At 44.1% G+C, this 72,089-nt stretch overlaps 1 protein-coding gene across 4 annotated transcripts; it reads left to right on the top strand.

Moving 5' to 3' along the window:
• The first annotated feature begins 16,472 nt into the window (after window positions 1-16,472).
• Window positions 16,473-70,010, top strand: rbl1 (retinoblastoma-like 1 (p107)). Of its 4 annotated transcripts, none has more exons than XM_021568398.3 (22): window positions 16,473-16,851; window positions 33,119-33,252; window positions 35,294-35,494; window positions 42,623-42,687; window positions 42,817-42,945; window positions 49,001-49,158; window positions 49,588-49,652; window positions 49,791-49,977; window positions 51,836-52,002; window positions 52,413-52,525; window positions 52,880-52,983; window positions 53,229-53,366; window positions 55,023-55,187; window positions 55,584-55,716; window positions 56,233-56,457; window positions 61,088-61,278; window positions 62,456-62,632; window positions 64,793-64,864; window positions 65,074-65,161; window positions 65,920-66,068; window positions 66,535-66,699; window positions 67,433-70,010. In XM_021568398.3, the coding sequence occupies exons 1-22, from the start codon at window positions 16,594-16,596 to the stop codon at window positions 67,604-67,606; spliced, it is 3,258 nt and encodes a 1,085-aa protein (XP_021424073.3). In that variant the 5' UTR covers window positions 16,473-16,593; the 3' UTR covers window positions 67,607-70,010. The 4 variants fall into 4 exon arrangements, with proteins under 4 accessions (XP_021424073.3, XP_021424072.3, XP_021424074.3 ...); XM_021568397.3 differs by having other exon boundaries at window positions 65,908-66,068; XM_090205093.1 differs by lacking the exon at window positions 16,473-16,851 and adding an exon at window positions 19,753-20,038 and having other exon boundaries at window positions 65,908-66,068.
• The last annotated feature ends 2,079 nt before the right edge of the window (window positions 70,011-72,089 follow it).

Raw genomic sequence — 72,089 nt, 5'->3', positions numbered from 1 at the left:
TCTTTGGCCTGAATGTCTGGAGGAAACCTGGCACCATCCCTACGGTGAAGTATGGTGATTGCACCATCATGTTGTGGGGATTTTTTCAGCAGCAGGGACTGAGAGACTGGTCAGGATCGAGGGAAAGATGAACGGAGAAAAGTAGAGAGAGATCTTTGATGAAAACCTGCTCCAGAGCGCTCAGGACCTCAGACCGGGGCGAAGGTTCACCTTCCAACAGGACAACAACCTAAGCACACATCCAAGACAATGCAGGAGTGGCTTCAGGATAAGTCTTTGAATGTCTTTGAGTGGCCCAGCCAGATCCCAGACTTGAACCCAATCGAACATCTCTGGAGAGACCTGAAAATATCTGCAGCGACTCTCCCGATCCAACCTGACAGCACTTGAGAGGATCTGCAGAGAAGAATGGGAGAAACTCTCCAAATACAGGTGTGCCAAGCTTGTAGCATCATACCCAAGAAGACTTTAGGCTGTAATCGCTGCCAAAGGTGCTCCAACAAAGTACTGAGTAAAGGGTCTGAATACTTATGTAAATATGATTTCTGTTTTTTTATTATAAATGTGCAAACATTTCTAAAAACCTGTTTTTGTCATTATGGGGTATTGTGTGTAAATTGATGAAAAGGGGAACATGAATACATTTTAGAATAAGGCTGTAACGTAACAAAATGTGGAAAAACTCAGGCCTGAATAGTTTCCGAATGCTCTGTATATCCAGGCCGAAGTTACTAATGCATAAACATCCCTGAACGTATTCAAACCTCATGTCATGTAGTCAATGTGAAGGATACCATGCAATTCCTGATTGATCATGTCTGATGAGTGGCCCCTTATTTCACTCAAACGACACGTTTTTCACATGCTTATATTCACATGAGGCCTTCAGTTTTCGTAAGGAGGTCAGGGGTACACAGTATGTATACAACTGAAGTGGGTGTGATGTTAACCTATGACCATCCAATTGTAGACATATTCAGCATGTTGGATCCAATATTCCACTAACATTTGCTGAGCAATGTGTATTCAGATAGACAAGCAAACTGTTTTGGGGAAACGAGTAATATCCAACTCGTTAGTTTAATTGATCAATCTTATAATCTCATCAACACACCAGCCCACACCTATTTCCTATTACTTTGCTTGTATGTGAAAACTTGGAAAAACAACTAATTGGTGCAGTTGAAGGTCAATTAATATTTATTCAGTCTTCATGTCATAAATGTTTTTACTGTGTATTTTCTTTTCAGTTAGTCTTTGGTAATTTATGGTAAAGTCAGATTGATTTCAAGCATGTATCTCATATGTATTTATTGTACAAGTCTTATCTAAGCATTTTCATGTTTATGCCTGGTTTGTAACGTCAAAGGGTTCAGAGGGACAACAGTCCCGCTTCTAAGGCTTGCTGGCTCTTTTCAAATTGTAGAATGTGTATTGTAATCTTTTTGCCATCACCTGCGGCAAGAATAGTTGAAAAAACAAATGACAACTCGATTTCCTGAAAAGAAGTGTAATGCACTTAACGTGTGGGTCATTGGGATGGGGTCAGTTGTATCCGTGTGAACTTTGGGCTGAATTGTACTATAACCTATTTCTGCTGTCAGGTCAGACACTAGGTGTCAGACCCTATACATAAATTCTGTAAAGTATTTGCACGTCAGGGGAAATATACAGGCTCTGGCTTGCCAATACCATGCTGTGTGTGTTGTGATTGCATGCCTGGACATGCTGGTTATATAGGCCCTGACAATTGCCACAATCCAAGTTACAGAGATGGCAGACCACTCTGACTGTGTGTGTCTGCATGCACGCTTCAAGGTTCTGTTCAACAGCTGCTTGAATAAGGACCTTTGACAGATTAGGACATTCATTTTCAGCTCATGCAGTCAAAGCCAGTGTTCACTAAATGGGTGTACTGAAGCTCTAGCTACATTGTGGGAATATCATGCTACAAAACAAAAGTACTGTCTGACATCGGCAACATTCACAGTTGTGGATTACATTTTTTTTTTGAAATAGGTCCAATATTCCCATGTGGACCAATCACTTAACTCAAAACATGGTATGTGATATTTTATTGTGCAATAAAAGATGACTTTCAACTTTCATCAAGTGAAGGGGTATTCATTTCTCATCATACTGATAGCAGCAGCTAGCCTGGCTGACGCACGACCCACGACCCACATGACTAACACAGTGAACTCAAGTCAGGAAGACTCTTAAGAGCATGGCTCAAAAGTACTCTGCTGGGGTGCATTCATTACAGAAACCGTTTAAGAACCAAATGGAGAAAACGAAATGGGGAGGGACCTACCTAAATTTGTCTAATAGAAACTTGTTTGCGTTTTCCGTTTGTTGCAAAACATTTGATCTCAATAGAGTTGCAAAAGATTTTGCAACCGAATTGGCGTAATGATTATACCCATGGTGTCAGCCAAAGCAGCAACTACACAGATGGAACAATGAGACAAATGTTTCACCGGATGTAAAATCTGAAGCATCTGGCTGGTATTTAAAATCACCACCAAATTTTCTCATCGATGAAACATTTGATCTCAGAACAGTTCTGTTTCGAAAACCAAAATCTGTTAAGAAAAGTGGACTAAGTTTTGTAGACTTTACCCTTTGCCAAAGTTTCAATTTTTTTTATTTAGAAAGCGTGCAAGGACGAATGTAGTTATCTTATAGGTTTCGTCTATGCGACTCTTCATCGGGTAAAGTCACTTTTTGTGTATTTTGAAGCATTTATGTAATAAGAAAAGCACAAAGGCTTCATAAAGGTTATGTTCAGTGACATCTCAGAACAAAACGTAATATCCCTTATGCCTGTGTTAACCACAGACCTTATTCTCAACATTTATCCCAAAACCTTTCCCCATAGGGATGGTTGAATGAACCAGAGGTAACTCATTTCCAGGTTTTAGGACTAAAAATGATGCCACACGTCATTCCTGATTCTCCAATGGGCGTGCAATATGGGCTATTTAGTGTGGTTTCCAGGCCTCGAATTTCCCGGTGGCATACCGTTGATGCCGCCTTGCGTGGCCAGAATTCCCCCTAAAAGAAATCCATGCCTTGTGACCACTGTGCCCTTGGGCTGAATATAATTATACACCGAACAAAAATATAAACGCTACAGTGTTGATCACATTTTTCATGAGCTGAAATAAAAGATCCATAAAATGTTCCATAGAATTCGCAAAGACAATGAGACAGCCGCTATTTTGAAAGTGGTCTACCCAGTGCACTAGCACCGTGACACACAAACAATTGAGGCTAGCACACCAAGGTGCTCCACAAACACCTTGATGATGGCAGGTGAGCGCTGTTTGTCAAGCATGAACTGTAAGAAAGAATGCACACTCTCAACCTGACAGCACACGGGGTCCACATTCTCTGTGGCACACTATTGTGAAAACTATCTATCTGCTGGCATACTGCCGCCTAAGACATTGCGTCCTCTAAGTGGAATTGACCATGGTGGCGCAATCAACATTTGAGTCATCTCCGCATACCACGGATCCCCTGGGTGATCGGGGGCTATCAATATGATTGACAGCCCTCCTGTTCTCACGCAGGCTAACAGTGGGAGAATGCAGGAGAGCGGTGGAAATGCGTACAGGAGAACATCTGTCCACTGGTGCGCAAAAGCGTCTATCCATAGTGGCGGTTCATCCTGGGCTCGTAGAGAAAGGCATAGGTGACATTGCACATTCACACATGACGCGAACACATCCACCTCGGCTCGCCTGAATCTTTGTCATATTTGGAGAACAACGTTGGGGTGCAGTTGCCACTCGTCGTCTCAGGGACCCCCTCAAGCCATGAGGTCTCTTGGAGGTTTATATAGGCTACTGTAGTTCGGTTGTCCGACCAAAACAGCACGTCGTGGCTCCGTAGGGTAGACATTAAGTGGGTCAGAACCAGGAGAACTGTCTCCAATTCCAGGTGGTTGATGTGATGTCCCGAGGGAGGCCACACACCTCCGACTGCCCGAGCCTGACATGTCCCTCCCCATCCAGTAAGACAAGTGTGTACACTGGAATGTAGGATGACACTGTCTATTGGGACCACTTGCGTCAAAAGGGTCTCTCCAATAGTTCAGGACAGCGATTTTGTCATCGGCCCAACTTGGGGTTGTGTACTCAGCTGCTCTTTAAACCCATAGCTACTTCACTAAGAGTGTGTAGTGTAGGGTTTTTATGAGGTATAGCATGACGGCTCATTAAGAGGGTCCAGCTTGCTTTCCTCATGTCATTCCCACTAACAACGTCCTTCTGTGTGTGCTCAGCTACGCACTCATTGTGGACTGTGGGTGGTGAGAGGAAGAGAGAGATAGAAAGAGAAGGCATCCGAGCGGTCTCAGTATTCTTTATTAACAAAAGACACACTGACTCCACCATCCCTTTGCAGGGGTGGGGGATGAACAATAGGCGCCATCACAGGAAGTGCTGCGCGCTCTTCCGTCCTCTCCCTCTCGTCCCGTCATGGTCGTAGTCTCTTCTGACTGCCTCTCGGCTGCCAGGGCGACGAAATGAACACCTCTCCTGTCGTTTGAGCTGCCGTCTTCTCTGGTGCTGCCGGAGGTGCGGGGCCCGGTCTCGGTACACCAGTTGCTGCTGCTCGATGGGCTCTCCATCTGGCCATAGACCCGGGTCTACTGGAGACGGTGGAGAGCGGGCCCCGCCCCTCCAATGGCAGGTGTCTAGACTGCTGCTTCATCTCCTCCTCAAGCTTCCCAAAGTGCGCCGTCGCATCTTTGAAGGCGCTTCTGAAGAGACTGCTGTCAGAGATGGAGGCGTTCAATAGGGCGGCTTTGTCGGTTTCCTTCATAGCTGTCAAAGACAGCCAGAAGTGTAGCTCCATGACCACAGAAGTGGCCATGGACCTCCCCGCGCATACAGCCCATGCCTGTGTGAGATCATTTATTAATTATTATTATGAGTATTTCTGTTTTTGAATTTGGTGCGCTGCTATTTCACTGGGTGTTGTCAAATCAATCCCGTTAAGGTATTTTTCAGCGGGGCACTGTGGAATGACTCCAGATAACCTTTTACAAAAGTTTTACAAAAAGAAAAGGTTAAAAGAGAAAGGGAAACACCAAATTGATTACAATGTCTGGAAGGTACTCTGTTGTCCTCAGGCTACCTCTAACCACCTGTAACCCCATAACACAAACCATACAAACACTACCCATTTCATATTTATATCATGCTTACTGTAAATTGAGCTATCTTAGCCATCAGCTTGTAAATATTTTGGCCAATTTACTTTGTGCAGAGTTAGGGGTTGGAAGCGCATGTTGGTGGAATCAGATTCTGTACCACCTACAACAAAATATACAACAATACACAATATTTTAATCTCTATTAGACTGGCTATGTAAGCATAGCTAACATGGGCATTTCCATATTGTCAGCTTGCTGTTAGATAAGTAGCGTCACTAAATTGGCAGCAACATTGCTAGCCAGCTGAGACTGGCTGAGAACGAACTAATCAACGATAGACGATTCATACACATTCATCATTGCTACTAACACACAGAGTGAGTTAGCTATATCAACAATTCTATTTTTAGTAATGGAGGGTTTTAGATGGCTACCAAATTGAGATGACTCTTATTTGGTAACATTAGCTAGCTTACGTTCGGTAACGTCAGTCAAAGATAGAACAAACAAACATGTTTCCAGTCTAGCAGTGACTACCATGGCATATGTGAAATTGATTGACAGTGTGTACACAAAAAGAAAGCTATATGATTTAGCTGATTAGCTAGCAGCGGTCTAAGGCACTGCATCTCAGTGCTAAAGACATCACTACAGACCCTGGTTCGATCCCGGGCTGTATCAAAACCGGCTGTGATCGGGAGTCCCATAGGGCGGCGCACAATTGGCACAGCATCGTCCGGGTTAGAGGAGGGGTTTGGCCGGGGTAGGCCGTCATTGTAAAATAAGAATTTGTTCTTATTAACTGACTTGCCCAGTTAAATAAAGGTTAAATAAATGGGTTTCAGAGTTCAATACAGGACTGCAACTTACCCAGCTAGGCTAGCAAGCTAGGTAACATTAGATTATCGTATATTGAGAATTTTCTGTTTTGTTGTGAGGGGGAAAAAAAGATGGTGATTGCATCACTTCTCAGCTGTTGTCGAAATGGATTCCCCATCAGTTCAGCCTGAAAATCCCTCTGAAAATCTTTTGTCACTGCATCATTCTTGATAGGGGGTAATCTCTGGTAGGTAGAACGGTGAAAGATAACTCATTTTCACGTTTGTTTGTAATTAGCACAACTAGGCACAAAACACAACACAGGCATGATGACAAACATTAGTGAAAAACAAACACTTTAAAAAATAAAACTTGCCAAGAGAAGTTGAGGTTACAACCAGTGCGCCCATACATTGGCTAACCGGGCTATCTGCATTGTGTCCTGTTCTTTTACGCTACTGCTACCCTCTGTTCATCATATATGCATAGTCACTTTAACCATATCTACATGTACATACTACCTCAATCAGCCTGACTAACCGGTGTCTGTACAACTGAATGCCTTCAACTGAAATGTGTCTTCCGCATTTAACCCAACCCCTCTGAATCAGAGAGGTGCGGGGGCTGCCTTAATCGACATCCACATCTTCGGATTGTCCTTCTGTGTGAAAAATAAATATTTCCTTTCTGTTTTCCATAAGTTGGCCTACAACTCCAGCACCTGCGGAAAGTCCATGGATGTGCATACCTTCTTCAGCTGTTGTAAAGAAATATTCCATACAGCCACTTTAGATCCAAAAATCTTTTGAAAGCAATGAGGCTGATGCAACAGATCAGAACGTTTAGCTTCAAATGTTGATAACATTTTAGTCTATTTCTTCACATTATAAGTACAGCAATGTGCACATGGCAGTGAACTATGAGAGCAAATATTCCAAAATGCATCTGTTCTTGCACTGCAAATGACATATGACAGAGATGAAAATATCCTTCAGAAAGAAGAAAGATCTAAAGACGTAACAACAAGCATGGATTGTTAATATGACTAGGATTGTGTATTTGGCTGCTGGACAACAAAAGAAAGTTGAGAACATGAGATAAATACTGGTTTCAATGGCATATGAGGAAGTGTTTCTATCCCCTTAACATTCCTATGGTCAGAACACGGTATGGCAAGCCTCATAAAATTACAAAACAAAATCCAGGTTTTAAACAATTACCTTGATGGTTAAATGGTATCACAAAATTGACTGCCTCTGCACAGATTGCAAGGTGAGTGATGTTGCAGTGCATACAGGCACTGGTCTTTCTCTCCTATCTGAAAGAGAAGTGCCTCAAATTTGCTGACAGAATCAAGCCTTTAGATATTAATAATGATCCTACATTATATTTGTCAAACATGACTGGTGTTTAAGTCCATACGTACAGTGAGGGAAAAAGGTATTTGATCCCCTGATGATTTTGTACGTTTGCCCACTGACAAAGAAATGATCCGTCTATAATTGTAATGGTAGGTTTATTTGAACAGTAAGAGACAGAATAACAATCAAAAAAGTCCAGAAAAACGCATGTTAAAAATTTTATTAAATTGAATTGCATTTTAATGAGGGAAATAAGTATTTGACCCTTCTGCAAAACATGACTTAGTAACTTGGTGGAAAAACCCTTGATGGCAATCGCATAGGTCAGACGTTTCTTGTAGTTGCCCACCAGTTTTGCACACATCTCAGGAGGGATTTTGTCCCACTCCTCTTTGCAGATCTTCTCCAAGTCATTAAGGTTTCGAGGCTGACGTTTGGCAACTCGAACCTTCAGCTCCCTCCACAGATTTTCTATGGGATTAAGGTCTGGAGACTGGCTAGGCCAGTCCAGGACCTTAATGTGCTTCTTCTTGAGCCACTCCTTTGTTGCCTTGGCCGTGTGTTTGGGGTCATTGTCATGCTGAAATACCCATCCATGACCCATTTTCAATGGCCTGGCTGAGGGAAGGGGGTTCTCACCCAAGATTTGACTGTACATGGCCCCGTCCATCGTCCCTTTGTTGCGGTGAAGTTGTCCTGTCCCCTTAGCAGAAAAACACCCCCAAAGCATATTGTTTCCACCTCCATGTTTGACGGTGGGGATGGTGTTCTTGGGGTCATAGACAGCATTCCTCCTCCTCCAAACACAGCAAGTTGAGTTGATGCCAAAGAGCATTTAAAACTTTTCGTTCGACGTTCGGCTGGACCTGAAAGCGCGTTTGGATTTCTTTACCAAACGCGCTAACAAAAGAAGCTATTTTGACATAAATTATGAACTTTATCGAACAAATCAAACATTTATTGTGGAACTGGGATTCATGGGAGAGCATTCTGATGAAGATCATCAAAGGTAAGTGAATATTTATAATGCTATTTCTGACTAATGTTGACTACACAATATGGCAGATATATTTTTGGCTGCTTTGTTGTCTGAACGCTGTACTCAGATTACTGCATGGTTTGCTTTTTCCGTAAAGTTTTTTAAAAATCTGACACAGCAGTTGCATTAAGGAGAAGTATATCTCTTATTCCATGTTTAACACTTGTATTTTCATCAACATTTATGATGAGTATTTCTGTGAATTGATGTGGCTCTCTGCACAATCACCGCATGTTTTAGAACTACTGAATGTAACGCACCAATGTAAAAGGAGATTTTTTATATAAATATGCACTTTATCGAACAAAACATACATATATTCTGTAACATGAAGTCATATGAGTACCATCTGATGAAGATCATCAAAGGTTATTGATTAATTTTATCTCTATTTGTGCTTTTTGTGACTCCTCTCTTTGTCTGGAAAAATGGCTGTGTTTTTCTGTGAGTTGATGGTGACCTAACATAATCGTTTGTGGTGCTTTCGCTGTAAAGAATTTTTGAAATCAGACACTGTGGCTGGATTAACGAAAATGTTATCTTTAAAATGTTGTAAAATACTTGTATGCTACTTGTATTTGTTGTTTTGAATTTGGCACTTTCACTGGCTGTTGGCGAGGTGGAATGGTACATATCCCAGAGAGGTTAAATAGCCTACTTCCATGTCAGTGAAGGGCTGTTAAGTTAAGACCAGGACACAAATTGAGGGGGTGTGAGAGGGTATGTCATAGGCCTACTTTTGATTAAAGAAAATGGCAAAAAAGCACAGGCCTACCCCTTCTTAGCTTAAAAGAATAGAAAATTGATTTGATTATGTAAAGAGATCTGTAAAAGTGCATTGGTGTCACGCCTACTCCCGCTCCAGCGCTCAATGTCATCAGTTTACTAACCACCGCACCTGGCAACGATCATTACGCACAGATGCACCCCGTCATTAGGCACACATCTGGACTTCATCACTACCCTGATTACTCCCCCTTTATCTAGCACTCTGTAGCATTACTCATCAGGCAGTATTGGTTCTGTTATCATGTCCAGATGCTGCTTGTGTTTTGTTTTCGCTACGATTAAACTCACCAACTGCACCTCCTTCCTGACTCCCTGCGTCTTCGTTACAGAATATACCGCCTCAACAAATTGAATATGCAGGTATTCAAGACATCTCCTATATGGTTGGCAAACAGGGCAACCTACAACCGCTAACACCGCGACCAGCTGGCGCAACTGGGGACGGCTATGGATGAGGTCCTCCTCATTCAACGTCTCTACGCTACCCGAGGGGCGTCACCTCCAAATAGCGGAGGATTCTCTACCACGAGTTGAGCCAGCACCCCAGCCCATCCAACAGTCCGCCCAGGTCAGCGATGCCCGTTTGTCCCTCCAGGACAAATATGACGGGACTCCATCCAAATGCCGTGGCTTCCTACGCCAGTGCTCCCTCTATTTCACTCATCAGATGGGAGCCCACACCACTGAGAGGTCCAAGGTTGCCACAGTTATTTCCGTGCTGAGCGTTGGAGTGGACTACGGCCATCAGAGAGAGAGGAGAGGAGGAGCTGGGTTCCTATGAGAGGCTCATGGCTCTGTTCAGTGGGGTTCTTCGATCATCCACCGGAGGGCAGAGAGGTGGATGAGTGCCTAATCCAACTACGGCAGGATGGCCAGACCGCTGCGGAGTACGCCCCCTTCCGGACAGTGGCAGAATCCAGCGGATGGAATGAGCCGGCGTTCCACACCCTATTCAGGAGGGTGGACTGCGCGAAGAGTTCCAGATGGAGTTGGAATGCTGAGACAACACCCTCTCCTTGGACACACTGCCTTATGGATTAGCCAATGCTCAAAGTGGAGAAGTGCTTCCGAAGGACATCGTCTCCGACCGTGGCCCCCAATTCATGTCACGGGTATGGAAAGCGTTCATGGAGAAGCTGGGGGTCACGGTCAGCCTCACATCCAGCTATCGGCCTCAGTCTAACGGGCAGGTGTAAAGAATGAACCAGGAGCTGGGGAGGTTCCTGAGGAGTCACTGCCAGGGCCGGCAAGGGGAGTAGGCCTGATTCCTTCCCTGAGTATGCCCAGAATACATTGTGTCACTCCTCCACCGGGCTGACTCTCTTCCAGTGTGTTCTGGGTTATCAGCCAGCCCTTGCTCCGTGGACCCCGAGCCAGACCGAAGCTCCTGCGGTGGACGAGGGGTCAGGTGCGCAGAAGACATTTGGAACAATGCCGCCGTGAGGCTCCAGTAGGCCGTCTGCTGTCAGAAGGAGCAGCCAGATCGCCACCGCAGTGAGGCTCCATCCTGGTGTGTTCCATCCTGGTGATCACGTCTGGCTCTCCACCAGGAACCTCCCACTCCGCCTGTCCTGTGAGAAGCTGAGCCCCTGGTTTTTGGGGTCGTTAAAACATTTATTTTAGGTGAAATATATTTTGTTGAAGGGAGGGCCATTCATTTTATTTATTTTTTGCATCTTTTCGGTTTTGTACACCAGCTTCAAAAAGCTGAAAATACAATATTTTTGGTTATTGAAAATATATTTCACAGCGGTTTAGATGCTGCAATGATTCTCTACACTATACATTTGTCACAATCAGAAATTAGGAAAACAATTCGAATTTTTGCGTCCAGGAAATGGCTGCGCGATTTCTGCATATTCCTATTGCACCTTTAAACAGTTCCTCAGCTACATTAGATCTCTCTTACCTAGCTCCACCTTTAACTGAACCAGAGAGGAATATAAAGTTTGTCCACTCCAAACCATTGCTGATAATTCACCGTGTGCTTGATTAACTGCTAATTCTTCCTTTCTTTTGTCGTCTTCTGTTGACTTTATATGGCGGTTGGCAACCAACTTTAATGGGCATTACCACCACTACCTGGACTGGAGTGTGAGACAGTGACATTCTAAATCCTACCCCATATTCTCGTCTCCTTAAGAAAACAAAATACATAATTGAAATACGACATCCCCTGACGATTTCCCCAGTAGTTATTTAACCCTGGCTCTTCAACCCCATTACTCCGCAAATCTAATAACAATTGCTCCCTTTCCCTCACATATTTCTGGCACTGAAATGGAACGTGTTCCACTATCTCCAGCTCCTGACTATGATCACACCTACCAATTTCAATGTACTATTGAGTCTTGTGTGTCCCAGGCTCAGCCTTGTGGCTACACTTTCCTCCCTTCCATCTCAGCCTGAGGACCTCCCTGCCCCCACTTTTTCCTGGATCTTATACAGGCGTCTTCCCTTTCTCTACCTGTTCCACAACTCTTGTCATTTGTTTTTCAACCACTGTTCTTATTAACCCCTTGGCTTCTGGCTTTACTGATTTGACAATTCCATCTCAGCATTAGGCTGTTTGAGAGCCTGCTTGGTGATAACATCCACCCTACTCATTCCCCTCTACTTCCACATGAATTTTGATTTATTTGTTAAAAATGGTTAAGCCATACAAATTTGTATCATTCAGAATATCTAGAGATAGAAGTTCCACAACCAAAATGAATACAAATTGCAAAATTGGGCATCCCTGTCGTACACTTCTATTGATACTAAATCTTTTGGAAGTATTAAGGTTTAGTAGCACAGAACTATTTATATATTTGTAAAACATGCAAATTACTTTAATAAAATGTTCACCAAATCCAAAAAGTTTGAGACCTAAAGAGAAATTCATGTTCAATTGTGTCAAAGGCTTTACAGAAGTCCAGAAATAGGATGACCGCATCTGAGTCAATTGCATCTGAATAATCTATAAGGTCCAAGACTAAACGAATGTTTGAGCTTATGTGACGTCTCTTCATAAATCCTGTTTGAGTCTCATTTATAATGGTATCTATTCCTTTCTTTAATCTTTTGGCATAAACCAGAGCAATCAATTTATAATCAACATTTAATAAAGTAATTGGTCTCCAATTGTCAATGAGAGAAGGGTCTTTATCAGGCTTTCGAATCAATGAAATAAGGCCCTGTTTCATAGTGGAGACCATTTCCCCATTTTTAATGCAATCTTGAAACATATTGAAAATCGGGTCTTCTAGCAACTCCCAAAACTGTCTATAGAATTCAACTGACACAACCATCTTCCTGAAATTGAGAGCTGTAAAGGTTTTCTTAAAAGGAATTGACAAATGATGATATTGTAATGGGATCTTTGCATAAAACACCGTAATTTTGAGTGCAGTTATAGATTTTCTTTTGTAGTTTCTCTTTTCAAGTGCAAAAAAAGTAACTAGTGTTTGTTTCCCCGTCTTCAATCCATTTGACTCTTGACCTTACAAAGGCGGCCTCTGCCAGATCCGTGTAAGTCTGTTCTAGTTCTAGTTGTAAAGACCTGAACACAGACTCCTCTTCTTCAGATAGATGATCTTTCTTTAGAAAAATGTCAAGCTTGCTCATCATCTCCTTTTCTCTATGGTTCTTTAAGTGCATCAGCTCTTTGGCGCGTTTAAGACTTGGGTCATCTACTTCCATGACCCAGGTCTTTTCTTGCAAAAATATCTTTAGCTAATGATTTTATGTTTTCAATGAGATCAGTATCTTTAAGAAGTGTGTTTTTTAATTTCCAATATCCTCGAGTACCTTTTTATTTTTTAGTAGCTTGTAAATTCAGGGAAATCAAGTGATGATCAGAAAAGGGATCCAACTGATGATCTACATCTATAACAAATTGTAACAAAAAAGGGGAAATTAGGAATAAATCTATTCTAGATTTACGTGACATAGTTTTGTTGGTCCAAGGTATAACCCTTAGCATCCGGATTGAAATAACGTCAGGCATCCTCAACACAGAGATCCTTGCATAATGTAATGATAATGTTACTATTTTGAGGGTTTTGTCTCATTCTAGGAGGAAAACGATCAGCAGATGCATCAGGTGTTTCATTAAAATATAGTATTTGTTGTTTAAATCCTGTACTTTCCTGGTAAATTGGGTGAAAAGGGTCTTATTAGGAGCATGTGAGTTATGTCCGTATACATTACAGATGATGAAAATAGCATTGTCAAGTTTAACAGTTACTATGACCCATCTGCCGTCTTGTGAAGATGTGGATTCTAGAATGTCACCTTTAAACTTGTGAATAAGTGTCAAAACACCAGCAGAATGGTTTGATCCATGACTGAAATAGGCCATATCTCCCCATTGTGCTTTCCAAAATTTCAAATCACTTTCACCCGAATGAGTTTCCTGAAGAAGGACAAAATCTGCATTACTGCGTTTACAGTATAAAAATAAAGCTCTCCTTTTTGTAGGATTTCTCAAACCCCTAGCATTCAGACTAACGATATTGAGTGAATTGAAAACAAACTCCTGCATTAAAAAAGAAAGAACACAAATTAGATAACAAGTATTAATGTGAACAATAAAACAAACAGTGAACCTTGAGAGGATGACTCGACGGAAAACTACGCTCAGATGAGGTAGCGGTGGTTAGCAGAATAACAAATCTATTTACTTCCTTTTCTTTGGCAAGTGTTCATTAGTTGTAGATCGAACGTTACATGTATAATTGGCAGTACATTAACTGTACTCATGGTAGTACTCACAGTTCCAATTTGGTTAATGTCAACAGAGTTACCCAGTAATCATTCTTCCTTCGATAAACGCGTGTGGGCCCTTGAACCCCGCCTTCTTTCCGTCTTGTCGCGCCTTCTGTATAAGTGGCCACACTTTCTCTCTGGCAGCCTGATCCTGCGGTATCAGAGCTTCTTTGATGCAGAGTTTCTTCTCGTCCAGAAACTTGTTCCCCTTGGCCATTTTCCATATGATGTCCCTGTAATGGCGCATAGTTAAGCGCAAGTCGATGTACCACATCAATCACGTCTCTCAGTCTGTATTTGATGCATGATGCCACTTTTCCCAGGATATTAATGACTACCTCTCTAATATCCTCTACCTCTTTTACACCTTGGATTTTCAGATTCCACCTGCGAGAGTACCTTTGAAGTTCAGCTACATTCTCACACAGCTCATTATTTTTGGATTGCATTTTCTTCAGCTCATTCTCTAGGAACGTTATATTTTCCTTGTTCTCGCTCACAATTTTGCGTAGTTGATTGACAGTTTCTGACAAATGATCGATCTTCTTTGATGTTTCTTCTGTAGCCCGCTCTATGATGGACACTTTGGAGAGCGTGGCGTCTTGTTTAGTAGACAGGGACTGGATTGCAGAGAAAAGTTCCGACATGGAAATTGTCTTCTTTTACTTTTTTCACCGGTGGATTTTTACTTGGGGTCTGAGGTAAAGAGGTTGCAAGGATTTCATCCTGGTCAGTTGTGTTCTTTCTCTTGCTTGAGATCGCGGCTTCTTGTGTATCCATGCTGCTCTGGTCCTCGTGGTGGCTAGCTAGCATGTCAGCCGTCTTCTGTGAGACTTGGATATTTCGTCTACTTTTGTCTTTCTGTCGTGTTCTTCCCATTCAACTTGACAAAAACTAACTCTAAACTTATCCCATGTCCATAAAAAAAGTTAGAGTTAGTTTCTTTCAATATTAATAGCCAATATTTGACTGTTAACCAAAATGTTCTCTCCTATCAGCGACGCAACAATGCCAATATGGTGATTTACAGTTAAAGTTAGCTGGCGTTCTAAATCATAGTGTTTCCATTCCCCTTTCAGGTACACTCGGATGTTACGATGTAAAACGTCATTGAAGAGCTAAGGGTTTAGGGCGGAGAAGACGGCTGGATGACACCTGACTGTCTATGGGGAAATGAAGTCCCTAGAGAAGGCAAGAACAAGATTGGTGTCAGGAGTGGGGCAGCAGTATTATCACAAGGAGACGTATACTTGGAAAACAGAGGATGAATGGAGGGAAGAAGAGGGGGAGCTTGAGTCGGATAAAAATGGTGGAAAAAAGTATGTTAAAGAAGAATGGTAGAAAGTGTAAGCAGAGGGAGCTGAAGGCAGGAGGAGAAATGGAAGTGAATGAGGGTGAAGTATTGTGGTGGTTGGTGGTGTGAATTTATCGGAGACTGAGGTATGCACCGAGGTACAGGAAAAAGAAGAGTCTGTGACCGAAGTTTATGGAAGAAGTTGACTCTTGTCTTTTGGCGGATCCATTTGTGGTTTCACGGTGGGTGAAAAAACAGTTGGGTCGTGTGGAATCGGTGAGGGTAACCAGAAGTGGTCTAGTGATAATTGTTTGTGTTTCTGTTGGGCAGAGGGAGAATGCGCTCGGAGTAAAACGAATGGGGGTAAGAAAGGGGCACCAATGAAAGGGGCACCAAGAAAGGGGCACCAATGAAAGGAGTGATAACTGGGGTAACAGCAATATAAAAGTTGACCAGACCAGAGTGGCACTTTCTGCTTTTCATCGGCAGGGTTTCTTGTCATGGTCCTTAATTTTGAGCATCATTTTTCTCCACACAGATATTATGTATGGAATAATCAGGATACACTGTATATTGTATACAAATACTTCTTTGTTTTTAGAATATTGGTTCCGAAATAATATCCTATTGGTGAGCCAACTGGTAAATGCAGAGGGTCTTTTACTCAGTTATAAGGAAATCTTATCACTTTACAAGGTCCCTGTAACGTCTAAAGATTTTGCAACTGTTTTAGATGCCATTCCCTCAGGTGTTGCTGTATTATTCAGGAATGTGTCAAGACCTGACCCTCAGAGCCTACCTTCCGTTGACCCTGTTGACTCGTCAGTAGGAAATATTTGTTTATCTTTTCATCCATTCAACAACAGAGTGATACGAACCTTGTTTCAGCAGGATGTTGTATCTCTCTATACCTTATGTCATGCCTTATTGGAATGGATTTATTGCTAATATCTGTTGGAAAAATTGTCTTACCTTACAAAAATAAATTGACCTGTATTTTAAGACAATTAAATACTCTACTAACAAAAAAAAAAGCTGTTAGAATAATAATGTATGTATGTCCCTTAATAAGGTCCTTGTGTAATGTGATATTATACCCCCTAGCCCAATTATCCTTTGTACATTATTTATATATACAAGTGTGTTCCCACATGTACTTCCTGTATTGATTTGTTGTTGATAAAAAAATATTTAAAAAATAAAAGCGCTGAGGTGATAGGGTGTGTCTTTCATGTGTTTGGACTGCACACTTTGATTTTGAAACGCAATCCCTGTTTACGTTCCTTTGTTTGCCCTCTGGGGCCTTTACTCATTGGTCAGAAAGGATCCGTTTTCGCGCCAATTTGCACCACAGTGCATTGTGGGAATTCAATGACCGGTGGCGTGTTTGTGGTGTCTCTGGACTGCTTTGTTGACATAGATAGCTATATTTTTGTTTTATTTCTCTGCCACTGTAACTTAGATTTACAAATGCGGGGAGACGAGTCAGATTCCGACTCCGGGCGGACGGACGAGAGCTCCGTCCGAAAGAGCTTGGAAATGCTTTGTCAGGAGCTGAATATGGACGAACAGACGGCATCTGAAGCCATGCAAAACTTCAAGTCGATTTGGAATACATACACACTGGAGGTAAACTAGCCAGCTAACTAACAGTAGCTAGCTATATTATTAAACTAGGTAGTTAATAGTTTTAGGTAGACGTAGTCTCTTAGCGGTACTTTGTTTAGGACGTTGGGAGCAGATATTGTGTGATCAACAATGCGGCCGGACATGGACGGTCTTAACTCTCCTGTCGCGTGTGTTCAGCGTAACGTAAATGTTCATATTTATATTTGGTAACGTTAGTTGTGTTAGCAATGTTACTAACGTTGTTCGTTTTGAAAGTTAGTCGTTTAGCGCATATAGAAATTAGCTAGCTAACTAACGTTAGCTGAACATAGTAAATAACACTATTTTCCATCAACCAGCCCACTTGCCAAGACAGGGAACTGGTAATTTGCGACATCGGTCACAATGCTAGACTTTAGGTTGTCTATCTAGTTAACTAACTCAACTAATGTGGGAACACACCAGTCGCGGTCAGTTTCGTTAAAGATTATGGAGGAGGATTTTTTTTATGAACTCATTGTAACTTAAACCATCGACATTTCCAGTTCGGTGGTCAATATATAATTAAAATATACAATGTTATTATCTATGAAATAAAAAAAGGGGGACAATTCCGGTTTCATGTATTTAGTCTAACGAGCACACAGGGATAGAGAGAACAACTATATTACAGAAACACTACAGACAAGACAGAACAAGTTAGTCTGTAATATATTCTGTAATATAGTTGTTTTCTCTATCACAGTGTGCCTGTTAGAATCTGAACAGCCATGCAGTGGTCCTGGTAGTCTGGGTAGAATAGGAGCATGTGAGAACATGAGCCAAATTTAAAAATCAGGCAATAGTATATGTGAAATACTTAATAAAGAAATAAGATGATGATGTGATTGGTAACTACATAATATAACTTATACCAACCTAATCGATATATTTCTCAGAAGAATGTATCTTCTTAACGATTGCTCTGTCTTTGGCCAGCTTCTCCATGAACTCCTCGCAGGGGAGGTTGAAGTTTGTCTTCACAATAAGCATAGGAACCGTGAACCTATTTCTTGCTGCTGTCCATGTATCATTCATTCTGTTTCTTGGAAAGAGCCATTGTACCTCTGTCTGCTCTTCTTACTCTCTTAACCTTTTCTTCTGCTCCAATCTTTCTCCTCTTTTCTTCACTCGTCTTCCTGCTCTCTTCCTTTTCTTTACCTTTCCACCTCACTCTTCTACACTCTCTTCGCTTCACTCTTTTTACTCCTTAATTTCCCCTTCTCTTTCCTCTCTAATTTTTAATAATAAATAGTACACTATTTGATAAAATACTTTGGTTAACAGATTCCCATTGCTTGCCTCATTTTTGTATTTTATTTCAAAAACATTGTTTGGAATAATAAATTGGCAGGCTCTGTAATCATATCTTAACCTTTCCTCCTCTATCTCTTTCACTCTTCTTCCTATCCAGTCTTCCTCCTCTCTTTCCTCTCCACTCTAACAGAAAACATTATGCCAATGTTATCCATGAAGTTTTCAAAATATATTTTCACACTACTTATTATAATGCCAAACCATTAAAATTGTAATCTACAAATAAATATTCTCATAATTAATTGTGCATTAATTTAATATAATCATATTTTCAAAATAGCCCGTCCACTGCATGTTTACATGTGAACGTTTTTTAACCTAGCTAAGTTACCGTGACAGTAGCTAGCTAACTTAGTCTACATAGCTAAAGTTAGCTAGCATAATTTATTTAAAACCTTATAGAGCAGATCATCTATCTATATAATAAATTGTGACATTATAACATCGGCTAGTATCTCAAAAGATTGTAACTAACCTGACTTGAAGATATGTTTGTGGTGATGTTGTGGATTCACTTCTGTCTGAGTTTTCCACAGCAGTTTTCTCTAAAACTAGCGCAAGTAGTTAGTAGAAGAAGAGTGAATGAAGCTGCTATAGCGAGCAGCCCCCTCTGCTGGAGAAAACAAGCACAATGCGATTGAGACGTCAACCGGTAGGCTCTGCTGCCCGGGCTTTAATGCCACGTAAAATATTATTTCACTTTGCAGTCTGTTTTTAATGCACTGTTAAAAACGGGGACATTTCCGGGGACAGCTTCAACAGGGGACAGACCACTAAAAACGGGGACTGTCACCGGAAAACAGGGACGTCTGGTCACCCTAATGTAACTGTCTCCTTCAAGTCCATTATTGGGCAAACGTTACTCCTTCTAGTCCATGGACCCTACATGTTCTGTTTTAAAGACAAATTGGTTGTTGAAGCCAAAACATCCAAATACTCCATGTAATTGTGAATCGATTCTCAATTGCAGTACGGTTCTATAAACAAATCCTTCTACTTTCATATCACTTCAAAGATAATTTCACAACTTCGAACAACAATTTATATATACAACAGATGACTGATAGGGGGCTCTGTGTACTGAACCGCCATCTTGGCACGTCACCTCAGCTTCCAAAACGGAAGCTATAGAAATGCATTTATTAATGTCTCCGTTCGTTTCCCCCCCATGTGTTCTATTAGACAATATTAATGCAGATTTTTCTATTGTTGTGAGTTTAACATAAAAATACAAAATAACATGTTTAATACATTTTTTTATGGCTAATTTTACTGTCCCCACTACAACAAAAACATACTTCTATACATGTAATTTTGTCCTTGAAACCTTTAGGCCTAATTTGAAATGCTGTAGAATTCCAATGGTGTGTCGCAACGTGTAAATGTATAATTATTTAATTAATTGATTCGGCCAAGTGCGACTGCGGTCTCTGTTCAGTGCGCTCTCTGCTTAGCAGCAGTGTCAGCTCAGTTTGGCAGCTGCACGAGTGGGAGAGTTTTCTTGGAAGATCACTCCGACACACGCTGCAGTGCTGTCGTTCAACAGCTGTAAGCCACTGATTTGTCATTCCCACTCGCCAAATGGACTCCTGCTTGCAACAAGTTCAGACTGAGCTCCGTTGTCATGAAAAGTCAATACACCGATGAGTTTCTCTTTCATACACGCTTTGAGAATCAACAAGGAGCTTCTTCAATGTGTTTTGTGCGGGGAAGTGATTATTAAGGAGTCAATCAAAACAAACAAATTCATTTAACGACACGTCCCGACCAAACATCCACAGCATTGCAGTATACATAGGGAATTCTTTCAGAACAGGTCAGAGTGAGGAAACATTGCTTCGACAGTGGAAAAGTAAGTCCGCCAGCAAGGTATTGTTATTTTATAAAAGACGATAAGCAGAAATAAGGGAGTACTGTCTCATAGTAGTATGAGTTTCTCTTTCAAACAATCCCCTGGCATTGTACACAGCTAATAGCTAATGTTAGCTCAAGCAAGTTAGCTAGCTACTGATAGGTTTGCACTAAGTAACAGTACAGACGAAGATGAAAAATTCAGGCCTACTGTACACATTACTGTAGAAGTTCTTATTGAAAACAAGTCTAGGTTGGAATCATTGCTGTTAAAGTACAAGCCATTTTTGTGGCCATTACGAGCGGCGCTTCTGGATGAGCGTTTTCTTGTTTGCTTATGTCCTTAGTTGGTTGAGTGTGGTCTTAATGCCAGCATCGGTCTATAATATAAATGAATAATATAAACTCAGCAAAAAAAAGAGATCCCTTTTTCAGGACCTTGTCTTTCAAAGATAATTTGTAAAAATCCACTTCACAGATCTTTATTGTAAGTGGTTTAAACGCTGTTTCTCATGCCTGTTCAATGAAACATAAATAATTCATGATCATGTACCTGTGGAACGGTCATTAACAGCTTACAGGCGGTAGACCAGACAGGACTGGGAAAAGTGCTCTTCTCTGATGAGTCACGGTTTTGTCTCACCAGGGGTGATGGTCGGATTTGCGTTTATCGTCGAAGGAATGAGCATTATATCGAGGCCTGTGCTCTGGAGCGGGATCGATTTGGCAGTGGAGGGTCCGCCATGGTCTGGGGCGGTGTGTCACAGCATCATTGGACTGAGCTTGTTATCATTGCAGACAATCTCGATGCTGTGTGTTACAGGGAAACATCCTCCTTCCTTCATGTGGTACCCTTCCTGCAGGCTCATCCTGACATGACCCTCCAGCATGACAATGCCACCAGCCGTGCTACTTGTTCAGGGCATGATTTCCTGCAAGGCTGGAATGTCAGTGTTCTGCTATCTCCAGCGAAGTGCCTGGATCTCAATCCCATAGAGCACGCTTGGGTCCTGTTGGATCGGAGGGTGAGGGCTAGGGCCGCCCCCCCTCCAGAAATGTCTGGTAACTTGCAGGTGCCTTGATGGAAGAGTGGGGTAACATCTCACAGCAAGAACTGGCAAATCTGGTGCTGTCTATGAGGAGGAGATGCACTGCAGTACTTAATGCAGCTGGTGGCCACACCAGATACGGACTTACTTTTGATTATTTTGACCCCCCCTTTATTCAGGGACACATTATTCAATTTCTGTTAGTCACATTTCTGTCGAACTTGTTCAGTTTATGTCTGTTGTTGAATCTTATGTTCATACAAATATGTACACATGTTAAGTTTGTTTAAAATAAGCGCAGTTGACAGCGAGAGGACATTTATTTTTTGCTGAGTTTAGATGAGAACAATCTTGGTAGATAGTGTAGTCTACATCTTATCATAAGGTACTCTACCTAATTCGACTTCTTAAATGTTAGACATCGCCCACCAACTGTTATTGATAAATAGCAACACACCCCTACCCCTCATCTTACCAGGCGTAGCTTCTTCTCTGTTCTGCCGGTGCATGGAAAATCCCGCCAGCTCTATTATTCGTGTCATCGTTCAGCCACGACTCTGTGAAGCGTAAGATATTAGTGTTTAATATCCCGTTGGTAGGGTAATCGTTGGTGATCAATTTTATTTTCCAATTATTGCATGTTAGCCAGTAGAATGGATGGCAGTGGGAGTTGACTCGCTACTGATTCTCAGAAGGCAGCCTGACCCGCGGCCCTTTTCTTAACGCATATGACGGGGATTAGGGCCTGTTTCCGGCAAAGCAGTATATCCTTCTCGTCAGACTCGCTAAACGAAAAAGCTTCTTCCAGTTCGTGGTGAGTAATCACTCTTATTTTTGGTCATAAGAGACGGTAGAAGAAACATTACGTACATATTAAGTTACGAACAAAATAGACAGTTGGTTAGGAGCATGTAAAATGTCATCCATCCTCTTCGGTGCCACCTTTCCAGAATGGGGGATGTGACTAAGATGCACAAGGCACGTCTCTCCAGAATGCACTCTCGCCATTTTGTGTGCATTTATTGTGAATGGTTTTCCCTTTGATTGTTAGTTCCTTTCAATTCCCCATTACATACAGTGCATTCGGAAAGTATTCAGACCAGAAGTATTCTTGACTTTTTCCACATTTTGTTACATTACAGCCTTGTTCTAAAACATATATATATATATATATATATATATATATATATATATTTTTTTAATCTCAATCTACACACAATACCCCATAATGACAAAGCAAAAACAGGTTTTTAGAAATGTTTGCAAATCTGTGAAAAATAATAAACAAATACCTATTCACACCCTTTGCTAATGAGACTTGCATTTGAGCTCAGGTGCATCCTGTTTCCATCGATCATCCTTGATGTTTCTACAACTTGATTGGAGTCCACCTGTGGTAAATTCAATTAATTGGACATGATTTGGAAAGGCTGTCTATATGAAGTTCCCACAGTTGATAGTACACGTCAGAGCAAAAACCAAGCCATGAGGTCATAGGAATTGTCCGTGGAGCTCAGAGACAGCATTGTGTCCAGGCACAGATCTGGGAAAGGGTACCAAAAAATGTCTGCAGTTTTGAAGATCCCCAAGAACACAGTGGCCTCCATCATTCTTAAATGGAAGAATTGTGGAACCAACAAGACTCTTCTTAGAGCTGGCCAAACTGAGCAATCGGGGGAGAAGAACACGATGGTCGTTTTGACAGGGCTCCATGAAAATACTTAGGAAATGTGAAATGTACACTATCTCTCAGAAGTTTGGGGTCACGTAGAAATGTCCTGGTTTTTGAAAGAAAAGAATAAAAAACTGTCCTTTTTTAAAATAACATCAAATTGATCAGATACAGTGTAGACATTGTTAATGTTGTAAATGACTATTGTTGCTGGAAATGGCTGATTTTCAATTCTGTTGAATTGGGGATCGTTTAACCCAAATATGCCACAAGACCTAGAATTGCCATGTGTATCCCAAATAAAAGGTTAACTGTTATAAGCTAACTTTTTAAAAATGAATTTAAGCTAAATTCCCGGGCTTAACCTCCTATGGAAAATTTCCCGGAAAGTTTCCGACCTTTTGCAACCCAAGGCCTACAGCTCGATGGTGGTTATATAATTCTGCTATACTAAGCCTACTACTGACATTTACATTACTTATTATTATAATGAATGATCATAATAGTGATAATAATGATAACAACAAGGAGATCAAGGGGAGGGCTGCTATAATTTTCCTGACAATTTGGAACAGTGTAAGCACTACTACATTATTATACCTGCTGGGCTGGTCTAAATTTAAAAAAGTATGAAGCCTTTATTACAGCATAGCAAAGATTTAAAATTTCACGTTTGTTTATTTATTTTTTTTATCTTGTGGCTTGGTGCTCACTGAATCAGGAGGCTATCAACCAAACACTCAAACAGGCAACAGAAGCAGGATCTGTTTTTATTTCTGTAGATAAACCGACCAGTCAAAAGTTTAGAAACACCTACTCATTCTGGGGGTTTTCTTTTTTTATATTTTCTACATTGTTAAATAATAGTGAAGACCTCAGCTATGAAATAACACATGGAATTATGTAGTAACCGAAAAAGTGTTAACCTCTCTAGGGTATGTGGGGCGCTAGCGTCCCTCTGGCCAACATCCAGTGAGATTGCAGAGCGCCAAATTCAAATACAGAAATGCTCATTATAAAAATTCAGAAAACAAAACATATTTTACATAGGTTTAAAGATTAACTTCTTGTTAATCCAACCACGGTGTCAGATTTATAAAATGCTTTTTGGCGAAAGCATACCCTTTTTATTTATTTTTATTTTACCTTTTTTTAAACTAGGCAAATCGGTTAAGAATTATTATTATTTTTTTCAATGACGGCCTAGGAACAGTGGGTTAACTGCCTGTTCAGGGGCAGATCGACAGATTTGTACCTTGTCAGCTCGGGGGTTTGAACTTGCAACCTTCCGGTTACTAGTCCAACGCTCTAACCAGTAGGCAACCTAGCCAAGAACATAGCCCAGTTGACAAATGATTACAAACAGTAACCAGCCAAGCAGAAGCGTTACAAAACTCAGAAATAGAGAGAAAATTAATCCCTTACCTTTGATGATCTTCATATGGTGGCACTCAGACATTCATTTACTCAAATGTTCCTTTTGTTCGATAAAGTCTCTTTATATCCAAAAACCTTGGCAGTGTAGACTACCAATGATTTGAAGAGAATAAACGGTTGGTCCTTCTTGAATTCACCTTCTTAGATACAGTGCTTCTTAGATACAGAATAGCCACTCCACCATAAACTTAAATGTTCATAGATTTTCTTTTGTCTTCAACGTCGTGTTGCATTTCGGGGTCACGACAAGTCGTATACCTCAGGCTGCAGTGCGTGGTCAACTTAGTCTGCATGTAAATTCTTAACTCGCATGTTTTATGCCCTCGGGCGTTTCCGTCTTTGACATGGTCTCTGGGTTCCCTGGGGCGTATCTCGTTTCAAGGTATTAGGATTTAGTAGGATCTCATTTAGACGACTAAAATCAGTCTTATCGTCACCAAAACATTCTTTCATCTGGATATTCTCTACACAACAAAGTATGTAAACAGCACATATACATTAACTCAAGTTACAATGTTTGTCATAACATCTTTATTTAACTATTAATAACATAACAAAATCAACATTAATTTTCATATTCCATCTACCATTGTTACCACAATTTTGTCTGATGAAATATAATGTCCCAAAGTCCATTTATTTGACCTGTATTTCCGGGCTGTAAACTCTTCCTAAGGCACACACATTCCAGTCCCTCACATTAGAGACTAGGAAGGAGTTGGGCTGCTGCCTTATACTTTACGATGGGTGTGAGGTCATAACCCCCCCCCCCCCCCCCCCCCCCGGTCAATCCCTCTATACCTCTCCCCCTCTGCGGGAGGGAAAGATCTCTGTAGAGCTGTGATCCATTGTAACCTGATCCTCACAGGCCAGTCATGACACAGTTGATGAGCTTATTTCGCAAGTCAGTTGTTTGAATTGAGCTAGGAGTGTGTTCATGTTTCAAACTTGTTCTCAAATGCCATTGAAATGGTAGCAGCGGTATGAGATCCAGCACATTCTTGAGCATGCAATATGGCTTTCCTCCGTACTAAATCCTCGTCGACCCACTGTGCTGTCAGACTCAGCATGCTCATGAGGCTGACATTGCTGGTCCAAATGTCAGTCGTGAAGCTAATAGCAGTGACGCCCATGTCAAATCAAAATCTAATTTATTTCTATAGCCCTTCATACATCATCTGATATCTCAAAGTGCTGTACAGAAAGCCAGCCTAAAACCCCAAACAGCAAGCAATGCAGGTGTAGAAGCACGGTGACTAGGAAAAACTCCCTTGAAAAGCCAAAACCTAGGAAGAAACCTAGAGGAACCAGGCTTATGAGGGGTGGCCATAGCAGGTTGATGTGCGTTTTCAACAATACTGTGTAACTGCGGTACAGCAACTTCGGAAAAATAGTGCCTACTTGGTAGTGTGTACCGGGGCTCGAGGTGCTCAACCAGTCGGCGAAAGACAACATCATCCACGACAGAGAAGGCTTGAAGAATTCTATTATCTTGGCGTTAACTTCTTGCGTCGAGCAATCCCGTATCCGGGAGTGTAATCATAGCCTCAAGTTCATTACCATAACGCAACGTTAACTATTCATGAAAATCGCAAATGAAATAAATATATTGGCTCACAAGCTTAGCCTTTTGTTAACAACACTGTCATCTCAGATTTTCAAAATATGCTTTTCAACCATAGCTACACAAGCATTTGTGTAAGAGTATTGATAGCTAGCATAGCATTAAGCCTAGCATTCAGCAGGCAACATTTTCACAAAAACAAGAAAAGCATTCAAATAAAATAATTTACCTTTGAAGAACTTCGGATGTTTTCAATGAGGAGACTCTCCAGTTAGATAGGAAATGTTCAGTTTTTCCAAAAATATTATTTGTGTAGGAGAAATTGCTCTGTTTTGTTCATCACGTTTGGCTAAGAAAAAACCCAGGAAATTCAGTCGCCAAACTTTTTTCCAAATTAACTCCATAATATCGACAGAAACATGGCAAACGTTGTTTAGAATCAATCCTCAAGGTGTTTTTCACATATCTATTCGATTTTATTTATTTTATTTTACCTTTATTTAACTAGGCAAGTCAGTTAAGAACTGATTCTTATTTTCAATGACGGCCTAGGAACAGGAACGACCTTGTCAGCTCTGGGGTTTGAACTTGCAACCTTCCGGTTGCTAGTCTACCGCTCTAACCACTGCCGCTCGATGATAAGTCATTCGTAGCAGTTGGGTTTCTCCTCTGAAGCAAATGAAAAAATACACGCAGCTGGAGATTACGCAATAATTGCAACGGAGCGAGCACCTGGTAAATGTAGTCTCTTATGGTCAATCTTCCAATGAAATGCCTACAAATACGTCACAATGCTGCAGACACCTTGGGGAAACGACAGAAAGTGTAGGCTCATTCCTTGCGCATTCACAGCCATATAAGGAGACATTGGAACACAGCGCCTTCAAAATCTGGGGCATTTCCTGTTTGAAATGTAATCTTGGTTTCGCCTGTAGCATCAGTTCTGTGGCACTCACAGATAATATCTTTGCAGTTTTGGAAACGTCTGTGTTTTCTTTCCAAAGCTGTCAATTATATGCATAGTCGAGCATCTTTTCGTGACAAAATATCTTGTTTAAAACGGTAACGTTTTTTTATCCAAAAATTAAGAGCGCCCCCTATATCGAAGAAGTTAATGGATTTGGCCTTTTCTCGCTGAAATGTTCTTAGTCTTTCAAATGACTGCTCGACTTGTTGACTGCTTAATCCACACAGCAGACATAGTGGGCTAGGTTAGGAATGCTGTGTTGCACATGTAGCGCTGTATTTTTTTTGTGGTGTCATTACATTGTCTACCTACGTTATATAGGTATGCACGTCAGCTTTGATATTCATTTTGCACATCGGGAGGGTTCTACTAAGCTAAAAAAAAAAAAAAAAAAGATGGACAAGGATCATTTTTCTATTTGATTTTGGACCCGTTAGGGTATCAAATAATTATATAGCAAAAGTATTTGAAAAATTCGATTCGGCATCAATGCTATTAGGGAAAAGGAAAGGGTTGTACAACTGAATGCATTCAACTAAAATGTGTTTACCACATATAACCCAAACTGAATCAGAGAGGTGTGGGCTGACCTCTTACTTCTACCCCCTCCTTTTTCAAACATTCTGTTAAAAATCGCGCAACTTTTCAGCGTCCTGCTACTCATGCCAGGAATATAGTATATGCATATGATTAGTATGTGTGGATAGAAAACACTCTGAAGTTTCTAAAACTGGTTAAATCACGGCTGTGACTATAACAGATCGTGTGTTTCATTGAAAAACGCAAGAAAAAATGCTCTCTGAAAGCTAAAAATAATTTCCATAAGTCACTTCCATGGGTTGTTAAAAGAGGACAAAATTTAATATCGACCTGCATGCAATTCATACAAATTCCACACGATGTCGCCATTGTCGTCATTTTCAATTGAATTTTTTATTGGAAAATCCATCTATCTGGCTTCCGTTTCTTCCAGTCTCCACCAGGATGTTGTTAATGTGGACATTGGCAGCCATTGATTTGCAGATGAGGAGCTATTGAATATACATCGCCCTGTAATCATTTTGATAGATTATAAACGTTTACTAATACCTAAAGTTGGATTACAAAAGGATTTCGAAGTGTTTTGTGAAAGTTTATCGTCGACTTTTTTAATTTAAAAAAATAACGCAGCGTTTAAAAACAATGTTTTTTTCTGAATGACACAGCTTCCATAGAAAGCTATTTTGGGTATATATGGACCGATTTAAACGAAAAAAAGACCCAATAGTGATGTTTATGGGGCATATAGGAGTGCCAAGAAAGAAGCTCGTCAAAGGTAATGAATGTTTTATATTTTATTTCTGCGTTTTGTGCTGCGTCGGATAAGCAGAGTCTTTGTTTACGTCGCATTCAGGCATTTTCAGGTGGTGCATGCTATCAGATAATAGCTTCTCATGCTTTCGCCGAAAAGCATTTTAAAAATCTGACTTGTTGGCTAGGTTCACAACGAGTGTAGCTTTAATTCAATACCCTGCTTGTGAATTTTGATCAAGGTTTGAGTTTTAACGAGTACATTTAGCATTTAGCGTAGCGCATTTGCATTTCCAGGTGTCTACTTGAGACATCTGCGTCTCAAGTAGGAGCAAGAAGTTAACTTCCTACGGCTGAAATCCCATTAACGGGATCGATATGACAAAATCCAGTGACAGTGCAGGGCACCAAATTCAAACAACAGACATCTCATAATTAAAGTAAAAAGTATTATACACCATTTTAAAGAGTAACTTGTTAGGTCAGCACCTAGTCACAGAAAAACACAGCCATTTTTCCAGCCAAAGAGAGGAGTCACAAAAAGCAGAAATAGAGATACAATTAATCACTAACCTTTGATGATCTTCATCAGATGACACTCATAGGACTTCATGTTACACAATACATGTATGTTTTGTTCGATAAAGTTCATATTTATATCCAAAAATCTGTTTACATTGGTGCGTTATGTTCAGTAATGTTTTGCTTCCAAAACATCCAGTGATTTTGCTGAGAGCCACATCAATTTACAGAAATATTCATAATAAACATTGATAAAAGATAACTGTTATGCATGGAATTATACAGTGCCTTGCGAAAGTATTCGGCCCCCTTGAACTTTGCAACCTTTTGCCACATTTCATGCTTCAAACATAAAGATATAAAACTGTATTTTTTTGTGAAGAATCAACAACAAGTGGGACACAATCATGAAGTGGAACAACATTTATTGGATATTTCAAACTTTTTTAACAAATCAAAAACTGAAAAATTGGGCGTGCAAAATTATTCAGCCCCTTTACTTTCAGTGCAGCAAACTCTCTCCAGAAGTTCAGTGAGGATCTCAATGTTCCTATGTTGACCTAAATGACTAATGATGATAAATACAATCCACCTGTGTGTAATCAAGTCTCCGTATAAATGCACCTGCACTGTGATAGTCTCAGAGGTCCGTTAAAAGCGCAGAGAGCATCATGAAGAACAAGGAACACACCAGGCAGGTCCGAGATACTGTTGTGAAGAAGTTTAAAGCCGGATTTGGATACAAAAAGATTTCCCAAGCTTTAAACATCCCAAGGAGCACTGTGCAAGCGATAATATTGAAATGGAAGGAGTATCAGACCACTGCAAATCTACCAAGACCTGGCCGTCCCTCTAAACTTTCAGCTCATACAAGGAGAAGACTGATCAGAGATGCAGCCAAGAGGCCCATGATCACTCTGGATGAACTGCAGAGATCTACAGCTGAGGTGGGAGACTCTGTCCATAGGACAACAATCAGTCGTATATTGCACAAATCTGGCCTTTATGGAAGAGTGGCAAGAAGAAAGCCATTTCTTAAAGATATCCATAAAAAGTGTTGTTTAAAGTTTGCCACAAGCCACCTGGGAGACACACCAAACATGTGGAAGAAGGTGCTCTAGTCAGATGAATCCAAAATTGAACTTTTTGGCAACAATGCAAAACGTTATGTTTGGCGTAAAAGCAACACAGCTCACACCATCCCCACTGTCAAACATGGTGGTGGCAGCATCATGGTTTGGGCCTGCTTTTCTTCAGCAGGGACAGGAAAGATGGTTCAAATTGATGGGAAGATGGATGGAGCCAAATACAGGACCATTCTGGAAGAAAACCTGATGGAGTCTGCAAAAGAACTGAGACTGGGACTGAGATTTGTCTTCCAACAAGACAATGATCCAAAACATAAAGCAAAATCTACAGTGGAATGGTTCAATAATAAACATATCCAGGTGTTAGAATGGCCAAGTCAAAGTCCAGACCTGAATCCAATCGAGAATCTGTGGAAAGAACTGAAAACTGCTGTTCACAAATGCTCTCCATCCAACCTCACTGAGCTCGAGCTGTTTTGCAAGGAGGAATGGGAAAAAAATTCAATCTCTCTGTGTAAAACTGATAGAGACATACCCCAAGCGACTTACAGCTGTAATCGCAGCAAAAGGTGGCGCTACAAAGTATTAACTTAAGGGAGCTGAATAATTTTGCACGCCCAATTTTTCAGTTTTTGATTTGTTAAAAAAGTTTGAAATATCCAATAAATGTCGTTCCACTTCATGATTGTGTCCTACTTGTTGTTGATTCTTCACAAAAAAATACAGTTTTATATCTATGTTTGAAGCCTGAAATGTGGCGAAAGGTCGCAAAGTTCAAGGGGGCCGAATACTTTCGCAAGGCACTGTAGCTATACTTCTCTTTAATGCAACCCCTGTGTCAGATTTCAAAAAAGTACAGCACTCAGACAAAAAAACAAGCCATACAGATACCCGCCATGTTGTGGAGTCAATAAAGTCCGAAATAGCATTATAAATATTCACTTACCTTTGATGATCATCAGAATGCACTCCCAGGAATCCCAGTTCCACAATAAATGTTTGTTTTGTTCGATAAAGTCCCTCATATATGTCCAAATGCCTCCTTTTTGTTTGCGCGTTTAGTTCACAAATCCAAATTCATGAGGCGTGAGCACTAGGTCCAGACGAAAAGTCAAAAAGTTCTGTTACAGTTCGTAGAAACATGTCACACGATGTATAGAGCCAATCTTTAGGATGTTTTTAACATAAATCTTCAATAATGTTCCAACCTGACAATTCCTTTGTCTTTAGAAATGCAATGGAACGCAGGTCACGCGCGTGACCAGCTCATTGCCTTCTGCCAGACACCTGGTTGAAACAGCTCTCATTCGCTCCCCCTTCACAGTAGAAGCCTGAAACAAGGTTCTAAAGACTGTTGACATCTAGTGGAAGCCTTAGGAAGTGCAATCTGACCAAATGTACACTATATTGGATAGGCAAAGAGTTAAAACTACAAACCTCAGATTTCCCACTTCCTGGTTGGATTTTTTTCTCAGGTTTTTCCCTGCCATATGAATTCTGTTATACTCACAGACATCATTCAAGCAGTTAAAAACTTCAAAGTATTTTCTACCCAAATTAATATGCATATCTTAGCTTCTGGGCCTGAGTAGCAGGCAGTTTACTCTGGGCACCTTATTCACCCAAGCTACTCAATACCTCCCCCCAGCCATAAGAAGTTAACTTCTTATGGCTGGGGGGCAGTATTGAGTAGCTTGGATGAATAAGATGCCCAAAGTAAACGGCCTGCTCCTCAGTCTCAGTTGCTAATATATGCATATTATTATTAGTATTGGATAGAAAACACTAAAGTTTCCAAAACTGTCAAATATTGTCTGAGTATAACAGAACTGATATTGCAGGCGAAACCCTGAGGAAAATCAAACCAGGAAGTGGCTTCTATTTTGAAAACTCCATGTTCCATAGCCTTCCTTTGCTCCATTTAAAAGGGTATCAACCAGATTCCTTTTCCTATCGCTTCCTCAAGGTCTCAACAGTCTTTAGACATAGTTTCAGGCTTTTATTAAAAAAAATGAGCAAGAAAGATAACATTGCGTCATTGTATGGCCAGGTGCCAGCAGCGTTTTGTATGCATAACTGAATTTGGGCAGCCATTGCCTTTCCCTCTCCGACTGAAAAATACAGTTGCGGTTGATTATATTATCGATTATATATTTTAAAAACAACCTGAGGAATGATTATAAAAAAACGTTTGACATGTTTCTGTGGACATTACGGATACTATTTGGAATTTGTCTGCGTTGTCGTGACTGCGCTTTCCTGTGGATTTCTGAACATAACGCGCCAAACAAACGGAGGTATTTTGGATATAAAAGTAATCTTTATGGAACAAAAGGAACATTTATTGTGTAACTCTCGTGAGTGAAAACATCAGAAGATCATCAAAGGTAAACGATTAATTTGATTGCTTTTCTGATTTTCGTGACCAAGCTACTTGATGCTAGGTGTACATAATGTTTTGTCGAGCGATCGATAAACTTACACAAACGCTTGGATTGCTTTCGCTGTAAAGCATATTTTCAAAATCTGACACTACAGGTGGATTAACAATAGGCTAAGCTGTGTTTTGCTATATTGCACTTGTGATTTCATGAATATAAATATTTTTTGTAATATTAATTGAATGTGGAGCTATGCAATTCAGCGGTTGTTGATGACAATTATCCCGTTAACGGGATGGCAGCCATAAGTTAATTGACATCCACATCATCGGCGTCCGGGGATTCGATCCATATATACTTCACTTTTTTAAAACTGGTCCCGGGGCCCTTCAGGGGAGGCTTGTGGGCGTCCTAGAACAAAACGTGTTTGAAACTCACCTTTCCACAGAGTGGTCAGCACACTGAAATTACCCAACTGTTCGGAAGCTACAGACCAAAGTTGTCAGAAGATGCTGTACCGACTTCAGACGAGTCCCGTGGTGATTTTGGGAGTAGTAGAGCAAAACAGAGAATGCCTTCCTGTTCGTGTCATCTTTCCACATAAGGGTCATAATAGTTTCTAGGCCAAACTGTTTGCACGCCACAGCTCTTATTGTGAGAAGACCATTTCTTTCTTTTTTTTTTGTTGGTGGGGGAATGTCTCATGGTCTGACAAACACCGCTGTAGCTCTGCCACCTTTCACCGTAGAATCGTAAGGGTGATATCAGCGGATATGGTGGATTGAGACAGCCCATGCAAAAAATAAATATATCGCTAGCTTAAATAGACAGATTGATGGGGATTTTTTAAAATGTTAATTTGATTTCTGCGGGGCTGCTGAACTTGTAGAAGGGTTAAAATAGTTATAAGTAGTGGTGTAGCACTCACCCCTGCAGACCCTTCTGGCTGGGGTTGCCCCCAACCCTCCAAATTTGTGTATATTCATACTTTTTTTTTACCGTATTGAAAATCATACCGTCTGTGTTTCGAAATACCCCGATATACGGTATAGCATAAAGCACTGTGACTTACTGTCGTTTTCCATACACTTCTGACTTGTCTTTCTTTCAGGGGGAAGTAGTTCATTGGCTAGCCTGCTCTCTCTATGCAGCCTGCAGAAAGGGCTCCACACCCACTGTGGGTAAGGGGGTGATGGAAGGCAACTGTGTGTCCCTGACTCGAATACTCAGGACGTCAAAACTGAGGTCAGTGATAAGAGGCTTGGTCCCCAAACCTCCCACAATTTACAGTGCCTTCAGAAAGTATTCACACCTTTTACTTTTTCCAAACTAATAAAACATGTATTGAGTCAACCCATTTTTGTTATGGCAAGCCAAAATAACTTCAGGAATCAATATTTGCTTAACAAGTCATATGTTGCATGGACTTTTTGTATGTCTTTGTACCGTGCACACAATTATTTGTAAGGTCCCTCAGCCGAGCAGGGAATTTCAAACACCGATTCAACCACAAAGACCAGGGAGGTTTTCCAATGCCTCGCAAATAATGACACCTATTGGTTTTTAAAAAGCTGACCTTTAAATATCCTTTAGAGCATGGTGAAGTTATTAATTGCACTTTGGATGGCGTATCAATACACCCAATCACTACAGAGATACAGGCATCCTTCCTAACTCAGGTTGACGGAGATGAAGGAAACCGCTCGTGGATTTCACCACGAGGCCAATGGTGATTTTGAAACAGTTAAGAGTTTTATGGCCGTGATAGGAAAACTTTGTAGTTAATCCAAAATACATAATACAACAATTCTAGAACTTGCATCCTGTTTGCATCAACTCACTAAAGTAATACTGCAAAACATGTGGGTAAGCAATTACCTTTTTTAAATCCTGATTACATAGTGTTATGTTTGGGTCAAATTTAATACAACACATGACTGAGTACCACTCTCCATATTTTCAATCATAGTGGTGGCTAAATCATGTAATGGGTATACTAGTAATCGTTAAGGACCGGGGAGTTTCAGGAGAATAAATAAACTGAACGGAACTAAGCACAGTCAAAATCCTAGAGGATAACCTGGTTGTCTGCTTTCCACCAGGCACTGGGCGATTTAATTCACTTTTCAGCAGGACAATAACCTAAAACACAAGGCCAAATCTACACTGGAGTTGCTTACCAAGAAGACAATGAATGTTCCCGAGTGGCCGAGTTAGTTTTGACTTAAATTTGCTTAAATCTGTCAAGACTTAAATTGTTGTCTAGCGAGGATCATCAAGCAATTTGAAGGGCTTGAATTTAGAAAATAATGGACATTTTGTACTGTTGGGTTCTGAGAATATTAAGATATACTTAGTCATGTCACTGATGGAGAGCTTAGGTTTAGAGGGTCTACACCAGAGGTTAAGGGTATTGGAGGAAAGTATATACTGTGTGTGCAACTAAGCTAGGAATGTGTTGAGTGCAGGGAAGCGAGTACATGTGGCAGGCATTTGATAAGGGGAGACGGGTGGAGATCTTAGAAACTAACAATGTCACTGAGGGAGAGAGAGTAATGTATAACGTTTACATTGTCAGGATATTTTTTTTGTTATCCATCAGGGATCCTCTGGGAGGAGAAGAGAGAGAGTCTGGTATCAATAACCATGACAGCCTTGAGTTGGGGAGGAGTGAGTACTTTGGGTTATAGGTCAGGTTAGATGAAGTGAGGAAGAACGGGTATCACTAAGGTTCTGTCTAGCAGCAGAGATTGGCTGTTCAGTTGTGGTGGAGGAGGAGAATAATAAAGGGTTAAATATTAGTGTATATATATTGTGTGAAATTATTTTATTTTTTGTCTGAATACAGGTGTGTCGACCCTTTGGGAAGAATTAAACTTGGTTAAGCATATCGAGTGTCTGTGAGGTTGTTTACTCTGAAAAATTAGAACCTAACAGTACAATCCATGTGTGAAAAGCTTTTTAGGGACTTACTTAGAAAGACTCACAGCTGTAATCACTGCCAAAGGTGATTCTAACCAGTATTGAATCCGTATCTAATGGGATATTTCATTTTCAATAAATTTGCAAACATTTTAAAAACATGTTTTCACTTGGTCATTATGGGTTATTGTGTTTAGATGGGTGAGAAACCCCCCCCCAATGTAATCCATTTTTAATTCAGGCTTTAACACAACAAAATGTGTAATAAGTCAAGGGTATGAATACTTTGATGGCACTTATGTGCACTGTGATTCTTTCCATAACTCGTAAGTTAATGTAATTTATTTTCATACATTGGTTTCAGTTTGATTCAGTTCTTCAACAAGATGAAGAAATGGTCGGATATGTCCAACTTATCTCAGGAATTTCGGAATCGCATGGGCCGCCTGGAGAGAACCTTTGAAGTGTCAACTGTGATCTTTCGGAAGTTTGAGCCCATATTCATGGACATGTTCCAGGATCCTCAAGGGGAGCCCCCACGACAGCCTAGAAGCAGAAAACACAGGTATAGGCCTACACTTCGCTCCCTCTCTAGCCCCATTTCCTTTTTCTGCCTCCGTCTGTCCTTCTATCTCCCTGTCTCTCTGTCTGTCTGCCTCCCTTTTATTTTAGTTCTAAAATAAAGCAAGCCTTAAATAATTAGCTTAAATAAACTGTTCCATTTTGGGAAATTGCATTCACAAATGAATGTGACCGTTTTTAGTGTTTGCTGTAGTACAACAGACTCTCTGGTACACTTCTAATTTATTTAGTAGTGTTTACATTGTTCCAAACAGTCAGAAACATTGTTGCAATCTATACAGCACCTGTTTGGCACACACAATATGCACGCAGCCAGTATTTTCCACGAGTCAAATTTAATCCAAACATCTGACTTTCCCTTTACCTCCTAAGCAACCATTTCCCTTTTCGAGTTTGTCACGTCCTCTGCATCCATTGTGTTGTCACGGTGTTCAGAGTTTGTTATACAGTGCCTTGCGAAAGTATTCGGCCCCCTTGAACTTTGCGACCTTTTGCCACATTTCAGGCTTCAAACATAAAGATATAAAACTGTATTTTTTTGTGAAGAATCAACAACAAGTGGGACACAATCATGAAGTGGAACGACATTTATTGGATATTTCAAACTTTTTTAACAAATCAAAAACTGAAAAATTGGGCGTGCAAAATTATTCAGCCCCCTTAAGTTAATACTTTGTAGCGCCACCTTTTGCTGCGATTACAGCTGTAAGTCGCTTGGGGTATGTCTCTATCAGTTTTGCACATCGAGAGACTGAAATTTTTTCCCATTCCTCCTTGCAAAACAGCTCGAGCTCAGTGAGGTTGGATGGAGAGCATTTGTGAACAGCAGTTTTCAGTTCTCTCCACAGATTCTCGATTGGATTCAGGTCTGGACTTTGACTTGGCCATTCTAACACCTGGATATGTTTATTTTTGAACCATTCCATTGTAGATTTTGCTTTATGTTTTGGATCATTGTCTTGTTGGAAGACAAATCTCCGTCCCAGTCTCAGGTCTTTTGCAGACTCCATCAGGTTTTCTTCCAGAATGGTCCTGTATTTGGCTCCATCCATCTTTCCATCAATTTTAACCATCTTCCCTGTCCCTGCTGAAGAAAAGCAGGCCCAAACCATGATGCTGCCACCACCATGTTTGACAGTGGGGATGGTGTGTTGCTTTTACAGAGACAGCCAGCGAGCGAGCGCCCGACAGAGACAGCCAGCGAGCGAGCGCCCGACAGAGACAGCCAGCGAGCGAGCGCCCGACAGAGACAGCCAGCGAGCGAGCGCCCGACAGAGACAGCCAGCGAGCGAGCGCCCGACAGAGACAGCCAGCGAGCGAGCGCCCGACAGAGACAGCCAGCCAGCGAGCGAGCACCCGACAGAGACAGCCAGCCAGCGAGCGAGCGCCCGACAGAGACAGCCAGCCAGCGAGCGAGCGCCCGACAGAGACAGCCAGCCAGCGAGCGAGCGCCCGACAGAGACAGCCAGCCAGCGAGCGAGCGCCCGACAGAGACAGCCAGCCAGCGAGCGAGCGCCCGACAGAGACAGCCAGCCAGCGAGCGAGCGCCCGACAGAGACAGCCAGCCAGCGAGCGAGCGCCCGACAGAGACAGCCAGCCAGCGAGCGAGCGCCCGACAGAGACAGCCAGCCAGCGAGCGAGCGCCCGACAGAGACAGCCAGCCAGCGAGCGAGCGCCCGACAGAGACAGCCAGCCAGCGAGCGAGCGCCCGACAGAGACAGCCAGCGAGCGCCCGACAGAGACAGCCAGCCAGCGAGCGAGCGCCCGACAGAGACAGCCAGCCAGCGAGCGAGCGCCCGACAGAGACAGCCAGACAGCGAGCGCCCGAGCTCGCTGGCGGGCGCTCGCTCGCTCGCTGTCTTTGTCGGGCGCTCGCTGTCTCGCTCGGGCGCTCGCTCGCTGTCTTTGTCGGGCGCTCGCTCGCTGTCTCGCTCGGGCGCTCGCTCGCTGGCTGTCTCTGTCGGTCGGGCGCTCGCTCGCTGGCTGTCTCTGTCGGTCGGGGGGGCGCTCGCTCGCTGTCTCTGTCGGGCGCTCGCTCGCTGTCTCTGTCGGGCGCTCGCTCGCTGTCTCTGTCGGGCGCTCGGGCGCTCGCTCGCTGTCTCTGTCGGGCGCTCGCTCGCTGTCTCTGTCGGGCGCTCGCTCGCTGTCTCTGTCGGGCGCTCGCTCGCTGTCTCTGTCGGGCGCTCGCTCTCTGTCGGGCGGGCGGGCGGGCGCTCGCTCGCTGGCTGGCTGTCTCTGTCGGTCGGACGCTCGCTGGCTGGCTGTCTCTGTCGGTCGGGCGGGCGCTCGCTCGCTCGCTGGCTGTCTCTGTCGGTCTGGCGGGCGCTCGCTCGCTGTCTCTGTCGGTCGGGCGGGCCCTCGCTGTCTCTGTCGGGCGGGCGCTCGCTGGCTGTCTCTGTCGGGCGCTCGCTCGCTCGCTGGCTGTCTCTGTCGGTCGCTCGCTCGCTCGCTGGCTGTCTCTGTCGGTCGGGCGCTCGCTCGCTGTCTCTGTCGCTCGGGCGCTCGCTGGCTGTCTCTGTCGGTCGGGCGGGCGCTCGCTCGCTGGCTGTCTCTGTCGGTCGGGCGCTCGCTCGCTCGCTGGCTGTCTCTGCCGGGCGGGCGCTCGCTCGCTCGCTGGCTGTCTCTGTCGGGCGCTCGCTGGCTGTCTCGGTCGGTCGGTCGGGCGGGCGCTCGCTCGCTGGCTGTCTCGGTCGGGCGCTCGCTCGCTCGCTGGCTTGCTGTCTCTGTCGGTCTGGCGGGCGCTCGCTCGCTGTCTCTGTCGGTCGGGCGCTCGCTGGCTTGCTGTCTCTGTCGGTCTGGCGGGCGCTCCCTCGCTGTCTCTGTCGGGCGGGCGCTCGCTGGCTGTCTCGGTCGGGCGGGCGCTCGCTCGCTGGCTGTCTCTGTCGGTTGGGCGCTCGCTGGCTGTCTCTGTCGGGCGGGCGCTCGCTCGCTGGCTGGCTGTCTCTGTCGGTCTGGCGGGCGCTCGCTCGCTGTCTCTGTCGGTCGGGCGCTCGCTCGCTGACTGTCTCTGTCGGTCGGGCGGGCCCTCGCTGTCTCTGTCGGGCGGGCGCTCGCTCGCTGGCTGTCTCTGTCGGTCGGGCGCTCGCTCGATCGTTCGCTGGCTGTCTGTCAGTCGGGCGGGCGCTCGCTTTCTGTCTCTCTCTGTCGGTCGGGCGGGCGCTCGCTGGCTGTCTCTGTCGATCGGGCGGGATCTCGCTGTCTCTGTCGGTCGGGCGCTCGCTCGTTCGCTGGCTGTCTCTGTCGGTCGGGCTGGCTGTCTCTGTCGGTCGGTCGGGCGCTCGCTGGCTGTCTCTGTCTGTCTGTCTGTCTGTCGGTCGGTCGGTCGGGCGCTCGCTCGCTTGCTGGCTGGCAGTCTCTGTCGGGCGGGAGCTCGCTGGCTGGCTGTCTCTGGCGGGCGCTCGCTCGCTGGCTGGCTGGCTGGCTGTCTCTGTCGGTCGGGCGGGCGCTGGCTGTCTCTGTCGGGCGGGCGCTCGCTCGCTGGCTGGCTGGCTCTGTCGGTCGGGCGCTCGCTCGCTGGCTGGCTGTCTCTGTCGGTCGGGCGGGCGCTCGTTGTCTCTGTCGGGCGGGCGCTCGCTGGCTGTCTCTGTCGGGCGGGCGCTCGCTCGCTGGCTGGCTGGCTCTGTCGGTCGGGCGCTCGCTCGCTGTCTCTGTCGGGCGCTCGCTCGCTGTCTCTGTCGGGCGCTCGCTGTCTCTGTCGGGCGCTCGCTCGCTGTCTCTGTCGGGCGCTCACTCGCTGTCTCTGTCGGGCGCTCGCTCGCTCGCTGGCTGTCTCTGTCGGTCGGGCGCTCGCTCGCTGTCTCTGTCGGTCGGGCGCTCGCTGGCTGTCTCTGTCGGTCGGGCGGGCGCTCGCTCGCTGGCTGTCTCTGTCGGTCGGGCGCTCGCTCGCTCGCTGGCTGTCTCTGTCGGGCGGGCGCTCGCTCGCTCGCTGGCTGTCTCTGTCGGTCGGGCGGGCGCTCGCTCGCTGGCTGTCTCGGGCGGGCGCTCGCTCGCTGGCTGGCTGTGTCTGTCTGTCTGTCGGGCGGGCGGGCGCTCGCTCGCTCGCTGGCTGTCTCTGTCGGTCTGGCGGGCGCTCGCTCGCTGTCTCTGTTGGTCGGGCGCTCGCTCGCTGGCTGTCTCTGTCGGTCGTGCGGGCCCTCGCTGTCTCTGTCGGGCGGGCGCTCGCTGGCTGTCTCTGTCGGGCGGGCGCTCGCTCGCTGGCTGTCTCTGTCGGTCGGGCGCTTGCTCGATCGTTCGCTGGCTGTCTGTCAGTCGGGCGGGCGCTCGCTCGCTTTCTGTCTCTCTCTGTCGGTCGGGCGGGCGCTCGCTGGCTGTCTCTGTCGATCGGGCGGGATCTCGCTGGCTGTCTCTGTCGGTCGGGCGCTCGCTCGTTCGCTGGCTGTCTCTGTCGGTCGGGCGCTCGCTCGTTCGCTGGCTGTCTCTGTCGGTCGGGCTGGCTGTCTCTGTCGGTCGGTCGGGCACTCGCTGGCTGGCTGTCTCTGTCTGTCGGTCGGTCGGGCGCTCGCTCGCTTGCTGGCTGGCAGTCTCGGTCGGTCGGGCGGGCGCTCGCTCGCTGGCTGGCTGGCTGTCTCTGTCTGTCGGTCGGGCGCTCGCTCGCTGGCTGGCTGTCTCTGTCGGTCTGGCGGGCGCTCGTTGTCTCTGTCGGGCAGGCGCTCTCTGTCTCTGTCGGGCGGGCGCTCGCTCGCTGGCTGGCTGTCTCTGTCGGTCTGGCGGGCGCTCGCTGTCTCTGTCGGGCAGGCGCTCGCTGTCTCTGTCGGTCGGGCGCTCGCTCGCTGTCTCTGTCGGGCGCTCGCTCGCTGTCTCTGTCGGGCGCTCGCTCGCTGTCTCTGTCGGGCGCTCGCTCGCTGTCTCTGTCGGGCGCTCGCTCGCTGTCTCTGTCGGGCGCTCGCTCGCTGTCTCTGTCGGGCGCTCGCTCGCTCGCTGGCTGTCTCTGTCGGTCGCTCGCTGGCTGTCTCTGTCGGTCGCTGGCTGTCTCTGTCGGTCGGGCGCTCGCTCGCTGTCTCTGTCGGTCGGACGCTCGCTGGCTGTCTTTGTCGGTCGGGCGCTCGCTCGTTCGCTGGCTGTCTCTGTCAGTCAGGCGGGCGCTCGCTCGCTGGCTGTCTCTCTCTGTCTGTCGGTCGGGCGCTCGCTCGCTGTCTCTGTCGATCGGGCGGGATCTCGCTGGCTGTCTCTGTCGGTCGGGCGGGCGCTCGCTTGCTCGCTGGCTGTCTCTGTCGGTTGGGCGCTCGCTGGCTGTCTCTGTCGGTCGGGCGCTCGCTCGCTGTCTCTGTCTATCGGGCGGGATCTCGCTGGCTGTCTCTGTCGGTCGGGCGGGCGCTCGCTTGCTCGCTGGCTGTCTCTGTCGGTTGGGCGCTCGCTGGCTGTCTCTGTCGGTCGGGCGCTCGCTTGCTCGCTGGCTGTCTCTGTCGGGCGGGCGGGCGCTCGCTGGCTGGCTGTCTCTGTCGGGCGGGCGGGCGCTCGCTGGCTGGCTGTCTCTGTCGAGCGGGCGCTCGCTCGCTGGCTGTCTCTGTCGGGCGGGCGCTCACTGGCTGGCTGTCTCATTCAGTCGGGCGGGCGCTCGCTCGCTGGCTGTCTCTGTCGGTCGGGCGGGCGCTCGCTCGCTGGCTGTCTCTGTCGGTCGGGCGGGTGCTCGCTCGCTGGCTGGTTGTCTCTGTCGGTCGTGCGCTCGCTCGCTGGCTGGCAGTCTCTGTCGGGCGGGCGCTCGCTGGCTGGCTGGCTGGCTGGCTGGCTGTCTCTGTCTGTCGGTCGGGCGCTCGCTCGCTGGCTGGCTGTCTCTGTCAGTCGGGCGGGCGGGCGCTCGCTGGCTGTCTCGGTCGGGCGCTCGCTCGCTCGTTCGCTGGCTGTCTCTGTCAGTCGGACGCCCGCTCGCTGGCTGTCTGTCGGTCGGGCGCTCGCTCGCTGTCTCTGTCGATCGGGCGGGATCTCGCTGGCTGTCTCTGTCGGTCGGGCGGGCGCTCGCATGCTCGCTGGCTGTCTCTTTCGGTCGGGCGCTCGCTGGCTGTCTCTGTCGGTCGGGCGCTCGCTCGTTCGCTGGCTGTCTCTGTCGGGCTGGCTGTCTCTGTCGGTCGGGCGCTCGCTCGCTCGCTGGCTGTCTCTGTCGGTCGGGCGCTCGCTGGCTGGCAGTCTCTGTCGGTCGGGCGGGCTCGCTGTCTGTCAGGTGGGCGCTCGCTGGCTGTCTCTGTCGGTCGTGCGCTCGCTCGTTCGCTGGCTGTCTCTGTCGGGCGGGCGCTCGCTCGCTGGCTCTCTCTCTGTCGGTCGGGCGGGCGCTCGCTCGCTCGCTGTCTCTGTCGGTCGGGCGCTGGCTGTCTCTGTCTGTCGGTCGGGCGGGCGCTCGCTCGCTCGTTCGCTGGCTGTCTCTGTCAGTCGGGCGCTCGCTCGCTGGCTCTCTCTCTCTGTCGGTCGGTCGGGCGCTCGCTTGCTCGCTGTCTCTTTCGGTCGGGCGCTCGCTCGCTCGTTCTCTGGCTGTCTCTGTCGGTCGGGCTGGCTGGCTGTCTCGCTCGCTGGCTGGTTGTCTCTGTCGGTCGTGCGCTCGCTCGCTGGCTGGCTGTCTCTGTCGGTCGGGCGCTCGCTGGCTGGCTGTCTCTGTCGGTCGGGCGCTCGCTCGCTGGCTGTCTCTGTCGGTCGGGCGGGCGCTCGCTGGCTGTCTCTGTCGGTCGGGCGGGCGCTCGCTCGCTGGCTGTCTCTGTCGGGCCAGCGCTCTCTGTCGGTCGGACGCTCGCTGGCTGGCTGTCTCTGTCGGTCGGGCGCTCGCTGGCTGGCTGTCTCTGTCGGTCGGGCGCTCGCTCGCTGGCTGTCTCTGTCGGTCGGGCGGGCGCTCGCTGGCTGTCTCTGTCGGTCGGGCGGGCGCTCGCTCGCTGGCTGTCTCTGTCGGGCCAGCGCTCTCTGTCGGTCGGACGCTCGCTCGCTGGCTGTCTCTGTCGGGCGGGCGCTCACTGTCTCTGTCGGTTGGGCGTTCGCTCGCTGCCTCTGTCGGTCTGGCGCTCGCTGTCTGTCACTCTCTTTACCAAAGATCTCATCACCTTTGAAATATTAATTGCATGTTTCAGACGATTGCATGAAATGCTACTTATGACATCCCATAACGGAAACCCTATCTCCCCTCTCACTATGTTAGGCGCCTGCCCTGTCACGTCAGCGATGTATTCAAATTCTGCTGGACCCTGTTTGTGTACACTAAAGGTAAGCTAGGAAATGTAATCTGTTTTCTTTAGCATGTTTTAACCAATGTGGGAAATTATGTGTAATTTAACACAATGCATTCAGTCCCACCTATTAGTGACATAATCTACTCCCCGATTGTGATTGTAGGAAATTTCCGTATGATTGGCGATGACTTGGTGAACTCATACCACCTCCTGCTCTGCTGCTTGGACTTGGTGTTTGGAAATGCCCTGCTATGCTCCAACAGGAAAGACCTTGTCAACCCACTTTTCAAAGGTAGCAAGCTGTAATTGATGTAAAAGTAGGGCTGGACGAAATGGCAAATAAATTATCACTAAATATATTTTTTAACATTTTTCATTCGATAATGATAATTATCACGATATTAATCAAATAATGTTTAAAAGGTGCATATCCGCTTCAGACTCAAGAATGCCTGAACAAACCAAAGGCTTTAATGTTTCTTATTGTCAAAAGTAGAACTCTAAAATAACATTTAACTGTAAACCCTTACAAGTTATGAACAATAAATAAAAAAATATGCATTATAACTGTTAGCCAAATTGCACATAACAGTTGAACTTGGGGTAGTTGTTGTCTTAAAAGTTACAAGCAAGAAAGACAAGTCTGTCTGGTTTCTGGCTTTAAATCTGCCCTATGGCAGGTCACTGTTGTCACCTGTGCTAAAAACACACTCTCGGGGGGGAGCTGGTCGCAGGAATGCACAGGTAGCGCTTTGCCAGGTGGCTGACTTTGGGAAGCTTTTTTTGGTGGATCTTCCGCCAGTCCAGTGGATTGATTTCACTGTCAGCATCAGGAGACAGAAGGTAGCAGCTGAGTTCCTTTTCTACCAGATGGATTTCAGTAAGACCTGTGGTGGTGGAGCATGGATTTTTTTTTTGAACTGCCCAGTGACTTTCTCTTTTTAGCTGTCAGTTGTGGTGAAGCAGCAGCAACGAAAGCCCAGCACAGGGAGACATGTCCCCAGAGGTTTCGTGACCTCTGTATTGAATAGGTGTAGTACTGGCTTCAGGTAAGACACACTGACAGAAGACTCACCAGACAGAGCATTTGTGATTTCTAGGAGTGGGGTCAATGCCTGGTTGATGGACTCAAGAACACCTACAGTTAAAGTCGGAAGTTTACATATACCTTAGCCAAATATATTTAAACTCAGTTTTTCACCATTCCTGACATGTAATCCTAGTAAAAATTCCCTGTCTTAGGTCAATTAGGATCACCACTTTATTTAAAGAATTGGAAATATCAGAGTAATAGTAGTGATTTATTTCAGCTTTTTTAAATTTCATCACATTCCCAGTGTGTCAGAAGTTTACATACACTCAAATTAGTATTTGGTAGCATTGCCTTTAAATTGTTTAACTTGGGTCAAACGTTTCGGTAGCCTTCCACAAGCTTCCCACAATAAGTTGGGTGAATTTTGGCCCATTCCTCCTGACAGAGCTGGTGTAACTGAGTCAGGTTTGTAGGCCTCCTTGCTCGCACATGCTTTTTCAGTTCTGCCCACAACTTTTCGATGGGATTGAGGTCAGGGCTTTGTGATGGCCACTCCAATACCTTGACTTTGTTGTCCTTAAGCCATTTTGCCACAACTTTGGAAGTATGCTTGGGGTCATTGTCCATTCGGAAGACCCATTTGCGACTAAGCTTTAACTTCCTGACTGATGTCTTGAGATGTTGCTTCAATATATCCATATTTTTACCTCCCTCATGATGCCATCTATTTTGTGATGTGCACCAGTCCCTCCTGCAGCAAAGCACCCCCACAACATGATGTGCACCAGTCCCGTGCTTCACGGTTGGGATTGTGTTCTTCGGCTGGCAAGCCTCCCCCTTTTCCCTCCAAACATAACGATGGTCATTATGGCCAAACAGTTCTATTTTTGTTTCATCAGACCAGATGACATTACTCCAACAAGTATGATATTTGTCCCCATGTGCAGTTGCAAACCGTAGTCTGGCTTTTTTATGGCGGTTTTGGAGCAGTGGCTTCTTCCTTGCTGAGCAGCCTTTCAAGGTTATGTTGACATAGAACTCCTTTTACTGTGGATATGGATACTTTTGTACCTGTTTTCTCCAGCATCTTCACATGGTCCTTTGCTGCTGTTCTGGGATTGATTTGCACTTTTCACACCAAGATACGTTCATCTCTGGGAGACAGAACGCGCCTCCTTCCTGAGCGGTATGACGGCTGCATGGTCCCATGGTGTTTATATTTGCATACTATTGTTTGTACAGATGAACGTGGTACCTTCAGGTGTTTGGAAATTGCTCCCAGGGATGAAACGGACTTGTGGACGGCAAAAAATATATATATGTCTTGGCTGATTACTTTTGATTTCCCATGATGTCAAGCAAAGGGGGACTGAGTTTGAAGGTAGGCCTTGAAGTATATCCACAGGTACACCTCCAATTGACTCAAATGATGTCAATTAGCCTATCAGAAGCTTCTAACGCCATGACATCATTTTCTGGAATTTTCCAAGCTGTTTAAAGGCACAGGCAACTTAGTGCATGTAAACTTCTGATCCACTGCAATTGTGATTTAAGTGAATTAATCTGTCTGTAAACAATTGTTGTAAAAATGACCTGTCATGCATAAAGTAGATGTCCCAACCGACTTGCCAAAGCTATAGTTTGTTAACTTCTTATGGCTGCAATCCCGTTAACCTGGTGTGACTCTAGGGGCAGTATTTTCATTTTTGGAGAAAAAAAAACGTTCCTGTTTTAAACGGGATATTTTGTCAGGACAAGATGTTAGAATATGCAAATAATTGACAGCTTTGGATAGAAAACACTAACGTTTCAAAAAATGTAAAGACATTGTATGTGACTATCACAGAACTGATGTTGCAGGCGAAAGCCTGAGAAAAATCCAATCTGGAAGTGCCCCATATTTTGAAAGGGCTGCGTTCCAATAAGTCCCTATTGAGCTGTGAATGTGCTATCAACCAGCTTACGCTTTCTACGTATTCCCCAAGGTGTCTACAGCATTGTGACGTAGTTTTAAGCATTTATGTTGAAGAATAGCTGTAGGCGGCAACATTGCGTAAGTGGTCACCTGATGGCTCCCAGGGTGATTCTCGCGTAAAATACAGAGGTAGCCATTACTCCAATCGGTCCTACTGGAAAAACTAATTGTCCCGTCGGATATATTATCGAATAGATATTTGAAAAACACCTTGAGGATTGATTATAAACAACGTTTGCCATGTTTCTGTCGATATTATGGAGCTAATTTGGAATATATTTCGCCGTGTTCGTGACTGCAATTTCCTGGCGATTTCTCAGCCAAACGTGAAGAACAAACGGAGCTATTTTTTGCTATAAAGCATATTTTGAAAATCTGAGATGACGGGGTGATTAACAAAAGGCTAAGCTGTGTTCCAATATATTTCACTTGTGATTTTCATGAATAGGAAGATTTTCTAGGAAGATTTATGTCTGTTGCGTTATGCTAATTAGTGTCAGGAGATGATTACGCTCCCGGACCCGAGATGGGGAGTCACAAGAAATTAACGGGAGTGATATGACAACAGCCAGTGAAAGTGCAGGGCGCCAATTTCAAAACATCAAACATCTCATAATTAAAATTCCTCAAACATACATGTATCTCATACCATTTTAAAGCTAATCTTGTTGTTAATCCCACCACAGTGTCCGATTTCAAATATGCTTTACAGCAAAAGCACCACAAACGATTGTTAGGTCACCACATAGCCACAGAAAAACAGCCATTTTTCCAGCCAATGAGGAGTCACAAAAACCACAAATAGAGATCAAATTAATCACTAACCTTTGATGATCGTCATCAGGTGACACTCATGTTACACAATACATGTATGTTTTGTTTGATAAAGTTCATATTTATCAAAATATGAGTTTACATTGGCGCTTTACGTTCACTAGTTCCAAAAACATCCAGTGATTTTGCATAGCCACATCATTCAACAGAAATACTCATCATAAATGTAGATGATAATACAAGTTATACACATGGAATTACAGATATACCTCTCCTTAATGCAACCGCTGTGTCTGATTTCAAAGAAACTTTACGGAATAAGCAAACCATGCAGTAATCTGAGACGGCGATCAGAATAATTAGTCACAATAGCCGCCATGTTGGCGTCAACATAAACAAGAAATTACATGCTAAATATTCCCTTACCTTTGATCTACATCAGAAAGCACTCCAGGAATCCCAGGTCCACAATTAATGTTTGTTTTGTTCGATAATGTACGTTATTTATGCCCAAATACCCTCTTTTGTTAGTGCGTTTGGTATACATATCCAAACGCTCATTCTGGTCAGCGTTACTTTGGACAAAAACTTTTAAAAGTTATATTACAGGTCGAAGAAACATTTCAAACTAAGTACAGAACCAATCATTAGGATGTTTTTAACATATAGCTTCAATAAAGTTCCAACCGGAGTATTCCTTTGTGTCTTCATGAGCAATGGAACGCAAGTGGATACCATGAGGAATAAGCATGATCAGAAAATGGCTGACTGCCAGACACCTGATAGATTCTGCTCTCATTCACTCCCACAACACAGTAGTCTCATTCAAATTTATATTGCTGGTTGACATCTAGTGGAACCCCTAGGCAGTGCAACATCATTAATATCTCAAGGGGATTTCATTGGGAACTGTGGTGAATACATACAAAGCTCAGATTTCTCACTTCCTGTTTTGATTTCTCCTCAGGATTTTGCCTGCCAAATAAGTTCTGTTATACTCACAGACATCATTCAAACAGTTTTAGAAACTTTAGATTGTTTTCTATCCAATACTAATAATAATATGCATATATTAGCAACTGAGACTGAGGAGCAGGCCGTTTACTTTGGGCATCTTATTCATCCAAGCTACTCAATACTGCCCCCCAGCCATAAGAAGTTAACAAGAAATTTGTGGAGTGGTTGAAAAACGAGTTTTAATGACTCCAACCTAGAAGATGATACCTGGCAGTTGCCCTAGAACAGCACAAGTTGGTGACAGAGCAGCCTACCAGGTGGGGATCACGTCAAAAGATGGTGCAAAGAGCACTGGAGCAGGAGAAAGCCATTTCACACGTCTTGTCCAGTGACAAGACACAACTTAGCTCCCACCTATAGAGATATACAGTTGAAGTCGGAAGTTAACGTATGTCATCGGGAAAGTATGATGTTTGAAGGCATTTCGAAGATTCCACTCTGTCAATATAGTGGATAGTGAGGCTAATATAAGGCTCTGACGTGTGACTAGACCACAGATATGTAATAGTAGCAAAATACTTAATCTTTAAGCAGTTCCTAAACTTTTTCCCTACAGTCGGCGTAGAGTTTAGGCAGTGAGAGAGATGTTTGCGGCCAGAGAGAACGTACCTGGGGTCAATTAAATTGATAAGCCTCTTGAAACCTTCCTTTTCGGCTGTGCTAATTGGTAGCATGTCCTTGGCAATGCAATGCATAATAGCATTTGTGATGTCTTTTCGATGTTTGCTCGTAGGGCATAAACGCTGTCAGTGTTGACTGCTTTGGGCGAACATCCCTAGATTGGCTGGTGCTTGAGGGGCGTTTATCAATACCGTGGCACAAACTCAAACTTTCAGCATGTTCCAAAGAGTGATTTTGCTTCAGATGGTGAACAAGGTTTGTCGTATTACCAGACTTGGTAGCCACCTGTCTACGGCACAAGTCACACCAAACATTGCTCTGCTCTTTGTCGGACTTCAAAAAACCAAACCACCTACAAATAACAAACAGTTGAACCCTTTTTATCAATAATTTCTGAGTTGGAAGCTGCTCCTACTCCATGGCTATCACCGCCACTTTTCGCCTACATCACTCATTTTTCAAGGTGCTAAGTGGTTTTTAGTGTGCCTATACCTCTCCACGTGCATATTGTCACTTCTCTGCACGTTCCTGCTGCGTCAGAGGGAAAATGGACTGCTGTACCTAATTATTCTTTATCGACAATATTGAAAATTAATCTGAACTTTTTTATCGTTATTGAGGGAAGTAATTACCTCTAATTATTGATATTGATTTATCGCCCAGCCCTACGTAAGTAATTTGCAACCAATAACAAAACACAGCTACATTAGAAAAGGTAATAAATAAAATGAAGCGAGCTGATGACACTTATTTGACTTACTCATTCAGACTTAAATTATGAAAAATAGCATTATACTTTTGAATATGAGATAAATGGAGAAAGGGGCAGATGAATCAGTGGTGATGCGTCAATAACATACTGAAGAGTGGAGATAAACAAAACAAAATGTAAAAATGTTCTTTGACCTTGGCTTCCTTTGTCCTCAGGCATGCCCAGCATCTTCAGGTTGGAAAACAACACCCCGGACGAGCCGCCATGTGTCATCGATCGGCTGTGTGAGCTACACGACGGCTTGGTGGTGGAGGCCAAGGGCATCAAGGAGCACTACTTCAAGCCCTACATTAAAAGGCTCTTTGAGCGGCAGGTGAGACCCCTCATTAAAACAATGACAACCTGCTATCTGGAGGAGTACTGTGGTGGGTTAAAACGACCATGCCCCACACACACACAAAAGCTCAGTAATGTACACATTCCATAATCCAACCACAAACCCCTACACATAAAATGTTCAGACACATGCCCCCCCCCCCCAGCCAAGGTAATTTCTCTTCTTCTGTCAGTCCTTCTGTGGGAGGATTCCCCTATCCACAGCTCATAAATACAGATGCCGGCATAATTAATTTTGAATATAGTAAATCCTGTGGGAGATAGTAGTTGGAACATCTTTTTGTCTGGACTAGAATAAAATGATCCTTGAAAATATGGGAAAGTGCATCAGTCTCGTTTGATCCCTGCGAGGGAACTGTTAAGCCCCCAGGGCCCAGTGTGTTGACTCATTCATTGTCTTCTCCAGATACTTAAAGGGAATGAGGAGCTGCTCACTGATCTTCTGGACACACCAAATTTCATAGATAACAAGTAAGTTTGTTATTGTATCCTAATCTGTCATTTGTAGAGGTGCCTAGAATGTTTTCAATCTCGGTCACGTTTGAAGCTTCTTGTGTTTAACATTGCTTGCTTATGGTCTGATAACGTGTGTGTGTGTGTGCCACCCAGTAAAGCGATAAACCGGGAGTATGAGGAGTATGTGCTGACTGTGGGGGACTTTGACGAGAGGGTGTTCCTGGGGGCGGATGCCGATGAGGAGATCGGGACACCCAGGAAGGCTGCACCAGAACCCCGGGCCTGCCAGCTATCAGCCCGCATGCAGGTGGAGAGCAACCTGCAACAGCACTTTGAGAAGGTAGAAACCTGAAGCCAGTTAAATTCCTAAACATATAGCTGAAAATCAACAGGGATGAGGCTAATTTATGGCACTATCTCCGCAAACTAACTGAACAGATGTTTTTTCCTGATTATTCATAAAATATAGATTTTTCTAATTAAATTGCCACATGCTGCTAAAAAAATGCCCTCTGTCTTGTCTGTGTTCGCCACATCTTTGCTAATGTCATCTCGCTAAATAATGTTGTGAATAAAATGTGAAAGAGTGAGTCCACTCTCCCATTTTCAGTCACAAATCAAAATCCTGCCACTAGCGGGACACCTCGATAGCATCCGGTGAAATGGCAGAGCGCCAAATTACTATTAATATGAAACTTTCATGAAATCACAAGTGAAATACAACAAAATAAAGCTTAACTTGTTGTTAACTTCTTGATACTACCCTTCCCGGATCCGGGTGCGTAATCATCGCCTGAAACTAATTAGCATAACGCAGCGGACATAAATATCCCTAGAAAATATTCCTATTCATGAAAATCACAAATGAAATATATTGAGACACAGCTTAGCCTTTTGTTAATCACCCTGTCATCTCAGATTTTCAAAATATGCTTTACAGCCAACGCTAGACAAGCATTTGTGTATCATAGCCTAGCATAGCATTATGCCCTGCTAGCAGCAGGCAACATTTTCACGAAAATAAGAAAAGCAATCAAATGAAATAATTTACCTATTAACTTCGGATGTTTTCACTCACGAGACTCCCAGTTAGATAGCAAATGTTCCTTTTTTCCAAAAAATATTATTTTTGTAGGCGAAATAGCTCCCGTTTGTTCTTCACGTTTGGCTGAGAAATCGACTGGAAAATGCGGTCACTACAACGCCAAAATAGCTCCATAATATCGACAGAAACATGGCAAACGTTGTTTAGAATCAATCCTCAAGGTGTTTTTCACATATCTATTCGATAATATATCCACCGGGACAATTGGTTTCTCATTAGAAGTGATTGGAATAATGGCTACTTCTGTACTTTACGCAAGATTTTCTGCGGTAGCCATCATGTGACCACTTGCTCAATGTGGTCCCTTACGGCTATTCTTCAACATAAATGCGTAAAAAGACGTCACAATGCTGTAGACACCTTGGGGAATATGTAGAAAACGTAAGCTCATTCGTAGCCCATTCACAGCCATATAAGGAGTCATTGGCATGCAGCGCTTTCAAAATATGGGGCACTTCCTGATTGGATTTTTATCTGGGTTTCACCTGTAACATCAGTTCTGTTGCACTCACAGACAATATCTTTGCAGGTTTGGAAACGTTAGTGATTTCTATCCAAAGCTGTCAATTATATGCATAGTCGAGCATCTTGTCGTGACAAAATATCCCGCTTAAAACGGGAACGTTTTTTTATCCAAAAATGAAATACTGCCCCAGAGTTTCAAGAGGTTAAAAAAAATACAACTTCTACCTCATTTTTCCAAAAACCAGCCCGAAACTCTTTCTAAAGACTGTTGACATCTAGTGGAAGCCCTAGGAACTGCAATCGGGGACGATTTCACCCAATGAAATCAGTGGTATTTATTTTTAATGGTTTGTCCTCTGGTTTTTGCTTCTGTTATACTCAGACATTATTCTAACAGTTTTAGAAATTCTAGAGTGATTTCTATCCAAATCTTCAAATTTTATATGCATATCCTAGCTTCTGGGCCTGAGTAGCAGGCAGTTTCCTTTGGGCACGCTTTTCATCCGGACGTCAAAATACCGCCCCCTATCCCAAACAAGTTTTAAGGGGCTTAAACAGAGATAATGTGACTCCTATGACTTTGATAGGAAATAAAACCTTTTTCTGTCGTGTGTGTGTCTGTGTGCAGAAGCGCACCCTGGCCCCCTCCACTCCTCTGACAGGCAGGCGTTACCTGAAGGAGAAGGAGCTACTGGTGACCCCCGTGTCCTCGGCCACGCAAAGCGTCAGCCGACTCCAGAGCATGGTCTCGGGCCTGCGTAGCGCCCCCAGCGAGGCCCTGATGCAGATATTCAAGTAAGCTCACATCCACTGCCTCAAATGTCCATTAGTGTATAGGGACATTTTCATGGACCCAGATCTGAGATGAAGCCTCTTCCTGGATTAAAGATGTCGAATCTATGGAGAATCTCCATTTGAAAGTGTGTTTTAGTCCAGGACTGGGTTTATAACAAGGGTCGGGGAAACCGTTGCTACATGTTAAATAGTTTTGTCTAAACTAGGCATGTTAATCTGGTTTTGGGTCAATTACAATTCAGGAAGTAAACGAAAATTAAAATTTTCACATTGAAATGTAATTGCCCCTAACTGTGATTTTGGTTGATAAATCAAGTCCCAGGGAGAGGAGAAACAGAGGCCACTGCGACTTGAATTGGACGGTATGTGGTGTTTAACTGTTTTGGCCCTGTGACTTTTTCCACCTGTAGGTCATGTTCGCGGGACCCCATCGTAGCCATTCTGAGCAGAGTGAAAACCCTGGGCGAGACGTTTAAGCAACATTACACAAAGGACTCAGAGGAGCTGCCTGGATCACACATGGGTGAGATACCAGACACACATGCAGATGGAATACATTGAGCATGTAGAAATAGGGGTTAAATATGCTTGGAGACGGGGTACATCACAAATGTCAAAAAGTAAACATTGGTACACAAAGTGGACTTAGTACACAACTGCTCAAACACTCTTTTGCTATTTACCTTAAGTGTTCTGTCAAACATGCCTCAAAATTATGAGGTGTCTCCATCTACTGTGCATGTTCTGTTTTCTATGCATATTACTTCTACGTTTGATCAGGCAAAAAGCAGACACAAGACCACTATTGAATTAAGATAATGGGTCAATGAAAGCTTGCATGTTCTTCTTAATGCCATTTCTTGGCCCCTTCGTTCAGATTTTGCTGAGAACAGGATGAAGCTGGCTGAAATCCTCTATTACAAGATCCTTGAGAACGTCATGGCCCAAGAGACAAGGAGGCTGCACGGCAAAGACATGGCTGTAAGTTACACCTGGGTCGTGTTCATTAGGGTACACAGTATATGAAATGACAACTGAAAAAGTGTTTATTGGACGAGTTCAGATAGTGCCTCTCTGTTTCAGACCGCTTTCTTCTGTTTCATGCTATGGCACACATCTATATGGTAACTAACGCTTACAGATATGAAGAATAGCAAAGCTAATGTGTGATGGTGCATTGCATCAGACTGTTGGACATTCAGTGTGCCAATGACTGAACATTCTAGGTGCTGCTGGAGCAGGACATCTTCCACTGCTCTCTGATGGCCTGCTGTCTGGAGGTGGTGCTGTTTGCCTACAGCTCCCAGCGCACCTTCCCCTGGATCATCAGCATCTTCAAACTACGACCGTTCTACTTCTTCAAGGTAAGTGGCCCGCCGCCTAGCTGCACTCGCACGCAAACACTCAATCACAGTAGATTCTAATCAACCCCCCCCTTTCTACTCTGCCGCTACTCTGTTATTATCTATCCATAGTCACTTTAACAAAAGTCCCTGCTCATCTGCGTGAACGTGCCTTAGGCATGCTGCAAGGAGGCATGAGAACTGCAGATGTGGCCAGGGCAATACATTGCAATGTCTGTACTGTGAGACACCTAAGACAGAGCTACAGGGAGACAAGATGGACAGCTGATCGTCCTCGCAGTGGCAAATTACGTGTAACAACACCTGCGCAGGATCGGTAGATCCGAACATCACACCTGCGGGGCAGGTACAGGATGGCAACAACTGCCCGAGTTAGAGCAGGAACGCACAATCCCTCCATCAGTGCTCAGACTGTCCACAGGTCCCCACCAGACATCACCGGCAAGAACGTCGCCTATGAGCACAAACCCACCGTCGCTGGACCAGACAGGACTGGAAAAAAGACTCACTGACGAGTCGCGCTTTTGTCTCACCAGGGGTGATGGTCGGATTCGCGTTCATCGTCGAAGGAATGAGCGTTACACCGAGGCCTGTACTCTGGAGCGGGATCGATTTGGAGGTGGAGGGTCCGTCATGGTCTGGGGCAGTGTGTTACAGCATCATCGGACTGAGCTTGTTGTCATTGCAGGAAATCTCATCACTGTACGTTACAGGGAAGACATCCTCCTCCCTCATGTGGAACCCTTCCTGCAGGCTTATCTGACATGACTCTTCAGCATGACAATGCCACCAGCCATACTGCTCGTTCTGTGTGTGATTTTCTGCAAGACAGGAATGTCAGTGTTTTGCCATGGCCAGCGAAGAGCCCGGATCTCAATCCCATTGAGCACGTCCAGCAGGTATATTTCACTGGTCGTCCCCAAAGCCAACACTTCCTTTGGCCGCCTTTCCTTCCAGTTCTCTGCTGCCAATGACTGGAACAAATTGCTAAAATCACTGAAGCTGGACACTTATCTCCCTCTCTAACTTTTAAGCATCAGCTGTCAGAGCAACTTACCGATCACTATACCTGTACACAGCCCATCTGTAAATGACACACTCAACTGTTAACTCGAAATGACACAACGACAAGGTTCCAGTTTAACAAATTTTACTATACCGTATGAACACCCTCAAAGGTTGCCATTATTCTCAAGGCTAGGTCCACCAACCACCAGACTTCATGCGCATGCGTACTCTTGACTGAGTGATAGCCCCGCAATAACAGAAATATTGGGATACTTAAAACATGAACTTAACAATAACTACCTCATCCCCATATTGTTATTTATCTTGCTCTTTTGCACCCCAGTATCTCTACTTGCACATCATCATCTGCACATCTATCACTCCAGTGTTAATACAAAATTCTAATTATTTCACCTCTATGGCCTATTTATTGCCTATCTATTACTGTACATAGATTTTCTCTATTGTGTTATTGACTGTACGTTTGTTTGTTTAACTGTTGTTTTTGTCGCTTTGCTTTATCTTGGCCAGGTCGCAGTTGTAAATGAGAACTTGTTCTCAACCGGCCTACCTGGTGAAATAAAAATGTCTACTGGTACACACACACACTATCTGATGTCAAACTACGCTGAAAATGTGCACATGCAGGTGATTGAGGTGTTCATCCGCTCGGAAGAGGGCCTGTCCCGGGACATGGTGAAGCACCTGAACTCCATCGAAGAGCAGGTGCTGGAGTGCCGGGCCTGGACAGCAGACTCTGTGCTGTGGGAGGCCCTGCAGCAGGCTCACAACAAGGTCCCCACCGTGGAGGAGGTGAGCACCCAAGAAACACTACAACTACAATGCACAGCCCATGGGGGATCTACTGTACATCAGATTTTTTTTTTTTTTTTTTTTTTTTTTTTTTTACTGTTGTGGTTAATAAGTTATAAGATGCATTAATTGAACTTTTGGAATGTGGTGAGCTAGATCCTGTCTCTGTCTTTAACTGACAAAGCATTTCTGTGGTTAACTGTGCCTAGTGCATTTTGATTTGGCACTTAAACCCTACAAATTACAATAATGCAAGCCATATAATAGTAGAAGTACGTGATCCAAGGTAACATGGACCAAATTGAATTCTCATAAGGCCAGGTGTCAGTTAACCATTTACAAATATATCGATTCTTAACTATTCCTAACTGATCTTCCTCCCCCTACCATATCCAGGTGAACTTCCCCAGTAGTTTTGACACGGGGAGCAGTAGTGCTGGTCCCTCCCACCTCCCTCTGGTGGCCCTCTCCCCCATCATCCACCCTCGCATCCGCGAGTTTAGGACGGGCCTGAGCAGCGCACGCAAAGGTAGGCCACCTTGAGGTGTTAGAGCCTCTCTCTCAATTAGTCTTTCCACGATTCCTCGCATTGTATCTCCTTCCCACCTCAACCGCATTGGAGGAGAAGTTACAAGGACCTTATCAAATCTGCTTCAGAAAGAGGCAGGTAGAAGGGATGTGAGGAATTGAGAACATCTAAATTGAGAAAGAGACAATATGTCAGCATTTCTTATTTTTCTCCTTTTGGTGTATGTCAGTATTTTATGTCAGTGTGTCCTCACTCAGCCACTAGAGGGAGGTTGTATCATAATCTTCGGGTTCACATGGAGTGGTGTGACTTTAATGTCCCTTTTGATAACAGTAGACTGTACATCCATATTGTCCTATAACAATATGGATGTACAATAACATGAAAGCTCTAAATTCTGTGCCCGTCTGTGTTACGATGAAATAAAGCCACGTAATTTTCTACTCAGGCTTATGCTAAGTTCCCCAGGAAAATGAATGCTCTTTTAAGTCTAACAAACTGAACCTCTTTTCCCAGACATTCCTCCGTCGCCCTTATCCGTCCACGACCGTTACAGCTCCCCGGCGGCGGGCAGTGCCAAGCGGCGTCTGTTTGGGGACGACAGCAGCAGCCAGGCCCAGCAGTCTCCGTCCCTTGCCAAGAGGCTCATGTTCACACCCGGCGGGACGCTGAAGATCGACACTCCCACCATACTCAATATGACCACAGCCAACGGCCAGCAGCTCAGCATCCCACTGCAAGGTACACCTGCGATGATAACACTCATCGCACGCTGTGGTATTTATACAAATTTTTGGTCAGTTAAATTAATGATTTATACGGATCAATCCATTTGAATTCAATCACTTTTTGATAGCACCCCTTTTGATTTGAACGGAACCTTCCATACATATTTACCCATTGTAGAAGTGCTCAGAAAGTTACTTTTTGGACCTGAATGCCAAAACATTTAACAGATAAAGGTGCTTAGAGTTGACCCATTTTGCATACCATGAGATATCCATGTCTTAATCACTGGAAAAGATCAACATAATTTAAAAGCTTACAAACAGGGTTGTCAAACTATTTGATAACTTCTGGGGGAGAAATTATTTTTAATTAAAAAACATACCATTATCCTCAATTACTGTTGTAGTTTAGACCATATTTTACATCTAAGGTAGGGATTGGCAGCTAGTGTTGCTTTTTGTAGTCCCCCGGATCAAACGTTGTCAAGAGGGTGGCTTCTGAAATGTTTTGCTCACAATTTCACTTAGGGCCCCCAGACTGTTGGTATGGATGTAGGAACCGTCTATGACTACAGCCACCCTAGTCATAGACTGTTCTCTCTGCTACTGCACGGAAAGCGGTTCCGGATCGTAAAGTCTAGGTCTAAGAGGCTTTTAAACAGCTTCTACCCCCAAGCCATAAGACTCTTGAACATGTGATCAAATGGCTACCCATTTGCATTAATAATTTGCATTGCCCCCCTCTTACGCTGCTGCTTTTCTGTTTATTATCTATGCATAGTCACTTTAATAACTCTACCTACATGTACATATTACCTCAACTAACCGGTGCCCCTGCACATTGACTCTGTACTGGTACCCCCCTATATATAGCCTCACTATTGTTATTTTCAGCTGCTCTTTAATTATTTGTTTTTTCTTTAAAAAAAATCCTAACTGCATTGTTGGTTAAGAGCTTGTAAGTAAGCATTTCTCTGTTGTATTCTGTGCATGTGACAAATACCGTTTTATTTCAGGTATGCAGACCCGTGAGCCACTGGATGAGTTCAGATTTTTGTGTGGCGCACATCCCTGATCGAAGGTTTTTGTGTTGTGCTAGCCATCGGTTGAGCCACAACATGCTCTTGAATACAGGCTGGTTGTCAGGTTTTGGCTTATAAATGTACTTTTTAAATGGTACCACAAAGAGAATGTTGAGTTGAGTGGGAATATCTTTTTTTTTGGGGGGGGGGCTTTATTATACTGTCAATCCTCCATAGGAAACCTATTGAAATGTAGATAATAGAATAGACATGACAATTTTAAGTTAGCAGTGGGTGGACCGGCAGCCATCTTTGTCGTTGTAATTAGAAGTAAAAAAATAAATTCAATTTTACATTTCAATGGTGTACCAGCTATATTGCAGTGTCTTTAAGGGATAGGTTCGTTAAATGAGTTATATTTATATGATAGAAATGACACCCATCCTGTATTCAAGACAAATTTGTCTCTCAACCGATGGTAGGCAAAACACAACCTCAGCTGATGTGAAATAGGGTCTATGCTACATTGTTCTCCATATTTTTTAAATAGGGAGCCAATTAGATTTTAGCACTTATTTCCATGACTGATCAAAACACATTTTTCTCATGGCTCTCTTTTCCCTCAGCAGCAGACATGGTGAGCAAATGTTTGGAACATTGACTCGCAATACATATAGAATCGTGAAAATCGTATCGGCACCTTAAGTATCGTGATTAATATCGGTCCCAGGCAATTCCCAGCCCTAATGCAAATATGGAAAACAAATGGCTGTTTCCGCATTTTTAGATAATTGACGGTAAGTTGAAAATGACTTTTTATTCAAGCAATTTTTTTTTCACCAGAATGTTTTGGACTCTAAAAAGTAACTTTCTGGCCACTTCTTCTATGTGAAAACATGTATGGAAATATTTGTTTAAACCAAAAGGGGTGCTGTCAAAAAGAGATTGAATTAACACGTATTTACCCAGCAGTGGAAGAAGTACCCAATTGTCATACTTGAATAAAAGTAAAGCTTTTTAGAAAATTACTCAAGTGAGTCACCCAGTAAAATACTACTTGAGTAAAAGTCTAAAAGTATTTGGTTTTAAGTATACTTAATTATCAAAAGGAAAAGTACAAATAATTTAAAATTCCTTATATTAAGTAAACCAGATGGTACCATTTTCTAGTTTTTTACTGAAAGCCAGGGACATAATCCAACACTCAACATAATTTATAAATGAAGCATGTGTGTTTAGTCAGTCCACCAGATCAGAGGCAGTAGGGATGACCAAAGTTGTTCTCTTGATAAGCGCATGAATTTGACAGTTTTCCTGACCTACTAAGCATTCAAAGTGTAACGAGTACTTTTGGGTGTCAGGGAAAATGTATGGATTAAAAAGTACATTTATTTTCTTTAGGAATGTAGTGAAGCAAAAGTAAATTGTCAAAAATATAAATAGTGAAATACAGATACCCCAAAACTACTTAGTTAAGGAGTACTTTAAAGTATTTTAACTTAAGTACTTTAAACCACTGGATTTACCCATACCCATCTTGTGGCTGATGTTTATTTTTTAATTAAGGAGAATGCCTTTAAAAAGCGACGAACAAACCCTAAAGGATACCACTACGGTTCTAGAGGATAGTGGTGTCCTCAGATTTATTTTGTCCGTATCTTGTATAACAATCTCTGATAAATGGTCTGCAGACTTCAGCTAACAAATAAATTAATATAGAATGTGTTAAGTTATTCTCGAAGATTGAGTAGCGACTAAAAATCATGATCAATTTGGTACCATCACACACGCAACTAGTTTTCCTGAATTTTCAGTCATCTATGGTTACTTTGGACATTTATAGTTGAACTATTTAGTATTAATATACACTGCTCAAAAAAATAAAGGGAACACTTAAACAACACAATTTAACTGCAAGTCAATCACACTTCTGTGAAATCAAACTGTCCACTTAGGAAGCAACACTGATTGACAATAAATTTCACATGCTGTTGTGCAAATGGAATAGGTGGAAATTATAGGCAATTAGCAAGACACCCCCAATAAAGGAGTGGTTCTGCAGGTGGTGACCACAGACCACTTCTCAGTTCCTATGCTTCCTGGCTGATGTTTTGGTCACTTTTGAATGCTGGCGGTGCTTTCACTCTAGTGGTAGCATGAGACGGAGTCTACAACCCACACAAGTGGCTCAGGTAGTGCAGCTCATCCAGGATGGCACATCAATGCGAGCTGTGGCAAGAAGGTTTGCTGTGTCTGTCAGCGTAGTGTCCAGAGCATGGATTCGCTACCAGGAGACAGGCCAGTACATCAGGAAACGTGGAGGCCGTAGGAGGGCAACAACCCAGCAGCAGGACCGCTACCTCTGCCTTTGTGCAAGGAGGAGCAGGAGGAGCACTGCCAGAGCCCTGCAAAATGACCTCCAGCAGACCACAAATGTGCATGTGTCTGCTCAAACGGTCAGAAAACGACTCCAGGAGGGTGGTATGAGGGCCCGACGTCCACAGGTGGGGGTTGTGCTTACAGCCCAACACCGTGCAGGACGTTTGGCATTTGCCAGAGCACACCAAGATTGACAAATTCGCCACTGGCGCCCTGTGCTCTTCACAGATGAAAGCAGGTTCACACTGAGCACATGTGACAGACGTGACAGAGTCTGGAGACGCCGTGGAGAACATTCTGCTGCCTGCAACATCCTCCAGCATGACCGGTTTGGCGGTGGGTCAGTCATGGTGTGGGATGGCATTTCTTTGGGGGGCCGCACAGCCCTCCATGTGCTCGCCAGAGGTAGCCTGACTGCTATTAGGTACCGAGATGAGATCCTCAGACGGTTGGCCCTGGGTTCCTCCTAATGCAAGACAATGCTAGACCTCATGTGGCTGGAGTGTGTCAGCAGTTCCTGCAAGAGGAAGGCATTGATGCTATGGACTGGCCCGCCCGTTCCCCAGATCTGAATCCAATTGAGCACATCTGGGACATCATGTCTCGCTCCATCCACCAACGCCATGCCACGTTGCACCACAGATTGTCCAGGAGTTGGCGGATGCTTTAGTCCAGGTCTGGGAGGAGATCCCTCAGGAGACCATCCTCCACCCCATCAGGAGCATGCCCAGGAGTTGTAGGGAGGTCATACAGGCAAGTGGAGGCCACAAACACTACTGAGCCCTCCATGGGTTGATACATTTGATTTCCATTTGATCATTTTTGTGTGATTTTGTTGTCAGCACATTCAACTATATAAAGAAAAAAGTATTTAATAAGAATCATTCATTCAGATCTAGGATGTGTTATTTTAGTGTTCCCTTTATTTTTTTGAGCAGTGTGTATATATATATATATATATATATATCATTTTTTATATCTGTGTCCATGAGTTTCTATTGGATAGACCATATAGTTCAAGAGAAAATTGCATTACAGACCCCTGTACACAAAAAGGCCATTAAATTCTGGTAGTTTACTGCTGAAATCAGTTTCCCGTAATATACCCTCCCTTTGCAACTTTATGCGTAACACACTTTTGGTAAATTTATTGATATGAACTTGTGCAACGCCTCCACAAGCCAATCGTTCACAAGCCATTCGCCCCCTGTTCTGAGTACAATGTGCCTATGTGATCCCCAGGTATAAAGAATGATCTGGGAGGCATCACGCTGATCCAGGTACAGACCAGAGGGGAGCCCGGCAGTCCCATTACAGCCCAGGTCCTCTTGACAGCCTCCCCCAGCCGGCCCATCCCGGCACCCCAGGCTCAGCCAGACCCCCAACAGAGCCGGCCCCGACGCACCGGCTCCTTGGCCCTCTTCTTCAGGAAGGTGAAAGAGGACACACAGGCTGCGTCACAAAGGCACCCTATTCCCTATATCAGTGGTTCTCAAACCTGTCCTTGGGTTCCCCCAGCCATTCCACGTATCTATCCCAGAGAACAGCACACAGTCATTATCCTCAGGGGGCCTTTATTTTTACATGCAACACAAATGATGAATAATGGTGTACGTAGTACTAGCCGCTACAAATAACTAAAATGTTTCACTCTTGGAGCGTTGAAAATCTTCAGCCAGCTGAGACACATTCCTGCTCGCCCGCCCCCCCCTTGCACTCGCTCTCGCTCGCCCTCACCCCCCCTCGCTCTCGTCCCCCCTCTTTCTCTCTCGCCCCCCCTCGCGCTCGCTCTCTCGCCCCCCCTCGCGCTTGCTCTCTCTCGCCCCCCCCTTTCTCACCGCCCCCCCCCCCTCTTTCTCTCTCGCCCCCCTCGCTCTCTCTTTCACACACTCTTACCCTCGCTCCTGCCCTCCCCTCTCTCGACCCCCCTTCGCTCTCTCTCTCGACCCCCCTCGCGCTCTCTCTCGACCCTCACTTGCCCCCCTCTCTCGCTATCTCTCTTGCCCCCCCTCGCTCGCTCGCTCTCTTGCCCCCCCTCGCTCGCTCGCTCTCTCGCCCCCCCTCGCTCGCTCGCTCTCTCGCCCCCCCTCGCTCGCTCTCTCGCCCCCCCTCACGCTCGCTCTCTCTCGTCGCGCTCGCTCTCTCTTGCCCCCCCTCGCGCTCGCTCTCTCCCGCGCTCGCTCTCTCTCGCCCCCCCCCGCGCTCGCTCTCTCTCGCTCGCTCTCTCTCTCGCCCCCTCTCGCGCTCGCTTTCGCACTCATTCCCTTGCTCTCGCCCCCCCTCTTTCTCACCGCCCCCCCCCTCTTCCTCTCTCGTCCCCTCGCTCTCTCTCGCCCCCCCCCCTCGCTCTCTCTTTCGCACACTCTTTCCCTTGCTCTCGCCCTCCCCTCTCTCACCCCCCCTCTCTCTCTCACCCCCCCCTCTCTCTCTCGCCCCCTCTCTCTCTCGCCCCCTCGCGCTCGCTCTCTCTCGTCCCCCTCTCTCTCGCCCTGCCTCGCACTCGCTCTCTCTCTCGCCCCCTCTCGTGCTCGCTTTCGCACACTTTCCCTCGCGCTCTCTCGCCCTTGTGCTCTCTCGCTCTCATCCCCCCCCCCCCCCTGCTCTCTGTAGGTGTACCACCTGGCCAGTGTGCGGCTGAGAGATCTGTGCGTTAGGCTGGACATCTCGGCAGAGCTGCGGGGCAAGATCTGGACTTGCTTTGAGCACTCCATCGTCCAGTGTCCGGAGCTGATGAAGGACAGACACCTGGACCAGCTCCTCCTTTGCTCCATCTACATCATCTCTAAGGTACTAAAGCACTGAGGAGAAAGATTTGCTCATTTTTGTTGTTTTACCATCTTCAGTTGAATGCATTGATTAAGCCTCTTGAGATCAACTGCTAAATGGCTTTCTACGTGGCTGTGTTTCTGGATTCACTGAATGAGTTGAGCGATGTTCTGTTGGTCTTGAACAGAGGGATTGACACATTGATAATGACTTGATTATTTCTGTGTCATGCAGGGCACCTAGTACTTAGTATGGTACTTTCTTGTTTTTATTTCTTATGTGCACCATAATAAAATTATTTATGAATCTTTCTTTTTCAATTCACAGGAAAATTGGTTATACTTATGTGGAACACATTAAAACACAGAATACCCTTTCTATTCAAATTTGACAAATGCATTCCCTTGTTTCTTAATGTAGAATATCTAATACTTTTCTGCACCATCAAGAAATCTGACTGAAAACATTTGTAATGAGTTCTTTGGATTCATTATTTTATTGAAGAACTGCAGGTGTTTGCGGGTTTAAAACACTTTTGAATACAGTGGATTTTGGTGGTTCTGTAAACAATACTACTGCCTCCTAGTAGTACAGCCTCTTTTTGGAACCCTCGCTAATCCAAGGTAGAGGTCATCTTTTGGGCAACGGTTGGTCTAGCAGTCACCACCAATGCCGACAGCACATGTCTCTTCTCGAATCTCAGCCCCACTACTCTTCCCATCTGTCCGTTGAATCAAACATACAAAAGAGTGATAATTTTCAGACCGTCCAGGGTCCCTTGGTGCATCGCACCATGGATCGCCTGACGTAGCAGGCGGCTAGGTCAGTGCCCTTGAGAGTGCCCCTGTCTGGAGCTCTTAGAGGACTGTTTGGCACAGATCTCGCCGTGTTTTCTAGGCTGTAATAACTTTACCTCAGGAGGAATCTGCTAGATTGTCTTGTTAAAACTGGTGTTTTATGTTCCCTAGTCACCAGAATGTTTAAACGGAATGTATTGATTAGTTGTGACATGGCTGGCTCAGACATGGCATTAGAATGGCATTTTAATTCTGTGGGTGCACATGCTTATGTAGTTGTTATAATGGACAAACTGCCCAAAATGGTGAATAATGGGACCTACCTGTGTTGATCTGCTTGCCCTCATCTCATATTTAAACATAGATGCAGTACAGGAGACATTGGAATGGTGCACATTTAACAAATCTGATCTAACGGCGTGGATATTGTCCGATTTTGATATATTTGGCTGTTTTCACTTCATAACATGTGGAAGTTGTCCCTTTTCAATTTTAGAAGTGACTGCTAAATGCTAACTCCCATTTTTATAAGCTGGTTAGCATAGCTCGCATACTGAATTCGGTGGTGGTAGTCAGTTGTTGTTTTTAACTGCAATGCAGTTGATTGGTAACGATGACATGAACACGTGTTGGGGTTGGCATCCATACAAAAAGCATTATACTGTGGTTTTCAACAGTTTGAAATGCACAAACGCACAAACGATAGTGTGAATGTAGGTAGATTTTGCCAGGGGGCAATGAGGAGACTGGATCTTAACCCATGGCCCCCCCCCCCCCCCCATGTGTTTCCATGGTAACACCATTGTTTTGGTCAAGTTCGATTGACCGCATCTATGGCACATTTCTCTACCGCATCTATGGCACATTTCCTCGAGGGGAAACTGTAATCTGACAATTGACTCAATAATACAATGTATGTGTCCATCCTACTGCGATAAATGCCATACTCCGGATGGCCCATATTATAAAGAAGCCTCCTAATCACCTTATCTTATTGACTCAATGTTACCTTCAGCAGAATTGACTCATTTTCACTGTAGAATATTATTCTGACTGCATATTCCGCATATAAATCCTCCCAATATTCGATAGCTATTTTCATTTTTTTTTTACACATCTGTTTCTGATCTCTAGGTGTCCGTCCTTCAATAGATAATCAAATAGTAATCTTAAAACAATTATGTGTTAGGGTAGTAGAACCCACAGATTTTTGTTTTGTTTTTGGATTTAAAAAAAGCTGTACCCAGAGGAAGAAGGCCATGTCTTGCCGATCCCTGGCACAAACACGTTTTACTGCTGTCATACAGACATTCAACCGTGTTTTTTCTTACCTGAGTGATTGTTGCTTGGATTCCTATTAATAGTGTACATATGAATGTTGTAGATTACGAAAGAAGGCCACACATTCCAGGACATCATGAAATGTTACCGCAGTCAACCACAAGCCAGCAGTCATGTAAGTGACCCCACATGCCAGGTTTTTCTGAATTTATTTCAAGATCTTCTCAAACACTTCTGCAGAGGGAGGTGTGCATAGTCAGAAAACCGATTTTAATGTAGACCACTAATATTATATTACATATATAGAATTTGTGCCTGCCGTGAAGTCAAAAAATAATTTGAGTGATGTGTTCCTTATGGCTCTTGTTTATGCTCACTCCACAGGTCTACCGCAGTGTCCTCATCCGACCCAGCAGCACCAGAGAACAGCCCTCAGACGAGAACATGGAAGTGGACCCCTCTGGTGGAACATGTAAGACAGCACACCCCCAAATAGCCTTTCTATCTGCAGCTGTCCACTACTGGAGTATAGCCAGGTGGTTCAGAGTTATTTTCGCCCCACTAAAAGATACCTCCGCCCTGAGAAAGACTCTGGAAATGAATCCCACTGTATGTAACCTGAATGAATGTCCAGCTGTTTAAAAATGTTGGTTTCATATGGTTTGTTTCTAGCACAGAAATTATGAGAAAAAAAAAATATTATTTTTTAATTATATATCAAAAAATTATATTGATACTGTAAGCATATTTTGAAGATAAATACGCAACGCAGAGGATGAAAGGTCAATGGAAAGTGTTTTTTTCTTCTGTAATATCAATGGGTCAGAGACATGGGAGGAATTTCAGTCTGGGACTCATAGCTACATGACAAGTTCTCATTGGTCCAAATTGTTTATACATTGAACCTGAAATAGGATACTTGTTATCTGGCCATTGGCCCAGTTTTATTGCAAGGAATTATCGTTAGTCAACCACAGGCTAGGGCTGGGTTATAACACTACATCCTGTCCCTTTGTTCTGTGGAGAGAATCACTGAGGACAGGGAAGAAATTACCACCTACTTCCAAGCATGATTTGTCCTCTTTGAGTAAACCTGGTTTCCTCCCCCTGATTTGCTTTGGGGTCTGTGTTATTGAAGAATAACATCAACTGCTAACATAACGGTAGGCAGACTCTTTGGTGATATGAGTATCCATTACTGAACAAAGCATCCACCAGCCTTAATTTCAGCTGCTGAGAAAGCCGACCAGAGCAGCAGAGAGGAGGATCTCGCCCAAGGCGAGGAGCGCGGCGACCTCATCCAGTTCTACAACTCTGTCTATGTGCTGAAGATTAAGGGCTTTGCCCTACGATACGCTGCCCCCAGCATGGACAACAGGGTATGGTATGAGGTCTGATACCAACAGGCTCGGTAGACCATTTCTATCTACACGCAATCTGAACTGGTCTGATCACCTGCACTGACTCTCCACACCATGGCACACATGCACTCACACACACACACATTCATGCTACACACATACATTCATGCTACACACAAATCACAACTGCCGATAGCAGACTCTTCTCTACTATTGCTAATACTGCACAATTTAAACAATTGCCCTCTAATCCCCCCCTTCCCTGATACCCTGTGTAAATATTTTACTATAAATTGTGCTTTCTTATATTCTACTGTGCCATTTACTTTCTGTTCATGTTATTTCTTATTGTTGCATTGTCGAAGGAACCTGCATGTTAGCATTTCGTTGGACAGTATATACTAATTCAACTTTAATCATGGGTATACTTCTGTCCTGTGCTAGTTGTCTGTAGTTAGTTGTTTTGTTCCCTCTTGTCTTCCAGATGGAGGCCCCTCCTTTGTCCCCGTTCCCCTCGATGAGAGCCCAGCCCCTGTCCCCCCGCCGCATCTCTCAGAGACACTCGATCTACGTGTCCCCACACAAGAACGGCTCCTGTCTCACCCCGAACTCTGCCTACACCTACAAGATCAACGGCAGCCCCTCCAAAGTATGTCCCCACCCTTATGCATGTATGTGTTTGTATTTTGAAGAGGCAGTACAGAAGTTTAGATGCACATTTTTTACATCAAATTGTGTTGTCTGTATGGTTCATATACACATGCTTTAACATAAATCAATGTATTAACTCATGAATCAACATTATCCATAGTTTAAGGCAATATGTTTTGCACATAAGTGTGGGGAGGTGTGGTCCTTTCTTTCCAATGAGGTAATTTATGGACTATATTTCAGTCCATTTACCTTGATGTTTGTCAAACCTCTCCTCAGGGAGCCCCAGGCGTTTCACAATTTTGCTGAACTAGCACACCTGATTGAAGTAGTCAAAGGCTTGATGATTAGTTGATCAGGACTGGTGTGTTATCTCTGGAATAATTCAAATATATTTGATGGCCAGGTGTACGCTAGGAGAGGCAGATTTTTTTAAACGTTTATTTAACTAGGCAAGTCAGTTAAAGAACAAATTATTATTTACACTGACTGCCAAACCCAGATGAGGCTGGGCCAATTTTTCGCTGCCCTATGGGACTCCCAATCACAGCCAGATGTGATACAGCCTGGATTCGAACCAGGGACTGTAGTGACACCTCTTGAACTGAGGTGCAGTGCCTTAGACTGCTGCGCCACTCAGGATTTAGGGGACCCCTTTTGGCTCAGGTTCCTTTACTTCCTGTCTGTATGTTAATGTTAGCTCACCTGTGCTTTACCCCCTCCTTCCGCAGGAACTGACTGACATCAACCGGATGATCCGCCAGGGAGGGGTGAGCAGGAAAAGGGCCTTTTCCATGGAGGGCGACTACTTGGGCGAATCCCCCACCAAACGGGTGTGTCCCGAGAGCGAGGATGTGCTGCTCAAACGGCTGCAGGACGTGGTCAGCGAGAGAGCCCACCACTGAGAACCCCACCCTGAAACTCAATCTCCTTTTAAGAACCCCACATTCCAGTGCCAACAACTCATTCATGTCTTCTGCAAGTGCTTACCCTACTTACAGCATGAGTCTATCTCTTTCTGGTCAACATTTCTTTGTTTTCAGATGTGATTTCAAAGTGAAGGACAAAGGTTGGTGATGAACCAAAACCTGCGTTGCTTTTAAATTGTCCATGGACTTCAAGACTGTGACCATAATAGGCTTTTGCTGCCGAATTTGTCTATCATAAATTATCCTTTGGCCCTCTATTGCATTGTAAAGTATGCAGGCGGTATCGTAGCAGTAAGGGCTAGTCTCTATATGAAATATGGCAGTTGACTTTTTTTCCCCTTCATGCTGCTAATTAAGGCAGCATTTGTGTAGTATCTACACTTTTTATTTGGTCTTATTTTAAGGGAAATTTCTGAGTTATGATTAGTGGTGCTATTTTTGATAAAATATACATTTGTTTTTAATCTTAACTCAACCGCAACATCTTACAGTAAATCTAAACATCAACTCCATACCAACATGTCTGGTATTGCACAATTACTTGCTTGATCCTTGATGTAGTAGGTGCTCAAATTTGATGGGTTTCTTATCAGGAGTTGAAAATCCAAATGTTACAACAACCGCATTTAGTAAATGAGCATCATTATGTCATACATTGTATTTGGAAAGTATTTAGACCCCTTTACTTTTTCCATATTTTGTTATTATTCTTAAATGTATATTTTCCTCATCAATCTACACACCATACCCCATAATGACAAAGCAAAAACAGGTTCTTAGAAATGTTTGCAAATGTATTAAAAAATAAACACTATCACATTTAACTAAGTATTCAGACCCTTTTACTCAGTACTTTGTTGAAGCACCTTTTGCAGCGATTACAACCTCGACTCTTCTTGGGTATGACGCAACAAGCTTGGCACACCTGTATTTGGGTAGTTTCTCCCATTCTCTGTAGATCCTCTCAAGCAAGCTCTGTCAGGTTGGATGGGGAGCGTCGCTGCACAGCTATTTTCAGGTCTCTCCAGAGATGTTTGATTGGTTTCTAGTCCAGGCTCTGGCTGGACCACTCAAGGGCACCCAGAGACTTGTCCCGAAGCCATTCCTGCGTTGTCTTGGCTGTGTGCTTAGGGTCGTTATCCTGTTGGAAGGTGAACCTTTGCCCCAGTCTGATGTACTGAGGGCCCCGGAGCAGGTTATCATCAAGGATCTCTCTATATTTTGTTCTGTTCATCTTTCCCTCGATCCTGACTTCTCCCAGTCCATGCCGCTGAAGAACATCCCCACAGCATGATGCTGCCACCACCATGCTTCGACCTAGGGATTGTGCCAGATTTCCTCCCAGATGTGACGCTTGGCATTCAGGCCAAAGAGTTCAATCTTGGTTTCATCAGACCAGAGCATCTTGTTTCTCATGGTCTGAGAGTCCTTTAGGTTCCTTTTTAGCTAACCTCGAGCAGGCTGTTGTGCCTTTTACTAAGGAGTGACTTCCGTCTGGCCATTCTACCATAAAGACCTGATTGGTGGAATGCTGCAGAGATGGTTGTCCTTCTGGAAGGTTCTCCCATCTCCACAGGGAAACTCTGGAGCCCTGTCAGAGTAACTATCGGGTTATTGGTCACTTCCCTGACCAAAGCCCTTCTCCCCCTATTGGTCAGTTTGGCTGGGCAGTTGCCTTCTAGGAAGTCTTGGTGGTTCCAACCTTCTTCCATTTAAGAATGATGGAGGCCACTGTGTTCCCGAGGACCTTCAATGCTGCAGACATTTTTTGGTGCCCATCTCCAGATCTGTGCCCTTACTCAATCCTGTTGAGGAGCTCTACGGATAATTCCTTCGACCTCATGGCTTGGTTTTTGCTCTGACATGCACTGTCAACTGTGGTACCTTCATATAGACAGGTGTGTGCCTTTCCAAATCAATTTACCACAGGTGGACTCCAGTCAAGTTGTAGAAACATCAAGGATGATCAATGGAAACAGGATGCACCTGAGCCCAATTTCGAGTGTCATACCGAAGGGACTGAATACTTGTGTAAATAAGGTATGTTTATTTTTTATACATTTGCACAAAAAATGCAAAACCCGTTTTGGCTTTGTCGTGGAGTATTGTGTAGATAAAAAAATAAAAAAAGTCATCCATTTTAGATTAAGGCTGTAACAATGTGGAAAAAGTCAATGGATCTGAATACACCATACATGTGCCCACATTGTCTTCTGTGTTAAATATTATGTTGGAGTAATCTTTTTTAATGATGTGACACTGTCAAACTACATCAGTGTTTTATGAAATTAGTGTTTTACTGGTGATGATGATTGGTCACATATTAATGATCTTTTCCTAACTTGTATTAGCACTGTTGTACAATAAAACGTTGATATCCGTTTCCTTTTTATTTTCACCAAAAGGCTCCGAGCCAAATGTACGTTCATGATTACATCTGCTTATTCTCATGTCCTCAGAATATTTATTAGGCTATTATGCTCGTATAACTGACCGTGCCTTGGCAAGTTGGATGTCCTCATAGGATGGTATAACTCATCACAAAATATTTTGTGAAGCGATTGTATCACTGTCGTAGTCTTTGGCAAGTAAAAAATAGATTAACACAATCAACTGATCACAGAATCTACTACATTGCAACAAGTCCTTTTAGATTTTGCTCCATGCCACATTGTAGAAGTATTTTGAAGTACTACTATGTATCATGTTCCTGCATTGTGCATACAGTACCAGTCAAAAGTTTGGACACCTACTCATTCCAGAGTTTATTTGTACCGTATTCTACTTCGTAGAATGATAGTGAAGACAAACTATGAAATATCACATATGGTATCATGCCATTAACAAAAGTGTTAAACAAATCAAAATATATTTGAGATTCTTCAAAGTGGCCACAGCTTTGCACACTCTTGGCATTCTGTCAACCGGCTTCATGAGATAGTCACCTGGAATGCATTTGTTAAAAGTTCATTTGTGGAATTTCCTTCCTTAATGCAGTTGAGCCAATCGTGTTGTGACAAGGTAGGGGTGGTATACAGAAGCCCTATTTGGTAAAATACCAAGTCCATATTATGGCAAGAACAGCTCAAATAAGCAAAGAGAAATGACAGTCCATTACTTTAAGATATGGTCAGTCAATACGGTCAAACTTTGAAAGTTTCTTCAAGTGCAGTTGCAAAAACCATCAAGCGCTATGATGAAACTGGCTCTCATGAGGACTGCCACAGGAAAGAAATACCCAGAGTTACTGCTAAGTCATGGCTGGTTCCACCCCTCCCATGCAGACCAAGGGGAATCATAAGCCACTGGGTTCATATTGTGATTATCTGCACCTCGTGTTGTTTTAATTCCCACCCAGCTTAGTCTCCCAGATGCAAGGATGATTTTGAGACAATGAGGGATTGTTCTACTCCAAAGCTATCCCTATCTCGGTTGCTCCCACCCCATCTTGTCAGCTCAAGCCCCACAGACACATGAAAGAGTACTCATCAAACCTTATTTGACGTATAAACAGTATAACATAATCTTGTAATTTTGCCCTCACATTCCCCCATTTTGAGAATTTTCTCAAGAATTACAAGGTTTAAAAAGACTACAATATCGTAAAACAATTATCCGTAATCTAAGTCAGAGTACATTTTTCATCAGTACAAAACAAATCATTGTGTTGATTCTGAGCACACCCCCATTGGTCAGGATGGTAGAAACAAAAATGACTATATCTTGTTTGACAAATCCAGGTAGTGACTCATGGTTTAAGTAAGATTTCTTCTATTTAGTGCCTAATGATACAGGATAAACATCATGATCCCACTATTTATGAGGCTATGGATATGTGCCATTAGCACAAACCTGCTATAGTTCCTGAGTATTATCATTATCATCACAAATTCAATTTGGCAATGGATAGAAATTAGGATCACTTTCACTCTCAGAGTTCACCCTCTCCATTCACAAGGGAATGCTGAGAATAGTATCAATCTCTTTGGTACACAACTTCTTTACACAGGTCACAATCAGCTTAACAACAATCCAAACAATCAATACATTAATTGTTTCACTCATATAGTTAACATGCTAAAAACTTTCTCAAATCAGTCAGTTTTAAAAATCATTTAGTTTACAAATCATAAACCATCAAAACCCAATTAATTATCCAACCCAATTTAGAATGATATTCTTCAGTGATTATATCACTCAAAATTAAAACCCTCAATGTAACACACATTAATAATGGCAGAAGGTACATTTATATTAAACTTGTTGGGGATAGGGGGCAGTATTTTCACTTTGGATGAATTGCGTGCCTGTAGTGAACTGCATCCTACTCTGTCCTAGATTGCTAATATATGCATATTATTATTACTATTGGATAGAAAACACTGAAGTTTCTAAAACTGTTTGAATTATGTCTGTGAGTATAACAGAACTCATAGGGCAGGCAATCTTCCAAACAGGA

This window comes from Oncorhynchus mykiss, chromosome 17 (genome assembly GCF_057628025.1).
Source record: "Oncorhynchus mykiss isolate SJ-2025 chromosome 17, ASM5762802v1, whole genome shotgun sequence".
Classification (NCBI taxonomy): domain Eukaryota; kingdom Metazoa; phylum Chordata; class Actinopteri; order Salmoniformes; family Salmonidae; genus Oncorhynchus; species Oncorhynchus mykiss.
The sequence above is the reverse complement of the archived record's forward strand: the minus strand, read 5'-3'. Positions and strand labels throughout refer to the sequence as shown.

Excerpts from the sequence above, each read along its gene's own strand:
- rbl1 (XM_021568397.3), top strand. The coding sequence starts at position 16,594 with ATGACCGGTGGCGTGTTTGTGGTGTCTCTGGACTGCTTTGTTGACATA. Across the intron at positions 53,367-55,022 it reads GACCGTTCTACTTCTTCAAG|GTGATTGAGGTGTTCATCCG; the intron begins GTAAGTGGCCCG and ends GTGCACATGCAG. Across the intron at positions 62,633-64,792 it reads CCATCTACATCATCTCTAAG|ATTACGAAAGAAGGCCACAC; the intron begins GTACTAAAGCAC and ends TGAATGTTGTAG.